Source organism: Chroicocephalus ridibundus, chromosome 1 (assembly GCF_963924245.1).
Source record: "Chroicocephalus ridibundus chromosome 1, bChrRid1.1, whole genome shotgun sequence".
NCBI lineage: Eukaryota > Metazoa > Chordata > Aves > Charadriiformes > Laridae > Chroicocephalus > Chroicocephalus ridibundus.
The window spans coordinates 124,746,823-124,818,911 of record NC_086284.1 but is presented as its reverse complement, the minus strand read 5'-3'; the positions used below and the strand labels follow the sequence as shown (position 1 = coordinate 124,818,911).

Here is a 72,089-nt window from a genome sequence, read left to right as displayed (position 1 = left end):
TGTGATGTACTGCTGAGACTCTGGGCAAATATTGAGCCTTTAAAACAGATTCCGTGGCTTCACTTCATTATTACTTTTTTTTTTGCTAAAGTCAGGTTTTCATCAGGTATTTTCATGTTGTCCCATGGTTGCATTTTAATGATCAGTGAAATGTTTTCTAATGGAGTATAAAGATGACAGAGAGCTTTGCTGTATTACATGTATTATTTCTTTCTGTTAGAGAATCACAATGATTAGAGGAAATAGGAGGAGATCAGTTTTTATCAGACACTTCCAGGCAGATAGAATATGGTTCTTCCTTCCCCTGTGCCCATTTTTCCATTCAGCCTCTTACCACCGTACTACTTTGGCCGGGTGACTTTGAGCAAAACAAGAAAAGACATTTGGCATTTTTCTAACGAAGCACTGACACTGTCCTTTAATACTGCCCTGAGAGAAGTTATGGTATTTTGCTCTTGCTTGATAGGAGGCAGCCAAATGTTGTGACATTTTGTGATGTGCAGGAGCTGGGAATGAGGTTTTGTCCTTAGGCACTGAATTAGTTAACTGTTACATTTGTTTCGTACCGAATAAAGTTCACTTCTGATTTACTGAACACCCAAGTCTCATGCTTCTAGTTTGTTTTATTCCTCACAGGCACACCCTAGGGTATGGAAGGGATTGTGCTTCAGGCAGTTTGCAGTTTTCTTTGTGACAAAGGTGGAGACTGCCAATTTTAACGAAGATTGTGTTGCACTTTGTTACTTTATCAGGTTTGTGCACAATTTGCTAGTTTCAATTTTACAGGTTTTGGTAAAGTTTTTTTTTCAATTCCTATATTTCCATGTAACTGGAAGTATAATATTAAGGGGGTTTTGAATTATGTTTTTTTTTTCCTTGTCATACCTCTTTGACAGAGATACTGGGACAGGAGCTAATTCTCGGTTAATAGATAAATTGCTGATATGTATTAAGCTAAAGACTAGAGAGAGATCTAGCTACATATTGCTCCTGTGCTGGGACACCACAAGGACAAAGAGCTTGCTCTTTACTAGATATAGATTTGAGACTAGAGCTCACTTGGATACACTTCTAATATGACCGTTAAGTCATAAGACTGCAGTAAGCAGCATTGCATCAGCACCAAGACTTTCAAAGTGTGCTGTAAGTGGTCAATATAGGAGCCTTCTCTATATTCCAACCAGTAGCAATAATTTATTTTGACTTTCAAAAGGATTTTGTTATACACATTCATAAAAGACCACTGAGGATTCTTGGGTAAAGAGTGAAAGGAGGAGCCCTTTGAGAGAGGGAACAAAGGCTGATAATAAATAGCTAATTCCCAGTGTGGAGGGAGGTTAATAGTGGGGCAGGCCAGAGAAGAACTTGAAAGGAGTGCTGGTAGAGTGAGGGAGATTAGAGAAGCTGTTTTAAAGAGTCCGTCACCTACTCTTTAATATCTTATTCACCACTGAAGCTAACTTAAACATCTAAGGAAACTTCTTTTGTCTCCCTAATTAAGACTGAACGTTAAAAGCAGCTAAACCTTCTGCAGCTAAACTGAGGTGAAGTAGATGAGCAATGAAATGTCAGGGTCCTATGAAGGCAGGATAGAGATATATTGCGAAGAGGGCACTTGTAAGACAGACCTCCCATCTTCTTTTAATGCTTGCAAAGAGAATGCAAGTTGGCAGGATTTGATTTCATGTTTTATAATCCCAGATAAAGCACCTAAAAAGTTTGGCTGATTTTTTCCTATTTATTTCTCTTTAAAGTAGGTATTTCTGTATTGTTAGGCCTAATAACATCTCTTGACAGAGGCTAGCAGAACTTCAGACAGCCACAGTTCACCGCCATGTCATGATGTGTTTTACTAGCTGGTTTATTTTGATTGTACCGGTGCATGGAGCAGGCAGTAAGGGGACCTGTAATATGCAGACTGCGGATACAGAACTCAAATGTGGTTGTTGCTCTAAGGAGCTGTAAGCCAACCTGAAAAAAGGAGGAGTGTCACCTTTTTTATCCACTTCTGTGGATTTCTCTAATGTGGCTCTTTTTATACATAATGAGGCTCATTTTTGCAGAATGCCATAATATTTAAATTATGCATGTTGTGTGCGTGGAGAAAGGAGATAACGACTAGAATGAAGTAAGGAATAGAACCCGATTTACTTCTGGTCCCATTACCTTTGAATGATACTTCCTTATTAAGTATTTGGCCCCAGTTCACTTGGCAGACTGAGCCCTCTATACTAAGGCTCTGTGCTGTATATACCTCAATGTCCTTATTTGCAACCAGCTATTACAGTACTAGAGCTGAGTAAATAATGCGTAATCAATGATTTATCCTGCAAATAGCATCTTGTTTTTCTGCTTGTGGAAACTCCATGAGCAACTCTTGATTTCTTCTAGTGGCTATTCATTAAATATTTTGTATTAATAGATTGAACGTAAACCCAGTTCTGTTGGCATTTATGGTCTGTTTGAATTGGGAAGATGAGTTGTGTTTGGGGTAAGCCATCTGTATTTTTTTTGTTTCATGGATGGATGTGCATGAAGCTTAAATAATTTTATATGGTCATCTTGGCACTGAGAACTGTGTTTAAGTGTAACACTTGTTTTTAGCAAATAAGCACCTTAAATGCTTTGTTTCAAGCATTTCTGCTAGTGTAAACGTATTGGAAAGTAAATGCAAGAGAGGTCCACGTGGTCAAAGCCAGTCTTCTGCATATTTTCAGGCTTAAAGATATATATAAAAAAAAATGTTTATAGTATTCAGTCAAATCTTAACTCATCTTTCTTTTACTCAAGGGAGTTGCAGAAGTTATTGCATGTCTGCAAGGTGCCTGGTAATATGCTGCCTCAATTAAAGCATGTTTTGGAATGGCATATTTTTATCTAACCTGTATATTTTGGGTCAGAAACTGTGTCCAGAATAATAGCCAATTAGAGACTGCCCTGATGATGTAATGTTTTTCCTGTAAAGTGCCATTGGTTGCTTGGGGAGAAAGTGGGTGGAGGTGACAAAGCACTGCAGATACTTTTCTCTTGCATACATTTCATCACGGCTTTTAATCAACGCGTTCTCTCCCTTTTCTCACAGCATCAAACAGGTTTTGGAAAGAGGTGTTAAGCCAGCAAGACAGACCCATTCTTCATTCTTGAGAGGGTTGCAGCGAGCACAGACATCATAATCTCCTGTGCAAGTGCAGGTAGAATTTCTCTAACACAGCCAGATTTGTCTATAAATAGTCAATAATGTGAGGGGGTAGGTCATGGCCAAATCTTGCTCATTTCACTTCAAGTGATTGAATTTTTCCCACTGAAACAAACTGCACAACTTTCCCAAAGGAGGCAGGATATGGCCCGGAGTGATGGAGGAGCTGTGATATTGCACATGATGAGAATGTCAGCCAGAGAGCCACTAAAGCTATAAGTGTTGATTTTTACAGCTAGACCTAAAGAGTTAAGTCCTCTGTCTGGGAGCTGTGTAATGGACTTCTTTTAATCCTTTTTGTGTTGGGTGTATAAGGTGGATGTGTAACCCACACGAACAGTAGCTAGCACTTGCACTGAGGTAAAGATGGTAGGCTTTTATTAAGTCCATCCTTATGCAAGTGGGTGACGTTCCATGGAGAGAAAACTTACGAGCTATTCAGCTAATACTGTAGTTACAATTAAGGAACAGGCTGAGTTTTACATTAATTTTTAAATTTCCTTATGACTGTAGCTTCAAGTCACCTCTCTTCTGTTATTTTCCCTTATTTTTCTAGTTTGGCTGTGTATAGATAGAATATCTTATGCTAGAATGGCTGAGACGAGACTAAGGCCATTTGATCTGTATTACAGAGAGCTGACATGCATCAGAATACTAAGTTGCATCATCTTTGGTGCCAGTAATCTACACAACCAAACAGCCTGTGACTGCATTAAATTGCTATGATTTTTGACAGAAGAGACCTTGTTTGCATAAATCCCTTGAATACCGATGGGAGTGTGATTACAGCTTTAACAAAGGGAGAGGTTGAATACAAATTTGGGAGGGCCAGAAAGTGCTTAGTATCTCTTATTGTTTTCATCAGAATTCTAAATCTTATTCATGCAGATGACTCTGATCTTTATATCAATGCACAAAAAGAAAAGAACAGGGGAGCAAAAAGACTCTTCTATTTTGACTGAAACACTGATTTTGTTATCGTGTTACCAATGAGGGTCCATTTGGGATATTATTCAAACACAGAGATCAGTGCTGGCCTTTTGTAAGAGCCCTTAAATGTTTGGAATACATTTGCCCTTGGGGGAGATAATCTACTGCAAAAAAGTTAGATTCTGAGCAGGAGATAGAGAAGGTGGGATTGTGCTTAGCACATTGATGCTTGCTGGCAAAGCAGTTCTGCCTTAAGCTTAATACTACCTGCATTCTTTTGTAGCCCTCTATACTTAGTAGCTGGATTCTGTTTTCTGTGTCAGGTTTTGTTCATAGAACAAATTGGCAATTAGCCACTGTCTGAGGGAACAAAGAGTATTTGTTTGGAATAAATGCAGTGATCAGGTTGTGTCTTGCTATTTGGTTTCTTTTGAGATCAAAAATACCTGGTATGTGTTTTTTGAACCTAATAAGTTAAACAGACTGCCTATTATACTTAAAAATAGATATTCAGTTTCATTTTCTATACCCTGTATTGTCTCTTTTTGCTTCAAGGGTGGTAGTTTTGCACTATGAGTGGACAGTTAAGTTGACTTCTGCATGGACTCATGGGGCACAGAAAAATTATGAGCCCTTTTCCTATCTCGTACCCCATGTAACTTGGCCGGCCTTCCAATTGGAAGCACAGTTCCTCTTCCCTGCTAGTATCCTGAACATCTCCTTTCTGAAAGGAGGCATGGTGTTTGAGGCCTGAGCTGAAAAACCCATCAACATCCCTGAGGCTGGGATATTTGATCAACGTATACAAACATCCAAAGGACAGCGTGAAGAGGACAGACCCAGCTCATTTTAGTGGTTCCCAGTGACAGCATAAGAAGGAATAAACACAAACTGAAATACAGGAGATTCCCTCTGAACATCAGGAAACAATTTTTTATTTTTTTTTACTGTGAGGGTGACGGAGACTGGAAATGAGTCAAAGGTGGAATGCGTAGGGCAATCCCGACTGAATTCAGGACCCTCAGATTCAGGCCTGCAGTGATACAGCCACTGCTTTAATACTACTGTGAATGTATCGGTTCATTGTAATTGGGAATATCAGACTAGTTCAAGATTGCCTCAGTTTTAAGCTTATATGTAAATGGGTCTCCTGCCAGACCTGAACATAACTGAGAGAAAGGCCATGTGCTGAACTTCACATTGGGAGATATCCATGTGAAACCTGAGGTTTGGGCTAGGTTATACTTAAATATATATATATATGGCAAGTTAAGTGAATCTGTGTATTTGTTGTGGCTGAGGATTTGAAAACCAGGCCAAGATGCTCTGATGGAGTCCTGGCTCACGGCAATATTCTGCCTCTGCTGACCAGTGCCTGGAAGTCTATAATCTAGCATCCTGTACAAGTTTAACCTTCCAGAAATGTCAGGTCCCATTGAAATTTGGAAGAATTGGGAGTTTTTTAGGCTTTTTAGAAAACAGTAACCTGAAGTCTTGTCTTACTAAGGAATTTTAGTGGCAGGACTGTGTTGGTGTAGTGTTGCTGTAGCTATACTAATACAGTTTTTCCCATATAAATGTAGGATTTAGACACCCCTTTCTAGTTCTACTCATTGCTTAAAGTTGTTTAAGTACTGCTCTGATTCCTAGAAGTGGTCTGAATCCAAAATTACTCTCTATATAGTCAATATTATGGAATACTGAATCATAAATTGTACTGATACAGGTTTTTCCCATGAACTTCTACAAATGGGCCAGGTCTATTTCTGTCTGTCTCTTTCCCTGCCTATCTTCCTTCCCCACCTTTCCAAGCTAGAAGAGCTGCCAAAAATGGACATTTCTCCTTCCAGGAATAAGATCAGAATAATTCACATAACCTTTTTAAGCATTAGCATGGGTCGTTAAATAGCATTGTAGAGAAAATCCACTCTAAATTGTATTATCAGTTTATGCTTTTATCAATACATAATGCCTCAGAAATGAGCACTTCAGGTCATCAGTTTTGACAATTCCAAAGAAACTGTTGTTAAATGAATGTTCCTCATAAATAATGCAGAGTTTCTAGGAATACCTATTAATTTTAGTTAAGGTTTTTGTGCCAAGTGGATGGACCACCATATGTAGCAGCAAGAACAGCTAAGGTACTGCAAAGGAGATACAAGTATTATGTATCTTGTCCAGTTCCTCCAGTGAATATGCTCCTCTGTGCCTTTATATTTTCCTCTGGCATTGTTATTCCCATCAATGCTACCAGGGGATCACATGCTTTTGCATGACTGAAACTATTTGATCTTGAGGCTTATTGTTTCCCATATACCTTGCTAGTCCAGTAACACCCATCCTGTTCTGATATTAGTTAAACCTTAGGTCTGCTGATGCCTAAGCAGTGCAGCTCTCGGTGACTTTCGGGGCATGCCTATGTACTCATGGGCGGAATTTAGCTCTTAATTAGCTCGCTCTGGCTTTTTTCAGCTCCTTACCCAGCAGAACAAATTCAGAGCAAATGAAGCATCTAAAAATTCCAAAGCACTGCTCTCAGTAGCCAAACATAGCCAAATGATAAGCATCAATATTTAACTTGTCAGGGGAGACTGATATTGTCTGTAGGCAGAACGTAATCAGTGATTAATGTATTTTTTCTGTGCAGAGAGATTGGGACTGTCTGAACATATGGAGGTTAATCATGGGAGATGTGCAAATCTGGGCCAGACAAAGTATAGCCTACAATCATCAGCACTGGTTCAGGGAATGGATGGGACAAATGATGTGCTGGATTCTTTCAAATTCAGAACGGTTGATTATTAAATTTAATGACACACATGTTTTGCCTTGTAACTAGGTTTTATTGACCAATACTTTTAATAGGGAATAAGTATATAGTAGATGTGCTACAACTTGAATTTGTCCAGTTTTGTTTTGAAATTGTTTGAATTGTTTGGACTTGTGTAAGCCCCTCTTGGTAGGCATGAAGGCAGATATTTGTGGTGTGTGGGTTTTCTTACTTTTTAAAATGTTTGCCGTAATCAGTGGACCTGAGGAACGTGCTTCAGGCTGAAGCTTGACCATCACATCTCAGCCAAGTGACAAACATGGGTATGGCTTGAAAATCCACAGTGGAGTGAAAACATGGCAGAAGTTTGCCTGCAGGGTCCTTACTACATTGATCTTGGAGATACAATATTACTTTTGCAATTTATTTACTCTGCATATTACCTTTCAGAGGTTGCCCAGGGGCCCATCCTGCCAGCCTACTTCTTGACAGGGCTTTTGGAGGGAGCATCTGTGGATTGAAGACCTGCATCTGGCCTAGGGTTAGCTAATGGGAAACTAGACACTGGTGTGGGTCTTAGCCCTGATAATGCAGGGCTTGAGTGCCTGTCTGAGAGGGGTGAGGCCGGTAGTTACCTTCCCAGTTCTGATTCTCTCTGAGGTTAGGATCCCATGAAAGCAATATGTTATTTGCATCTACTTTGGTTTGCTCTCAACTTGCACTGTATTGCAGTGAGACCAGTGGCTTAGCTGTGAAAACTTACTTATGGTGGAGCTCTGTGAAGGAAATACAGTCCTCCTTTTGCAAGCATCTTTTGCAGAAAACAAGGCCTTAAAGCCCTTGGGAAAGGCCTTGTAAACTTTGGCTTTGTCTTCTGTTTTTTGGAGTAGGAAAAAGGAGAGGAAGCAAGCTGTTTGTTGTCCTGGCTGTTGTAGAGGAAGTGCAGCTTATAAACAGTGAAACACTGAGCACCCAGGTGAGGTGTTACAACACCTTTTGCTGCCTATCTTGCAGGCAAACAGCATTGTGGTTTTTGTTTTTACTCTAAGGAAGAAAGAGGAGGAAAAACCCAAACCCCTAGCAGTGCAAATACACAACAGTGGCAGCCTTCACAACTTGCAGCTAGTAGTTACGGCTGCAGGCATTTTAGGTTACAAAAAGGCTGTGTCATTGCTTGCTGGCATGTGGTACAGCTGTCACTTCCCTGCTTGGATAGGGTTGTCTCATCAATCTCAGTGCTGGGACTGCTTGTCCAGGCTGGGAGAAAGGTACTGTAATAATAACAATAATAATAACAATCATAATAAAAGGGCTGTTAGAGGAGTATGATGGAGCCTCCTGTTAAGAATGCATTGTAAGCATATTGACATATGGAAATGTACTTCAGCCCATTTAGCGCTGTTTCCTTGAATACATTTTGATGATATAGGATTGTCATTTTTTGTGTGGGGACAGCAGTCACTTCATGTTTTGTTCCATAGCTGTGTGCTGTAATTACGAAGTAGGAATGGAATTTCGAGTTGTCCCTCACCTGGGAGGTGAATTTTCTGTTCAGTGCAGCTGAGTGCACACATGCTTGTTTTCACAGCACCAACAAACAACTACATTAAAAAAGCATTAAGGCTGTGAAATAAGTGTGGAGAGCCAGAGATGAGGAGTAAATCTCCAGCCTGGTGATGTGGGCCTCAGAGGAACATCAGACTACTGAACCACATTCTCCTCTGCTACTCAGTGGAAGTTCAATACTTGGATGTATGTTTCTGTACTCATTTCACTACTTGAATGGTATTTTCCCTGTTACTTAAAGTCATGTGTCAGCCGATGCCGTCAGGCTGGTGCTTCTCTGGATGTCTTACACTTATTCATTGAAATAACAGAAAGCAATACCCTTATGAAATGGCAAGTGTGTGTGAGCAGTGGCTGCCGTGCATGAGAATTCAGTCATATAAATTTTTACTTGATGTGTATTTACATTTTGTAATTATATGCAACTAATCCACTTAGGTAATTAGCTATTTACAACTATATTATTGTAAGTTAGGAAATGCACATTCTTTACTGACCACAGTTTGGTTGTTCTTTTTCAATAAAGTATATCATGCAAGGAACCTGCAGATGCAGGAATTGGCCTTCAAAACATCTCAGCTGCTTGAAAATGTGGTGATTCTTGTTGAAGGAGTTTAAACTTGAAATAATAGTAACTGTCTAGTTAGTGCAGCTGTTAGAATTCTGTCCAGAGTTGATGCTGTTCATGGCACTTGTGGTATTGTGTGTGCAGCTCCTAATGGTGTTTGGAAGATCCTGTTTTGTGAAACTGGATTAAGTATGTGCCTTCTCTTGTGAGGTTACCAGTGCAAATTGCTGTACTTCTATCATATGGAAATCTTCTAAATCTAGTTTTACAAATAAATTAGGCATGTTTCTACAACTGGTTTTGAGTTTACAGAATTAATTTTGAGGCTTGGGATGGCTTTGCTTTGCATTTTGTAAATGTATGCTTTTCATGTGGTATTCTTGGTTGAGAGCACAATTATTCCTAGAAGTTAATGGAGTTTAAACAGGAACAAATACAGAAAAATTGTCTTGTTTATTTTTCAAATCTTATTCCTAGATAAAAGAAAGTGTATAAAAATTCAGGATATTTGTTCACAATATATTTAGGCTGTCTGAGTCTCAAATGTCTTGGTATTCCATAATGAAGTACAAGTTTTGTGGTTTTTTTAATCAGATTTCTTTATCTTGTTTCTTTGATCTCTAAGCACCCTAAATTTGCTTTCCTTTTATATTTATTTCCTTCCTTTTTGTGTATGAACTCTTATCTCTTCCATGAAGCTGAAATGTTTAATAGCTTGTGCCTGAAAAAAATTGGAATAAGTGGGTGTTGCTAGTTCCAGCAGATAATGTTTGATACCCATTTTATTACTGTAAAGAACCAATCAGTTTTGTAATAAGTTCAGCTGTTGAAAATTTGATGCTGTGGTTCGCACAGTAAATAAAGCTGTACTTTAAATGCTTCTATAATGCTTCTGAGTTAGTCTCAGATTCTAGGGGCAGAAATAAAAACTCTAGGGAGATATTCCTGCTTAAGCCTCTCCCTTCTTCAAAGGAAAGCTGGTCCAAACATGACATGGCATTTTTGGAGTCATACTTATTACTAAAGTCTGAGCTTTGTTGCTCTAACTTTTGCCTTGAAATAAAAAAATATCTCCCACTGGTTTACATTGTATGTTCCTGTCTCCCTCTTACTTAATGCCAACCGATTTTATTTTATTTTAATTTTTTTGGCAGTTTCACGTTCAGTCCCTTCAAAATAGAGTTTTCCTATGATCAAATGTGCTCTGTTCTTCCACTTCAGTATCTTCTGTTACTTTCAGCTTCTCTGATGCTTTGGTATTTACACCAGTGACATATTTACACCATGAATAAGGTATAACTAAGTGCTGTGTGCCTTATACCACTAATAACATATGACTAAGCCTTATGTGTTTGTCAGTGTTCATCTAATTAGAAATTCTACATTGATCATTGGAGTATTTGCATCAACATTGTACTGATTGTGATACCTATTTTAGGAGACTGTAGTTCTCAAAGCAGATTGTATGAATGTAAGGACATTTGTTTCTGTACACATGCCATATACGTAGTGTGAATAAATTCCCAAGTGCTATAGGGAATGCATAGATCAAAGTAACTTTTGGCCATTGACCCAGGACTCTGATTACTGATTTATTTTTTTCCACCAGCACTAAGACTACTGTTTGAAACAACCTAAGAGTCCCAAGGAATTTTTTTTTCCATCTTCCAACCTGCCTTTTAAATATACTATCTCTTCCAACCACAGAGTACACTTTTGTCTACACTTTTATTCTATTTTATTTTACTACCTAGAGTTGGCAATATTCAGTCCTGTGTTATTGACAAGCCTGTTTGCAGCTGATTGATCAGGGTGAGAAACAGCATTTATTGCTTCCAAATCAAGATCAGATGTGATTCTTCAAAATCAAAACAAAAAAAACCCAAACCAACAACTGCTCAAAGAAGAGTTAGAGCCTGATATAGAAAGAGTTGGGGAGGCTTTCTGGTCTGTGTCATACAGAGGATCAGGATAGACCATTACAAAAGTCCCTCTGGCCTTCAATATTGATTTGAAGTTAGACGTACAATTTATGCTGTTTTGAAGCTGAATCGCAGACTAGAAAGGGAACATGGTTCTGATTGTGGTGGAAATGCCGGTAATTGAATTCATGCTATGGGGCATAATACAGAGAACTTGGAACTTTGTTTCTGGTACTTGTAAAAACTGATGGTGGTCGTTTTTCCACCCACCACTGCCTTGGCAGTTCTGCCCTTTGGTACTTTATGGGGTTTTGAGGAATACTGAGGGTTTTTGGTGTCTCTTTTTCCACTCCAGTTCCTCTGCTTCACCTGTGTTGACTCTTTCTTGGAGGTGTTTAGTGACTACTCCAACAAAGAGACTTCTTAGGAGGAACACTTGACACAGACACAGTACAATGTCCCTGTTTAACTGGTCCTTGTGAGTGCATTGGGTACCTTGCAGCTGGAAATTAGTAGATGATGGGGTAGAGAATTCCTCTGGAGGCTGGTAATTAATCAGAATGACAAGGGGTCCCTGGCATTGCCATGTTTATATCCTTCTGGTATAAAATAATGACAAGTAAAGATATTTCTGATTATTCAATAATCTACCTTAAGAAATCAAAATAAGTTGAGTATCTAATTCTTAAGCCAAACTTTGGGATAATTGATGAAACGAAATGTTAATCACAAAGTGGTGCATTTCTGCATATCTGCTTGCTGAGAGAAATAAGTGGCTTAATTTTGGGAGCAGGCCAGCTGCTGTGCTGTGCACAGTCTGCAGGATTTTGGGCTCCTGCATCTCCCACGTGTGAGTGGCAGGCCGTGCATCATGGGCATGTGAGGCCAGCTGACTTCAGGGGAGACCCTGGGTCTGTTTCCTTTCTTCCCATGCCCAGGGCTGTTGATGGACCATAACCAAGGTCTGACTATTGCCCCAGACCCTGGAGGACAGTACCTGCTGGTGAGGGCCATCAGGGCTCCTGGCTCGCCTTGCCCTGGGGAGCAGCAGGCCCTTTGCTGTTCCCTGACACCAGATGACTTGGGTGTCTGAAGATGCTGTTTGTCTTTGTCGGTGCTTTCTTGAGGAATTAGCTCTTGAAACCACCATGTTGTACTTGCCTAATTGTTTATCTCTAAGGTGTTAGCTCTACAGGGGAAATAATACTAGTATTTATGGGAGCTTATGACAGAAAATAGCTCTTTGCTATCTTTCTTGCGAAGCATGATGAAACGATGTCCTGATGGCCTAAGATCTTTAGAAATATGATAACCGTAGTTTTCTGCTGCATGGGTTCTGAAATGTAGGGTGCATCTATTCCTTTTGATAGATGTGCAGCCCTTGAGACAAGTGCTGCAAGACTGGCAAAACAGAAAAGCTGGGATTTCATTACTGAATGCTTCTTTATAAACCTGAAATGTGCTAGTGGTATGGTAAATCTTACTACAAATCTTAGTGCAATATGATGAATTTGTGTACCAGCCAGGCCAACCAGGAACGTATCTGAAACAGTTCTACATGTGGAAACAGATGAAGCATATGTAATGCTTTCCTTTGAAACAGGAGGAGAGAAGGTGGCAGTGCGAAAGCTTGGCTGTAGAGTCAGTGAAGCCAGTGGCTTGGCTTGGGTCATCATGTTGCAGGACTGTTTCAGAGGTGCTGGAAGAAGGCTAAGAATGGCTTGGAATTGCTCAGCCATATGAAAGTGCAGAAAAACTATGATCTTGCAAAATGTTTCAGCTGGTGAAAAGCCTTTTAGTTTGTTTTTTTTTATAGCATTTTTAAAATTAGGGAGGAATTGCAGGAATTAATTTTATTCATGTTGCCCATGTTAACACAACATCTCAGACTTCAGTGAAATCTCCTGTGTGCATCTCCTGAATGGAGAATAGAAGGAATGGTTACATGAAGCGTGTTGCAGAAAAAAGGGAAATTAAATTGATGGAAGTCAACTGGTATAACCTTTTGCATACCAGGGAAGCATACAAACCATGCAAGTTCTGCAAAGAACTCAGCTTGATTCCTAGCTGCATGTTCTTTAGAGTTTGTGGACTCTTTTTCTTTTGTATTGTCTTGTGGAAGAAGGAAGATGCTTGTTCTGGTGGGAGCACAGATTAAGTAGTCAGTCAACAGTATCTAGTGCTGCTGTGTCACATTACAACAGGCTAATCTTGACCATGCTCTTAAATGAGACTCAGCTTCTCCGCTCTGAATTCTGTGGGGTTTTACCCATGCATTTACCCAGTTCATGCTTCTGTCTGAGATGTGGTACAATTTTGACACTAAAAAGCAGAGGGCTGGAGAGGTGCAGTGTTCAGAAGAAAGGGCTGTGAGCAGAGGACTTAAAATTGAGGGTTATGGAGCATAGCAGCAGTGACCTGAGCTGCCCCTGGTTTGCTTGGGTAGTGTAGGGGAACTTGTGGTTGCTGGTGCTTGAAAAACAAAGGAAGATGGTCTGCCTTGGTTTACATGTTTAAGTCAAATCGGTCATAGACAGGAACAGCACTGAAAGTTATGGGAATGCAGTTGAGTGGCTATACTTGAGGATGATTACCAAAAAAGGTGTAGATGATGTACATCAGATACATCATGGATTTAGAAGTATTCTGATTTTTCTGTGACTGACAAAGGTGACCATGTGGGTTTTACTTTCTCACATAAATTAAAAACAGCTATTTGTTGGCAGAGTGTGTATTCTGACTTCTATTTATCAGATAGAGTTTTTTTGAGGTGCTTTCAAGGTGTTTGTAAAGTCTGATCTTACAAAGGAGAGTCTTAGGGTGAAAAACACACTAACTATGGAAAATATTGAGAACGGTGAATTTTGAGGAAAGTAACTGTGATACTGTTTAACTGCCTATACCCCACTTCCTTCCTGCTCCCCACTTTGTCAGAGTACTGGATTATGTTGCCAGCTTCTCTGTAGCAGGGCTTCTTGTAGATATGAATTTTTTTGTCCCTCTCATGCTTACTTCCAAACACCTATCCTTCTGTCCTGATCTATGCGGGACTGGCATATAGGCATATCCAACCTACTGTGGTTTTCCTACTTAGTATTTAAAAGGCCTCAGGCTGCATCTAAGTTGAGATTTTTTTTTTCTCCCAGATAAATAATTTAAAGGTACAGATGATTTAATACTCTGTAAATATAAGGTAATCTAATCTAGTAGAGCCACTAAGTCTGCTTCATCAACTACTTAGTAGGAGATCATAAATACATACAGGCATAGAAATAGACTGAAGTCTCACCTGAGTCTCTGCCTAAATTTTCCCTAGCATAAATATTTAGGCACAGAACTTAAGTGGCCTGAAGTGCTATGTTCATTGGTGGGCCTTTTTCATTAGGGGATGAAAAAATTGTGTGGCCTAATTATTACAGGTGTGTATTAGTTCCAATAGTTCTTAATAAATTTATCATGCTAACTTAAGTTGATAAATGAACTGACATGAAACTGTTATTGAAAGCTAAGTCTGTCTGCATCATTAATTGCGTGGTGTTTCATATCCTTGGGAAAAACATCTTTACTGTAAGGGAATCTGCCCGCGAGGTCAGCTGCCCTTGCAAAGTTATGGTTTATAAATCAGATCTAGGTATTTATGCTCACAGTCAGTTTTGTTCTTCTCTTTTTCTGCATAGTTCATAGTTTGTTTTTTTTCCCCTGAATAACACCATTATGGAACCTTGTCTAAGCGCAATATGAGCAGTTGAAGTATTTACTAGCTGAGAATCCTTGTCTGGTACTAATTAATGTAGATTTTTTGAAATAAAGTGATGAAATGCTTTCATTTACTGTGTTTATAGAAACAACATGAGTATAAGTAGAAATAAGTGAATTCTGGGAGTAACTTCTTCCAGACATTTATATACATTCCCAGATGTATTGATCTGAGTTAACGTGATTATCTCCAGGCAGTGCGTAAGTACTGCGGATCCCTTCTGTGAAATCTCTAAGCTCTTCCTAGCTGTGTGAGCAGATGAGACTGTTCTTGTCCTTACGCTCAAGTGTCTTGTTCCAGAGATGGGGGCTGCATCATTTTCTGTAGGCTTGCTGAGTGAATTCATGCTCTGCTTGTATTCCTCTAGGATGGTTTTAGCTGGCAGCACAATGTTGCTTGTTTCTTTTTTGACTTGCTGTTGCTGCCTTTTTCACTGTATTTCTGTCTGTGCTCTTTGCCAAGGTCTTTTACGGCTTTAGCTGTTGTAGCTCCTTCCTCATTTGGTACAGAGAATGCTGTCTCCCTGTAACCAGCAATGTGTCCTGGTTAAATCTTCAAAAAGTATCTTCATCCTTTTGCTTGCTCTCATGCTAGGGAAGAAATTCTAGCAAATGTCACTAAATCTACCTCCTTGTTCATCTCCCTATTAACGCTCCTTTGCCTTAAGGCCTGCACAAATCTTGTCTGGACTGCTCATGGTCTAAGACATTTCTCTTCCGTTCCCAGAATAGATGCAGCAGCATGACGGGGAAGGGTACGGGAAGGCTGGGAGCAAGGGGCCAGGGCTAGGGCTGGGAAAGAGATTAAATTGGCTTATTTCCGCCACTGCCCCGAGAGAAGGGCCTGAGGAACCACAGCCGAAGACCACAACAACTCATACTGCTTAGCTGGGGTCTCATTCATTATTTTGATGGCTGTCCTCTCTATATCCCCATGTTCTCATGTTTCTATCTACTTTCTTTGGATTCTTTTTTTTTTTTTTTAAACTATTGTTAATGTTGTTGCCGTGAGCTTAAATCTATTTTGACATCAAAAGAGTGATTCTTTGTCTCATATGTGACTGTCTCTGAGTTTGTACACGGGTCCTGTTGAGGGAAGAATAATATATTTTTATGTATAAAAAAGATTTATTACACAGGGCTAAAATTTTATTTTAGAGAGCTTTTATGTATGTCTGATGCATTTCTAAAACATGATCTTCAGGTTCTGTAGCTCTGCAGTCTCACATGAGCTTTCTAGGTGTCTCCAGTATTTTAAGTTCATCGTAGATCTGCAGCTCTCCTTTGTTACAAGGACGCTCTTGAAGCTGTCATTTGTATTTTATTCAGGAATAACATTGCTAAAATTCTTGCTACTTCTCCATTTTGTGATCCATTGTTATTCATTCATTCATTCTTTTCTCTGTTCTAATTTTAAATCTGTATTCCAATTTAGCTGGAGTGTTCAATGTATTCCTTTTTACGTTACTTACAAGTTTTTATGTCTCTTAGTGGCTTGATTTCAGAGAGACATCTAATGGAGCCAGCTGGCTGAGAAATTAGTTTCTCCATTTCACAGGGGAAAAATGAAAAACAATCCACCCTTATTTTAGGAAAATTATTTCTTTATTTCTCCAATACCCAGCTTTGAAACGGAAATGAAGTTCAAAATTTTCTATGGAACTCAGGTTCTGAAAAAATCTTTCAGATGTACCAAGCTAAAAAAAAAAAAGCCAAATTCTGTTGCCCTTTTAGTGATTTATATTTGACATTTTGAGATATTCTCAACCACCAACATATTAATGTGTTGGTCCGTTTTAATCTGATTTTTGTTTTCAGTACAGGAGACTCTCGTGCCAGTCTAAGAATATGTTGAGAATTAAATAAAACGTCTGTTGACCATGGCTTTACTGACATACCTTTTGATTTAAATTTAAGTTTGGAATAAGGCTAAAAATGGTTTGAAAAATGCAACAAAAACATTTAACCTACCAATATTTCCTTCAGCCAAATAGATTTAAAAACAATCTTGATATTCTTTCCATGTGAGGAAATAGCCTGTCATTGACTGTATTTTGTCAAGACTATTTCAAAGAATGTGTGTAACCTCACTACTTCTGACATGTTACTTGAGTACGTAGCATTCATTGTGCACTTTATGACAACATGCATAGTTTAACTTGGATACATTTTATAAGGAATATAATACTACTCTTCATTGTAGTGTCCAGGCACCTTACAAATCAAAGAGTTTATTTGGGAAGAATTGTTATCCTTGTGTGGCTGGTAGCGAATGTGAGAGTCTGAGGCAGGCCCTGTATCGTGTCAGCCACTGCTGCTCTGCACTCAAAAGCATGACGGCACTTGTGCAAATTGTGTAGCCATACACAGTGGTGTATGAGAGAGAGTGGTGTTTTGTCCATGTTAATATGCCATGTATTTACCTGATTCTTGGATAGGCTTCTCAAAATGCTTGGGGTCTCCCTGCTGCTGCCGCAGCCTGGCTCCCCACAGGTAGGACTGTGTGCTTCTTCAAACGTGCTTAAGTTAAATAGTGTGTTGTCTCGCAGAATAAGCCTTCAAACTCTGGTTGGTGGTGCAGTGTAGTTGGTGTGGATCCCAGGGTCGAGCATAAAGGGGAGGACTGTCTCTCACAATGGTATTTCTTTATTTAAAAAAAAAAAAAAAATTTTTATGCCACAGAATGACTTTCTCAGCTGTAATCACATAATGTGTCTTCAATACAGCTAGTTTTCTGTGCTGATGTACATCATCGTGGGCTGTGAATTGCTGTGATCTGTTACTGCTACATTTAACACTGCATTCTTTTAAATCAAATGACTTCTGAATGGTTATCTTGATTAAAGCACTTGAATGAATAAATAATGCAGTGGACTTTATAGTGAGGGAAGAAATAGATCAAGTGGAGCTGTAATTCTTGAGAGGGTACTTTTTTCTCACTTTTTGATTTTATGGATTATTTAAAAGAAGTAGCTCTAATCACAATGCTTTTTTTGTAATGTTTTCATTTAGTATAGTAGCATTTACTTTGGTCTGTTGTTAATGTACTTAACAGGCAATACTGATACTTTACCTACGATATCTTTCCATAATGTACAGACTAATGAAGACTTGCAAGCATTCATTTCTCTCCATGTTTTCTCCAGAAAATGAGTGTGAAGTTCAGAACATCAACTTTGTAGCCCTTTACACTGGTTTTACATGGAGGAAAAGATAAAAATTAGGGTCTGTAATGCTATACCACCAGTATGTCTCCGTCTTCATCTTCAGTCCTGAGATACTGCTTTGCAGACAAAGCAATAATGTAACAAAAAAGATAGGACAAAATCACAGTATTTCTGAGAATGGCATTTCAAAGGGGGAAGTAGTCATACCAGTTCAGACATATCTGCTAAGATCTGTGGATGGGCACGTTCAGCTAAAGGAAGAAAGCTACAGCTTTTTTGAGTTCTCTCGATGCAGAACTTGGAGTAGGCTATTTCTTGTTGTGTGTGATATACTGTGCTATTAAAAATACATGTTCAAATAACAAAAGGAAGACAGGAATACAGGATTTATTGCAGGTTTGGGGTTTTTTTTCCCCAGTCAAGTCATCCTCGATATCTGGTCTTATTTTCCCAACTACTAAGGCAAGGAATCCTCATCCTAATTCTCCCCTGAAATGAGTAATTTAGAGAATGTCTGACTTCTGCAGAGGTGTGACAGAATGGATAAAAGAAATGGTCTATGCAAAGACCAAGACCACAGACGCCCCCCCCCCCCCCCCCCCCGCCATAAGTCTGTTCATTTTGCTAGAGAAAAAAGTATTTTTTTTAAGTGATAATGAACTTTGGAGTGCAACACTAAATTAAAACAAAAAAAACAAACCCCCCAACCTGTTCAGCTGCCCCAACCTATACCACTTGTTAATTACTCTACTCTCTAGCAGAAGATAAATAACTCCTAAGGGTAAACAACATTTTTTTTTTTTTATTGAATTTTTCCCTGGCAAACAAAATAGCTCACTTGGAATGCAACCAGGTCCTGGAATGAGGATAGCTCTTAACAAGAGAAAATTGTACCTACTACATAGTAAAGTGGTGAGATAACAGAACATCAGACAATTCATACCCAGTCTAACTCACTGACAAGAGCAGGGTGCAACCAAACAAGATGAAAGCACTAGAGGGTGAAACAAGTGAGAAGGGGTTAGCACTGAATTTTATACATATCAGTGTAAACTCTAAAAAAGATATACAAAGGAATGAAAAGAACATCATGCATAGAGGCGTCGGATGATAGGACTGTTCCCCCAGATTCCAACCTTTCTCCTGAAAAAATCATCAGTCCTTTCAGCGTAGGACACTTATGAATTGGTAATGTTAGGTGGGAGGGGAAACCAAGCCTGATTCACTGTAGCAAGAATGTGGATGGCTTTTCTGTGCTACCATAAAAGAAGAAAACAAATGTAAACTTGAATGAAAAAAACATTTTTTTTAACTTCTGTTATGTCACTCTTGTGATGTAATGTATAACAAATTTTGGATGTCCTCACAGAAACCTGCCTGTGTAGCAGCCTCCTCTCTGTCAGTCCAGTGATCTGGGTACTTGACTAAGATGTAGCAGAAACACAGGTTTAATGCCCCTCTGTTCTGAGGGCTTTATTTCAACTTTGTTTTGTTTCTCAGGACAGTACTTTAGGCACTGACCTAGAGCGTATGCTAAACTGGATTATTCTCTCATTTGCCATAATTGAGTGTTTATAATAAACAGTTCAGTTTGAGTTGATGGGGCCAAAACTATTGTCATTAACCTGGGAGTAGGTTTCACCCTTTGACCCAAGGGGAGATGTGCTCCCTTGAGCTGGAGGAGGGACCTTCAGTCTGCTCTCCTCTGTACTGGATAAATGCCCTAATAGTTGCTGGGGGTGGATGGTAACGAGGACAGTGACTATGGAGTTGGCAAAGCCACAGTGGTGGCCGCATGACTGATTTTGTGATCATCTATTATTAGCCTTTGCTATGTCTGTGAAGATGTCCAAGAGGGGGAAGAAAACATTTATTCAACAGGGCATGAGAACTCTTTCCTTCTCAGGTTTGGTAATGGCCACATCTTGAGTGGATCTAAATTCATGACCTTTTTAGCTCATGCAACATTAGACGGGTAACTCTTGTGTGGGTGGAGCCTGTTCTGGCCCATACCTCTGCTTGGTGGGGGTCTGGGGCAGAAAGGTGTTCTTGTGCTGGATGCTCATAGATGATCTGAAAACCAGTGAAAATCAATGCACCCTTGGCAAATTATGATTTGGGAGCTCATTATCCCTTTGTGAAACTCATTTTCCAGCCTACTGATTAAGCTTATAAAAGCACAGTTTTAATATGCCTCCTGCTCTGTTTTTAATTCCCTGGCTGACAGTAAAGAAAATTCTGACCAACTCTCAGGACAATTTATACTCTTCTTTTATCTTGATGGCATATTGATCCTGCTGAACATTCCTTCTGCAAAATAATGAACATGCATCTTAAATCCAGTTCATAGAGGCTGCGTAGTGAGCTTTTTTTCTTCCTAGGGGCAGTTTGCTGTTTTTGTATTCTGATAGCAAGTACAACCTAGGAGGTACAGGTCAAGGCTCTTCTGTGGAAAAATCTTTCTGATCTCTGTCACTCTTTCTCTCTCCTTGATTAGAGTTTCCTGACACCTAATGGTCTTACTGTTTTGAAGTTTTAATTTCACATTAAATTATAGACAAATGTCCTAGTAACCAAAACAGTGGCTGTATTTACCTAGGAAAAAGCTCATAGAAAATGGTCTTAGAAATCTGTCTGTGGCCTGAATAAACATGGGCAGCTCTGTGCTTATTGCAGTAGCTCTACACTTGCTTACTTTTCTTTTTCCTTGAATAAAAATAGCTCTAAAAAAACCCCCCAGATCCCACAAAAAAAAGACCCCCAGAAGAAGCTTCTAGCATAATGTAAACCAAGGTCTAAAACCAAAAAAACCCTCTCACACCAAAGGAGAGAGGGGACCCCATTTGACTTGGGGAACTTCACTGGTGTATTAAAGTACATTAAACTTAAATCCTACCTTACGCAGAGATCGCTTTCCTCTTTGGAGAAGCCCCAGGGTGTGGGCACGCAGACAGTCTGCGGCAGCGCTTAGCCCCTTTGCTTCAGTTCACTTGGGGCTCTTACTGTATGTGAGCAGCAGCTAGGACTATCTGTGTGTAATTTTTCACCATTGTGAACTGGGCCTGAGTCTCTGAAAAGGAAATAAAGGCTTCAGGATTCATCCCTGGAATAATGGCAAATTCAGGCATATTTCTTTGCAATGCAAGCTAAACTACCTGTATTTTTCAAACAAATAATTATTGCCTCGCTTGCCCTACGCTCTGGAGGCTAACAGGCTCCCGATCATATGAATGAGGTAATCTTTCAGCAACTTAACACTAAACTTGAGAACAGATGAAATAAGGAAACCACTTAGAGGAAAATAACCTCTCTGTGATGGCCCTTTCTCAGAAATACAAGATTTGCTGTTCAGCACCAGCAAGTGTGTAGGGAACCAGCTGAATGGGAGAATCTGTCCACTCCTCTAAGTACTTAATGGGACACTTATTTTCTTTTGCTAAAGAAAGGCTGGTGACATCTGCATTTAGTTGAAGAAGCTAATGGCAGAGGGAGACAAGGAAAGGCTATGCTGTAAAGCACGAGGACCAGATTAATGTTCCTTTCAGGTAGAAAACATCCTCTCTTTCTCATCTGAAAATCTGCAGGCCTCAGTGGAAGAAAAATGCTTGAAGTACTGAAAGATTAAGTATGATATAGTTGTTAAAGGAAAGGAATAGGGACTGTGGGTTTGGCTAGGAGGTGGGAATGGGCTCGAAAAGGAGCGTGTAATGTTAGGATTCATCTAATGCTAATAAAGTGTATATACATTTGGAAATGCTGGTCTTAAAACCAAACTTTGCATCTTGTGTTTGGACAGTGTAACTTTCTATGACTGAAGATAAGATGGCAAATGGTAACAAAGTGATTTTTACTTTTTTAGGTTTGGGGAAAAATAAAAATACTCTGTATAATCTGAGAGGAAGTTTAATTCCAGATTTATTTTCACAGCAGATTGTCAGGTCTGTTATAGTCAACACAAAAACTCCTGCAAAACATGCTGCGATGACCTGAAGCTCATCTATGATGCTAGATGTAGATTCTGCCAGGAGGGACCAAAACATCCAAAACCAAAAAGCAGACAAATTGTCAAATGAAGAAGAATTTTAAAGCAAGAAATGAGCTGTTTGTAATGCTGTCTTAAAGTCCTGGGAGAATATATTTGTGGCCACCGAGCAGGCAGGTTTCCATAAAGCCAGAGAAGCTGAAGGAGTCTTGTTTGTGTGTTTCTTAATCCAATTCACAATTTCTTACCACAGCCATTTCTCATTCAAGTTTACCTCTGCTAATACTGAAACATGTTGGTCCTCTGATGTATGTTGTTGTGTGCTAGTATGACTAACAGGGATTTATATATCCCAGGTCTATGGTCTGTACCCAGATGAAACTGGTGCCAAGGTTATTTACAATCTGTTCAGGTCATGTTTTTGCCTTCGGTAAAACTCTGCATAAAGTGGATTTGGGTTCTGTGTGATGTTTCAGTGCAAGTATAATTTCATGATCATTTTTCTCGCTTGTGCTCCCTGTTCTGCTAGCAGTTTGCATTAGAGAGATTTAAATTACAATTGCTTTGGCAAGATAGAAAGTGAACTAGTCAGTTGTGAGGCTGAATACTGTTCAGTTTTTTAAAACTGGTGCATGGTCTCTCTAGGTGCCAATAACATAAACAGCCATGACAATTTTTAAGCTGTGTGTTTGAGTATATTTGATTATAACTAGGGAGGATTTTCTCATGCAGTATTGATTTTAAATTTTTTTTCCTTGTGGCTACAGCACATATTGACTAGGTATAGTAAGAATGATATAAGTTGTTAATCTATGTTAGCTGGCTTCTGAATGAAATCTGATCTTTCAGAAAAGAAATCTGGGTAGTAGTGTGAATTGCTTATACCAAGGGGCTTAACGTGGGCTTAATACTGAGAAATGGCTTAGCAAAGCAAGTGTGTGGGTTTTTAAATGCAGATAAATACAGGTATCAGAAACACAAAGCAACTGGAGAAGGGGTGGACAGTGTTTGGGGGCTTCCAGAATTTCATTGTAAGAAAACTGAAGGTACTAGTATAGGCTTCGTTGGAAAAAAGGCAGATAAGAGGAGACATAATAGTTGTATATGGATGACTATAATGTCTAGAGAGGAAATCCCTGAGAGCCCTCCCAAATATAAAACAATACATGTGGCAAATATAAGTCGACCTCTGTCAGGTTATTTCATGGGAAAGGTTTGGTTGTTTGTGTTCTATGAAATGAGGTTGTTCTTTTAAACATTCTTTTTTCCCTGAAACTTTTTGAAACATTTCATGTTGAGGTACATTCTAGACAAGGCATATGGCTAGGTAAACTACTTGTCTAATCACATATAAGACTTCCTCTGTTCCTAAGCAATGGAGTTTGGTTGAATTTTTCCTTTGGAAGGCCATTAGGCTGCAGGATTAATTTCATGGACGCTCTGGCAATCACTGGGCACCTCCAGAACTCATTTGCAAAAAGGCAGAGTCCCTCTTAAAAGAGCAAAGCATTTCACTTTGAACTGAGCACGGGAATTCCATATGACTTATAAAACTGAAAAATATTTTGTTTTGAAAAAACTCCTCTGTGCATAAAAAAAGCTGTCAATCTAGCTGAGCTTTGTGGACTTTCACGTTCATGGTGAAGTTCTGATGCTGGCTTAAATTCAGTAAAAGCAAGTCTAGGATATCTCCAGAGCTCTAGACAAGTGGATAATAGTGATAAAAACATAAGGAAAAATTATTTTATTTCTGGTTAATAATAAATGATAATCTTGCCTATGGTTGTTTTTTTTTTAAATTAGAAAAATGCAAATCTGGCAAACTTTGAAGTTATATCATGGACAAATCAACAGTAGATTTTTGTCTTGTGTGGACTGGTTAAAAATCTTTGGACTTGCCGTTTTATTTGAATTTGTTCCCTTCTATTGAGTTTTTTCTATCCTCTTACAGCCGCTCTGTCCGCTCGCAGGTATTTAGATATCAGCAGCAAATTGTGAGTGAGTGGGGGATTTCCAAATCCTGGAGAAGAGGGGAGGAGAAATGGTTTTGCGTATGCATTGCGTCTTTCTATATAAAAAGAAAAAGCTCCTTAGATGTTAACTGCTAAAACTTGTAATCAGACTGTGTCCAAAACTACTCTAAAATTAGTGTTTAGAAGAATCAGCTTGACTGATTTCAAATAATACACAAAATAGTGAGACAGGCAGAGTGATTTGTGGGATGGAGACAGATTTTCAATTTGGAAATGAGCAAGATGTCTTTTAGTCATAATGAGGTACTTCTGGAAAGCTCTTTATGGGATATATTAGTAGTACTGTGGTTTTGTATTTGTTCTGGCCAGAACTGTTTGAAATCACACTGAAAGCTTGCAAAACTATTGCATATTATACAAAGTGAAAATAATTTATTTACAAATAAACTTTGTTAAAATTAGAGAATCAAATAGTTGGGGGCACATTCCTTCAAGGAATAATGGTGAAATATTCAGGCTTGTTTTATTTTTCCATGTTAATGAAAGCAGGGATTTCTTTTTATTTTAAATGTAAAGAGTAGATAAATAACCCATTGTAGCGGAATTGTTGAATTTTCTATTATTTATAGAGAACTTGAAACAGAACCTTGGCTCTTATGGGTGCATGTGGCATATCCTTCAGATCACTTATAAGTACAGTGTGATAGGAGTGAAGTGCCTATTTCTACTAAGTACAGAGATTTGCTGATTGATTGCTTTCTATAAATAAGAGTGGTTAATTACTGATAGAACATGTTGTGGCTGTTTTTCCCCCTACTTATGGAGTTTTAATAGATTGAGGGGGGAACTGCTGCGCTCCCAGGTTGTGAAAGCTGTTTGGAGTTGGGAACATCTAGTTAATTGCTCTTTCCCTGAGAAGCGCATGGTGAGAGAAGGGTATGTCAGCAACAATTTTTATAGGGGTACACAGTGTGACCTGCTGGGATGAAGGCTGGTCTTGCTGGCTGCTGAGGGCGGCGATGCAGGCACTGTGAACTGTGCTGCCCAGCCACCTTTTAACATGCTTCTGCTCGTGCGTGTGTGCCAGGTGGAAGTGCATTCGCTTTAGCCAAGCTGCTCCTGCAGCTTGTGGGCAGACCTGAGTCTCCCAAAAGTGCCACCGCTCCTCTGTGCTTACCTGCGGAGGTGGCTAGCTTCTTGAATGAGTCTCAGGTTATAAGGACCTGTCCTGCAGCCTGGTGCTTTGTCTCCTTTATTTACTGGAAAGCACAGTCTGCTGTGATGCTGGGCTAGGATTTCATTGTGTGCATTTCCCTATGGAGGGAAGAAACCTAGATGTTGCAGAAGTTGTACTTGCTGTCAGTGGAAACAGAGAGAAATTGCACACAGTGTCTTCAGATGATTTGATGTTTTTAATAATCTCATCTGAAGACAAAAAGGCAAGGGATAACTTCTGAAATTATAAGGGTCTTAAATAATAAAACAAAATAAATAGAGATTCACAGTTTGGAAATCTATTCAAGGGAAGACTGTGCTTTAAAAACTCTTGTTTGTGAAACTGATACTATGCTGAGATATTTCATTGTGTATTTGTGTGATGAGGTATCAAATCTGTCTAAATGCTTAATATGAAGTAAAAGATTGGAACAACGCATTGCTACATATCTCTTGGTTTATCTTTTTATTAGCTCAAGGCTGGCCTTGTCCAGGCTGTCTTACATTAGTCATATTATAAGGTTGGACTTAGAGTATGTGCCTGAATAAAGGACTAGAAATTTGCAGAGGTAAAGAGCCCTTTGGTGCCTGGTGACTTCAAAGTATCATTCTTACAGACTAGCTCTTTTCTAGAGCTATGCTCCTGCTGGGAACAGCAAAAGCTCTGGCTGCCAGAGTAAGGGGTTAGCGTTGGGCCAGGTGGGATCTGCCATTCCCTGGTGCAGAGCGCAAGGTTTGTTTTTGCAGGGGCTACCCCCTTTCAGCACTGGGAATAAGGTGAAATGGATCTTCCCCAGCTCTGCTGGAGCTGGGCGCAGTGCTGCTGGGCGTTGAGGCTGCTGATCTCCCATGTGTGGAGGTGACTGACAGCGGCTAACTCAGGAATTGGCAGGGTAGTATCACACTGCCTCTGGAGAAACTGAGAGCAGGCAGGGGGCACGCAGACCCGTCAGCCCTCTGGGGTTCCTCTAGGAGCTCCTCATCAAGGTCTGTGCCTCTGTAGGATGCTTCAGTGTTAAAAGGGAAATCTGCTTTCTGCTGTCAGTGCCCTGACATGGTAGGACCATGGGAAGGAGTGGGGAGTCAGTGCATCGTGTTGCTGCCTGTTCTGCCATGGCTGTTCTTCAGGGCCTGCCTGGGTTACCATGAATGTGCACAGTGTGCTCTGCAGCACTTTGATGTTTAAGAGGAGCTGGCCGAAGTGAAGGCATGGCAGAGGCAGGGCTTTTCTGTTCTAAAAACCGCCCTAAGCCCCAACAAATCCAGGCACCTCAAAGCTTTCTCTGTGGTGCCAAAGCCTATAAATTACTGTTTTCTCTGGCCAAAGGTGTAATGAAAGCTTCCAGGCATAGATGGTTGCAATAGAAACTGAAGGGAGGGGGCAAAAGGTGGCAGGAGGAAGAAAAAACTAATGCAACAAAAGGGAGTTAAACACCTCCACCTCCCACCCCCCCTCCAAATCCCAGAGACAGGGGAATAGATATTATGAAGCAGGTTTGGTTTCTAGCAGCTTGATCTTTGCCTTTGTGTGCACTTGGCTTTGTGTGCATTGATGTCCTGTTGGTAATTATCATTCTGTTGACACCTGTATTCATGATGACACCCCTATATCACATTTTCATCACAGTGTGAAATGTCACTCTTTTTGCTTTTGTCTTGTTTAGTACTATGAATTTAGCTCAGAATTGAAAAAAAAATAGACATTTCTCACAACACACAACGGGACATTGATAACCTTGCAGCTTAGTTACTGATCCTATCTCAGTGCTTCCATCTCTCTTCTTCCTCCCACCCCTCTTTTTAAGCAGACAAGGTTTTCCCTCAACAAGCTGATGACAGAATAATTTCTCCCGGTTGATTGTTTGCCCCACATGGTCCTCTGGAGATCTTCATACAAGTGGAGAGAAGCAGATCAAAAGGCTGCAAGAAAAAAAGAGGCAGAGGATTGAAAAAAGCTACCATAAAGATACTGCTCAGGTTTCAGTCTGATGATAAACAGACTTGTAAAGTATTCTGAGACCTGTCAAAGTTTCCCATCTAAAATCCAGACCTATTTTAAAAAGAATTTTCATAATGAGCGTCTCTTTTCCCCCATCCACAGGCTCAGAGTATCTTCTGAAAAAGTTCTGCCAGGCAGAGTCGTCGAACACTTGATCACATGCAGGCGCACAGGATAGATGGAGTACAGCTGACTCAACAGCTACAGGGGATTTGGGTAAGTGCCCACCATGTCAGCCAACTAGAACTTACTTAAATATTGGTAAATGTGAAATTATTCGTTACTTTTAAAAGAAAATTTTTACTTTATCACCTGTCAGACAAATTTAACCTCACTGGGAAATCTCAGTGGGAATTTGTTGGGGAAGAAGTATGCAGGGAGTGGCTAATGAAAACATGAAGACAAATTAGTATCCAACTGTGAAAAGAGGTGGGGTTTTGTTTTGGTTTTGTTTTGGGGTTTTTTTGGTGTTTGTGTTTGTTTTTTTTTTTTTTTTTTTTTTTTTTTTGCAACTTAGCTTTTACCTAAAGTATCCAGGCCAGACTCGCGCTATTAATGTGAGAAGAGGAAGGCTACAAACACCCCTTGCAGTGCTGAGGCTATCAATGTATGTCAAATACACTCTTGCTTTCAGGAGGGAAACAATCGATTTCTTGAAGGAGACAATGTTATCCAACTTATGGTGTCAGTCAGCCTGTTCTCACAATCATTGCATTGATGGAGGAAAATTTTGATAAGCGAGACTTCTTATCTGACTCCACTGCAATCGAATGACATGGGTTTGCTGATTGGAAATTATATTGTCTCTGGTCACAAAGGTGACTGGGAATGATGATTGCACCACCTTTGTTTGGTTTTAAAGTAATAATAATGGCAATATATTCTTGAATGAAGGTAGTGGGGATTTGAAATCAAGTCTTCAGTTAAGCTGATGAACTGATACAGTCCAAATTGACATAGTTACTATAATTGCTTTGTGTACTGTAAGGAGAAACTTCTTAGACTTCATCGTCTAAGAGCAGTAGAAGATAGGAGTGTTGGCCCTGCTTACATGCTCTTGATCAAAGAATGTTTTTATCAATGCATGACGCTTTGTTTTCTTTCAGCTAGGTCTTGAGCAGTACCCTCAGGCTTGTTTTAGAGGTTGGCTCGAAAATAACTTGAAACCTTGTTTTAAGTCCAAAATGGCTATGAGGTGGACTTGAAACATGGTGAAAGAAATATCCATAAGCTAATCTTTTCTATTTCACAATAGAAAAAAAATTTTCTTTTTCTTTTTAAATATAAATCTAGGAACAGTGTAAGTGCTCTCTGATTTCACAGCGTTTATGAAATCTGTGGTATTACATACACTTTCTTAGATAAAGATATTAGTAGCGTTATTTACTACAAATTTCCTTAACTTTTAAGGATTGGATAAGACTGTACTGTACTGCAGCAGTATTCTACAACCGGCGTAAACTGTTGCTGCTTTTTCAGGGAAGACTTATTTTACTGGTAACTTTTCAAGCTGCAAACAGATGGCTGTAGTATAATCTACTTGATAGTGACATCAAGCATTATTTACTGAAGATTTATATTTATATTTCTCTCTTCAAAAGCGTAAAAAGAGTGATTAAGTAGAATGATACTCATTTAGATCTCTATCTGCCCACGTGACTGCAGGGCTGAGGGAAGGCAATAGGATTAAGAGCATCTCATCACTAGATCAGTGTGTTTGAATCCAGACCATGGTTAGAGGCAACTGAAGGCCATTAGCATGTGATGACTCTTCAGTGGCCTATATCAAATGATTTGATAGTCTCTGTAAATTTGCTAGGTGATGGAATGATCAGTACTCAGACAAGGAAATCTGTAGACTGAATGTGCATGTGATGAGAATGTATTTCAGTCTAGGAACAACCTCTTTGTTCCAGGATTTAGGGACACTCTTTGTACGCTCACAGTGCAGGGGACTCAATGTGATTGTCACTTTTGTGTTTCAGTCCAACGTGATTCTGGACTCAATTTAGTCCCTCAGTGATTTTCACTAAAATTGAAAGAGGAACACAATATAAAGCAGCTGCAGTAGAGCAAAATCGCCCCGTTTTTTCTCAGTATTAGATTAGTTAGCAAATGTCTTAAAAACACTGTAGTAGTGTTTATTACAGATACTTCTATATGTAATAGCCAGTCTGTAGGGGGGTGTGGCATGGCTGGTGGTTACCTGATGGTCTTTGTTTTGTAATTGGGCAGTTTTAACTGTTAACCATAGATTTTTTTTTTTCTTGTTAATAATATTTTGTAGCTGCAGTGAGAAGTGGAAAATCCAAAATTATTTTTATTTAAGTTTTATGATGCAAGTCAGATATGCAGTGACTTTAATAGCAAATCTGTCTGTTTTCATTAGGTTTATATTCTTGGCATTTCATGTTGAATTCACCGAAGTGAATTCAAACACAACAAGATTAAAGTAATATAGACCTAAGCCCAAAATATAAAATTATGTGGTTGTTAATGATTAAAAGGAGGTCTTGCTTTGTCAAGAGCCTCTGAATTTGGGCTAAAATGATCTTTTCAGATCACTGCAATAGTCTCCAAATCTTATACTGAATTTGCTTTCTTTTTTCTCAGGTCTTTTGCTGATGTCAAAGTTTTTCTGATGCAGTAGACAATATGAAGAGTGTGAAAGTGAGAGGAGAATTTGTCCAAAATTACCTAATTCAGGTCCAAAGCTTTGACCATAAATCACTTCAGACCTGTTTTCCTCTCAAATCTGCTCTCACTGACAATGTTCTGCACTTCATACTTGCGTGAATGTCCTGTGGGAAACAGTGGTTAATTCATGCAGGTTGGAAGAACAGAATAGAAATCAGTCTTTCCTGTGAAGCTCAGGAGATGTGATTTTATGCATTTTTACATCTGGAACTTTAAGCTGATTTGTGTTTTCATATTTTATTGAGGTATCTGTGAACTATGGAGTCAAAACCTAATTTCAAACATAGACTTAGAATTTTTAGCTTAACTACCAGATATATACTTACGTACTTTCATTGTATGAGATGATGGGCATGATTTGGAAAACACTAGCATTTCCTTAGGTTGTTTAAAATTAATGTCTGGAAGAGTTTTGGCAATATTTTCTGTGAAATGAAGGAAGAAAATTCTAAATATTCTATTGAAGTCATCTTTGTGGGTCAGCAGAGCAAGTATTCTGGCAATATTTAAAGTAAAATCCAACTATTCCATCACTAAGTATAACTACAGTAAAAATAATATGAAATGGGGTGGGGGTGAGGTAGTGCATTTGACGAATATTAGTGTTTCACTAGCGGATGTAGGAAAAGCTAGAATAACTCTGATATTTAGCACAGAAAGCAGGTAAACAGTTTACTCCATGACTTCCACAACTGGAAGTGCGTAAGTTTAAATAGATCTAGTAAGTCAAGATCTCTGGCTTGTTCAACAAATGATTGTTCATTTTTTTAAGCTTTAATAATTGCATTTTCTTAATAGTCTGTCTTCTTGGAAGAAGGTATTATGCTACTTTGTATAAATCTCTTGGAAGTATTTCATACAGTCATATTCTTCATTTGATCACCGTTTCTCTCCTTACCTTGTGAATATGCAGTTAACTTTGTTTCTTTTCAGACCAAATTAAAAAAAAATCTTAGTGCATCCAAGGGTTTGTTATAACAATGAAGACAGACACATATACTGAAGTATAATGTTTAAAAGATTATTATGAAAGTTTTGAAGTGTTAAAATGTAGATATCTCCTTTTTTTTTTTTATAGCATATTGGCAGTATGGTACACTGATTAAATTTCCCTAGTCTTTAGGCAGGCAATAAAACAATCTCAGCTGGAGTTTTGCTCATCCAAGGCTATGAGATGAAGCTCCAGATGGACCAATGCTAGTGCATATCTCTTTAAGCACACCTTTTGCTGATTTTATAGGTTGAAGAGCACTGCATGGCTGTAAGGCTTCTATTATTTACCCAACATACACATTGAATTCTCACTACCAGTAATAAGAGTCATGGAAAGAAAAACACGGAGCTATGTCTTTAGGAACCAGAATTAGGTTTTCAGCCTTTTGGTGTTCAGCAGGATTTAAAATAGTTATTTCATTTAAATTCGTAAGAAAGATATGGATTGCTTCCATATAAATATTTTATGGTCTTGAATTTCAGTTGTCCATGTAGTGTGCTAGTCAAATTTTGAAGTCTTTCAGATTAAAGCCTAGTGATTTTGGTGTGGCTTCCTCTTCTGGAAAATTAATGTCTCCTCAGTCCATTTGGCTGCTTTTTTTTTTTTTTTTTTTTATCCTGTGAAAGAGATTATTGTAAAAGGACTGGAAAATAAATCAGAATTTTTTTAAACTTTATACAAAGCTTTTGCTTTGGTTCTATTGTTTTTAAAAACCTATGAAAAAAAATTGTTCCCCGGTCCCATTTTCCTTGGATACTGTAGGCACCTGCTTGGTTCACAAAACTTCTTGTCATTTGAGACTTTAGCTATGATTTAATATTTATCAGGTAAAGTTCCTGTTTGGTTCTGATGGAAGTTAGATTAAGGAGAGGCTCCAAGCTTTGACCCAACATTTAATTACAAAGCTGATATTGTATGGAGCTAATCCAGGGCTTTTGTTTTTAAATCTCAAGAATTGAGTAGAAATATATGAGTAGCAAATAAACACGGGTCCTTTTAGGACCAAATAGTTCATACTGAAGGCAACTCTATGCTTGACTACCTGTGCGTGTTTAATGTGTGTCTTTCTTGTGTAGTCCACAACTGCGCTTTTTGTTCTGAATAGCTACAAGATAGACAGAGATTCGTTTACCTATTTAAAACAAAACTATTTTTCTTTTTTGGGGGGTGGGGGGGTGGAGGATCAGCTGTTTTTATACATTCTAGGGTGCACTGATATCTGATGTCCTTAGTTTTATTATTTCCTTGTATATGTTAAATTTTTACATTTGTTCTATTTCTGTGCTGTGTGCCCTCAAATACTGTAACTTTGGGAACATACAGTCTGTTCACAGGTTTAGCTCTTTCATCAGCTTTAGTTCTCTGTTTAGGAAACTGATGACCTTCAAGATATATATATCTATATATAGAGATATATATATCTCTCTCTATATATCTATCTATATATGTGCATCTGTATGTCATGTATATATGTATGTATATGTGTATGAATGTCTGCATATATATATTTTCAGCTCTGCAGGTTTTGCTTGGTGTCAGAAATGGGATGGCACTATGGAATCTGAAATCAGAGAAATCTGTAAGAAAAGAAATGTTGCGTTTCAAAATCTCAGCACCAAAGATTATCCACAAGCAGAGGAAAATTTTATAGTTGAAATGTATCTTAAAGTTCTTTGCATCTCAGGTGCCCTTTTTTGTGTAACAATCCTTTTGAATAAAGGGAATTACCACTGTTTGGTAGGCTTGTCTCCAAAACAGATGCTGTAGAGACCCAAGTCCTATTCTATCTGCATCAGAAAACCCAGGGAAATAAAGTGGAAGGCAATAATGAAAACGTGATTTGGATAATTCATTACAATTTAATGTACAATTTAAAAGATAAAATTCCACTGAAGAACTTGAGGTAGAGAGGTATTCTACTGTTTTCCTTCACCAGGTTACTTTTAAATTACTTCAAATGATCCAGTATGTGTCTAATAGCAAAGTGGTTCTGCAAAAATGGCAGCGATACAGTTAACGCACTTCACAACTATTCACAACTTGAGTGCAGATGCAGAAGAAAGTGTGGCAGTAAGATGAATGTAACCCCAAAAGACAAGGAGCTATTTTTTCATGAGTTGACTGAGAAGTACTTGTTGAACTATATAATGACAATTTGAAAACATTTTTATAAGTAAAGTAGTAATGTTTCTATTCCATTACTTGTACCTAATGTACAATGCTAGAGAGAACTTAGGCAGTTACTAGATATGTATGAAAACACTTATAAATTCTCTACCAGCTTTGTTCTGTGCTTATCACATCTGTAATTTTCTTTGAGAGTTTTTCATTATTACTATTAACTGGTTTTTTGAAAGACTTACCCAGGCAGAAGGCATAAAGATCACCATATTATTTTTCAGAATTGACACACCCTCTGAATGAAAAATAGAGAACAAGCAGTAGATTATAGGATGTTCTTATAAAATACAGGATGAATATTTGAAAGAAGTAATAGACTCGAAAGTCAGAACTGCCTCACGAATGAATTTCAAGAAAAACGTAGGGCTGAATCAGTAAATGCTGTTCACAATGGTAAATGTTTGAAGATGTTTTTAGAGAGGATGGGTGAAGAGAAATCAATGTCGGATGATAAGAGAGGAAAGAAGAGGGAATCTAGATAGGTCAAACCACTGCTTCATGAAGCTAAATTCCAAAGCTGATTGCAAAATGGCTTTTGTTTAAATTATAAACATCTTTACTTTGAAACTTTGTGTGGGTTTTCTGACATGGTGAAGTTTATGAAAGTGGGGATAAGGGCTTTGTAAAATGGTAGCAATTAAATTGAGGACTGTGTGTTGTAACTCTTACCTCTTTGTACTCTTCAATGATAGGCATCACAGAACAGTAAGACCTGCAGTTGTGACTCAGTGATGAATATGTAGACAATGCTAGTTCAGCAGAGATTCATCCACTGGCTATTTTGGTGTTCTGGAAGTTTACTCTGATTTTCTTATATTGAAACCTGGATATGTTGGGCTTTTCTTCCTTTTAATTGATTTGTTTAGAAACATATGTGAACCATGGTCTCTGAAATGATGTAATTAACCATGTGTGGTAGGTCTTTAAATCCCTGACTCTGTCTTTGTCTATACCTGGCCTTTAAAGCTCTCTTGTTCTAGTAATGCTTGAGATAGTTGTCATGTGAACTTCTTTTCATGTTAATGGAAGTCCTGCACACAGATTTTTACCTCCACCCCCAAGTCAAGAGAAAGAATAGTTCCCTTGATAAATAGAAAATACCAGACCTTGTTTGGAAGAGATGCCTAGGTGGATAGGTGGAGGCAGAAACATTTGGAAGTAAAATTATTTAATTGACTATGACAGGATTTTTTGTGGTGATTTGGGCATTTCAATGAGACTAAGCACTACACTGTGAATATCATAAACAGTACATGATTGATCATGTAAATATTTTAGATCATAGAATAGTTTGGGTTGGAAGGGACCTTTAAAAGTCATGTAGTCTAAAACCCCTGCAACGAGCAGGAACATCTTAAACTAGATCAGGTTGCTCAGAGCGTCATTAAGCCTGACTTTGAATGTTTCCAGGCAATGGGCATCTACCACCTCTAGGCAACGTGTTCCAGTGTCTAACCACCCTCAAAGTAAAGAATTTCGTCCTAATTTCTGATCTGAATCTACTCTCTTCCAGTTTAAAACTGTACCCTTCATCCTATTGCTACACTCCCTGCTAAAGAGTCACTCCCCATCTTTCCTTTAGGCCCCCTTTAAGTACTGGAAGGCTGCCATAAGATCTCCCCAGAGCCTTCTCTTCTCCAGGCTGCATAACTCCAACTCTCTCAGCCTTTCCTCACAGGAGAGGTGCTCCATCCCTCTGATCATTTTTGTGTCCCTCCTCTGGACCTGATCCAACAAGTCCACGTCCTTCTTATGTTGGGGGCCCCAGAGCTGGATGCAGTAGTCCAGGGGGTTCTCAGGAATAGAGTAGAGGGGCAGAATCCCCTCCCTTGACCTGCTGGCCATGCTTCTTTTGATGCAGCACAGGATGTGGTTGGCTTTCTGGGCTGCGAGTGCACATTGCCAGCCCATGTTTGGCTTTTCATCCACCAGTATCCCTAACTCCTTCTTGGCAGCTTTACTCTCAATCTCTTCATCCCCCAGCCTTAATTGATACCAGGGGTTGCCCTGACCCAGGTGGAGGACGCTGCACCTGGCCTTGTTGAACCTCATGAGGTTTACATGGGCCTACTTCTCAAGCTTGTCCAGTCCATCTGGATGGCATCCTGTCCCTCAGGTGTGTCAGCTGCACCACCCATCTTGGTGTTGTTGGCAAACTTGATGAGGGTGCACTCAATCCCACTGTCTATGTCATTGATGAAGACGTTAAGTAGTACTCGTCCCAATATGGATCCTTGAGGAACATCACTTGTCACCAATCTCCATCTGGACATCAAGTTGTTGACCACTGCCCTCTAGATGCAACATCCAACCAATTCCTAATCCCCTGAACAGTCCACCCATCATATCCCTATCTCTCCAATTTAGGGAAGGGTGTTGGGGGGAACTGTGTCAAAGGCCTTAAAGAAGTCCAGATAGACAATATCCTGTCCTGTTTTGAGGTAAAACAGAACCAATTTTCTTTGTAGTAATTTTACTTTTTAGTTCAACCTCTTCTGACTTTCTGAAATTAATGGTATATTCTTCAGACAGTGTCTGCTACCAGAGTGATAAGGCCTTATGTTTATAGTTAATACCAAGGAATGGTATGCAGAGAGGCTCTTATACTTATTGCTATAACAACTAACGTCAGCTAACTTTGTTGTGTGCCACATTGAGATTCGGAAGTGGAAGAGTGTAGGGGGGTTGCACCTGTGGGGAGGAGCAGACAGGACAGGTTACCCTAAACTGACCAACAGGGTATTCCATCCCATCTGCATCATGCTCGCTATAAAAGCTGAGGGATCGAAGGGTTAGCCTCTTTCTTCTATGGCTGGTGTCTGAGAAGGACACTCTCTGTTTGTCTGCCTTTGACCCTGATTCATGCATTCCTGAATCCATGTCTGGAGTCCAGTCACCATCTGTCTCTGAGTCCAGTCTGGGACTTTCCTAGTACCTGCTGGTGATGTGGTCATCATATGGTTCTGTATGTATTGCATGTATTTCATTATTTTCTTACTAATATTATGATCTTTAATGAAATATTAATAATAAAATAGAAATAAAAGTAGTTTAGTTTCTTTTTCAACCCATAAATTCACTATTCGTCTCGTTCTCTCCCCTCTCATCTAAAGGGAAATGCTCTTCCTTCTCTGAAGGTAGAGAAGTCAAAGAGAGCATCTGTCATTCATTCAGTGGCTGGTCCAGCCCAAACCACAATACATCCATATCTTTTCCTTCGTCCACTGACGTAGTCACTCCATCATAGAAGGCTACTAGATTGGTTAGGCAGGACTTGCCCTTGATGAAGCCATGTTGGCTGTCTCAAATCACCTCCCTGTCCTCCATGTGCCTTAGCATAGCTTCTTGAAGGACCTGTTCCATCATTTTCCCAGGCACACATTTGAGGGTGACAGGTCGGTAGTTCCCAGGGTCCTCCTTTCTACCCTTTTTAAAAATGGGGGCAACTTTTTCCAGTCACTGGGGACTTCACCTGACTACCATGACTTTTCAAATATCATGGAAAGTGGTGTGGCACAACTACGTCAGCTAATTTCCTCAGGACTCTGGGATGCATCTCATCAGGTCCCATAGACTTATGTAAGTTTAGGTTTCTCAGGTGGTCATGAACCTGGTCTTTTCTTACAATGGGAGGGACACTGCTCTCCCAGTCCCTGCCTTGCAGTCCCTCCACTCAAGAGGTGTGGGATTCTTGAGAGATTAAAAGAGATCCTTGAGAGATTAAGATTCTTGAAGCTGCTCAGCAGAGAAAATTGGAGATGAGGTCTGAAGACCACAGGAGAGAACTCTTGGTACATCAGTGAAGCCTGGTATGGGTTTGTCAATTAAGTTAAGAGTTTCATAGATAGAAAAGATCCCATTTCCCTTGCAGTTTGTGTTGGCATCTTTGGAATCCTGAAAGTCTTCTTAACAGCCAAATATGTTTGCTACAAGATTAAAGAAGCACTTCTTTTTTGGAAAGTACCAAATGCCTTTAAGAATTGCATATGAAGTTGAAAAAAAAAAAAAAAAGGCAAATATATTCCACAAGAATTTGTTTCATCCTGAATTATAAATCACCCTATTCCTGGTACCTGCATATTACCTTTGATTTTTTTTTTACTTGGAATTTTCATTTTATATTCATGTACAGGCAATAAGATCACAATGTTTCTGTTACTATTTTGATAAAACTTTTAGGCTTCTTTAATTGGATGAAATGTTCAGCAGTATCAGTATGGTACAAATCTTTTGGTTAGTATGCCTTATACATTTGGGGGCTGAAGTTTTGGAAATTTCTGTTGAGAAATAAATTATCAGAGGCCTTTTAAGAAAAGACTGGAAAAGCGGGAATGGTTGCCTTCTTGCTAGGGGGAGGCAGATAGGCAAGGTTGGCTTCTCAGTGTGCTTTCTAGCCCTGTAATCTTCCTGAGAAATGAAAAATAATGCCTTTTCCTAACATATTTAACTGAAATCAGCAGTACTCAACTAAACCGGTGATGTGGATCTGCATGTTGATCCGTATACAGATGAGTCAATAGTCAGGAAGAAAGGCATTATTGGTTGTGTTAAAATCTGACTTGTTCTGAATACAGCTAGAGAACTAATGCTATAAATACTTAATGTCTTAATTCAGCTTTGTTCCTCAGCAATCATCTCTCCTTCCTCTGAAACACAGCAGTAGGAGTTAAGTTCAATAATTAAAATTTTAGAATTTATTGTAGGTTCTGCTTTTCATCTGAAATAATAGCTACAGCTTTGTCAGTGTCATCTTTCATTAAACTCTTTTCAAACAGTTTTGTTTTTTTTTTATTTTGAGCAAAAAATACTGTGGTAGTTAGAAAATTGAAGTCAGATTTAGATCTTGGTAAATTGCCCTTGATTTATACCGTTGTAATGGACATCAGAAACCAGCTCATATACAACAGAACAATAATAGCCACTTTATTGATGTAACTGTTGTACAAGCAGAGGTAAGGCTTCAGTACACTGGAGAAATGCCAATTTTCCAAAGGAAAAAAATGTTTCTTTCAAAATAAAGTATGAATTTTCATAGTAAACAAACAAGCAAAACACCACCTTACTTCTCCATCTGAGAGTAATGGAGAGGGTGAGGAGATAATGAAAATACAGAGGTTTTGTAGCAACCCAGTTAGGAATTTTATTTTCTTTGTTTTCACAGTTCATCAACATTATCTGCAAGTGCTGTCAACCTCCAAAGGAATCTAATGGAAAAGGAGTTAGAGGGTCAAAGAGTGCTTTAATTTAGAGTTTTGTATCCACCTGAAACTAAAAGGGAGTTTCATTGTTGCTATAGGTCACACTTTGAGGAAGTTTTGCAGAACCTGCTAGCAAAACTGCTTTTTAATATCATAGTAAAACATATACCTTACTTACAAAACATACATGCTTACCAGGAAGCTGGTGCTTTCAATTTTCTATTTTTATTCCATGTACTTCTGAGCAGAATTACACAGGAGTGAATGGTTGGACATTTGGACATGCCTTTGTCTTCTTAGTAGAGTTTGGCTCAGTGTTGTAGTTGGTTTGTTTGGTGATAAAGAGCACTTGAGAGTGTTCTCTATGGCTCTGTCTTTCAACACAAGGCTTGAAATCCCGGGTTTGTGTACTCTGTGGGCATGGTTTGAAAACTAGTGGAAGCCTTTCTGTTAATTTGGGCAGACTTTAGCTCAGACAGCTGTGTAGCCATGAAAGATCCAGTTAAGAGTTGAGGGTTTGTCTCAAATGTTCTCTCCATGTGCTGTTGCCAGCTCTTCCCAGCATTGCAGGACTGCGACTTGCCATGGCAGATATGGCTGCATTTAGGTGTGCTTTATCTACAGAATTTACAAGTGGTCTTTCCTGTCTACTTGGAGACAGGTGATGATCAGTATCTTTGTATCTATAGTTTTAGAGAAGCAAACCTCCTAAATCTTAGAATTGTTCAATTCCTGTCTAGGCAAATGGAGAGCACTGCTGCATTTTAGGTTCACATCAGCAGAGCTATTTTCCTGGATTACAAAATCTTATAAATAAATAAAAAAAAAAATCAGTAATACTTGTATTCATGGACAGGAATCTCAATATTTTTGGATATTTTTGACAACAGTGTGAATCAGATTTTTTTTTTCATTGTGCTAAATACCACAGGTATTACACCTTGGAGTTTTTCTCTCAAGAGGAATAATTACTCAAGGCACTAGAAATTCACGTGTTCTGATCTCCCGGCCTGGTTACCAGATACAATTCAAATAGGATGCAGGTTTCTGTGCCAACTCTGTCTGTGCCAACTAAGGTCAATGCAATTGCATGTATGCTTCAAAGAACCGATTTTTGGCAAATAGATATGAACTGATTTTCATTCTAGGACCTTGAGCCTGAGAATCGCTCAGCAAGCCATTTATCTGTATGGTTTTCAAGCACTTGACTAAAATAGAACTAGTGTTCTAAGATGTCTTTCTCAAAGAATTTGTACAATGAAATGTCAAAAAAAGTTGTTGGAGTTTAAATATTTAAGCAATCCTAATCTATGAATATATTTTAAGGATTTTTTCTTTTTTATCGTCTTTGAGTACCTCTTTTGCCACAAATTATGATTAAAAGCTGTAGAAGTTTATAGAAATTACCTATTACTCAGAAGTAGAGAAATGGGCCCTGCTGCTTGTGGCCTCTTTCCCATAAGCTTGTGAGCTTTATCCCCAATAGCTTTGCTGGAGACCATCACCTCCCGAGCGGTTAAATGTCTGCAGTAAGCATCTTTAATGCAATGAACAGATGTGTGTAATAACCATCTAATGTTTTGCTAGGCTTTGCAATGGAACAGGTATGGTTACTGCTCCTGCTGACGATTAAAGTGCTTTCAGTGACTGCTCAGTTCAATGGATACAACTGTGATGCAAACCTCCATAGCAGGTTTCCTGGTAAGTGTTTAATAGACTTTTTTTCTAATGGCTTCTTTATTGTCTTGGTTCAAAGCAGCGCTTATTTTTAAATACAGAGCATTAAATCTGTCTGAAGCCTGGGGGTAGGACTCCACGTTAAGTAAGTGCTAACTGGCTCGGTGACAATGAAACTCCTCTAATGTTGCACTTTACTTTCTTCTTAATTGTGCAATGAGTCAAATTCAGCCTAGTAGTAATGAATACAACTCCCCTCGGATCAGTGGGGTTTGACCTGCTTTTGCCAGAGCTCTGTCCTGTCCAAGAAATTCACCAGAGGTCATGTTGTTGTAAGTGTTCTCTATAGATTTAAGAGTCTGAAACTTCTAACTGTGTTTTCTTTCATGTTTTATCTGGGTAAGAGAATATAATTATGTCCTTTTAGTGAAATAAAGAAATATATATCTATTTTTTGAGCAAAATGAAGTTGATGGCAAAATTTAGCGCCTCACTTCAATGTTAAGTGCTTGGTTAGGAACAGATGAAGCAATGGAACGTATCTATGTATGATGTACACTCATGACTCTGTGAGGAAAATGGGAATTAAGTCATTCTGGGGACATCAGATGTCCAGAGCTGTTAATACAATGAGAAATAAAAATTAAATTTCAGTCTTACTGACATGTGTATCTGGGTTTACTCAGGTAAAGAATGCTTTTAGTCTCTGTTACATTGCTTACCCTTCATGCCTCAGATGTTTCTTGGACAGAATAATAATAATAAAAAGGCTGTGAATACTGGCTCGCTCACATCTTGTGTTTTGGAGGTAGCAATTGAATTGAACAGTATAGTGATGAACTCTCAGTATAGTATTACACTGTAATACCTTTCAGTGTTGTTGCTTTCTGAATAATAGACTAGTTTTGATTTGTTTTCAGGAAGGATCAGCTCTTTTATTAAACTTAAGTCAGCAGAAGGCCTACAGTCTATTTATTGTTTTCTCTTACCACCACACTGCTAGGTGCTTTGTTGATGTAAAGACCAACAGTGGGTTTGATCCTTCTTCACTTAGTTGATGTGAATACGAAAAGGAGAGAAATAAGACATGCAAAGATGATCAAATATGTTGTCTCCATCTGTGACAAAATCACTGTTTAACTGAGTATTTCACAAATTACTTCTGTATTCCCCTTCTTAGGTAAAAGTTTTACTGGCTTGCCTTGAAAGTGTGGGTGAATTGTGCCCACCTGCCTTAGATCTACCTTTCATAGTTTTTCAGGTAATTGTTTTTCTGTTTCAGGCCTCTTGAGAGGATTGCAACAGCTAGAGGGAAGTTTAGATTCCTCTTTCTGCGCTTTTAAAATTTTTCTCTGGTCATTTTTTGCACCAGCCCTGTGCCAAGACTTTATATTTGCAATGTGATACCCGTGAATTGAGTCCAGCTCATATTGTGGATATTTAGGGGCCTCTTGCAGTTCTGCCTCATAAAAAAGGGTCATATCAGATTCCGTGTCTGCCAAATCTCAGGGACTTGGGAGAAAATCTGGTTAGGTTACAAGTAAACAGATTTTTTTTTAAGTAAATGCTAATCACCCTGCACTGCCCGTAGGAGCTGAGAGTAGAGTCTTGCTCTTTCTTGTTTGTGATCTCAGTCAGTAAAGATTCAAAGGTTGGAATATAATTAACAGTCTTAGTGCTGATTTTGAGAGCTAGGAAAGAAAAAATAATTCTACCTGTTGTGTATTTGAGATGGAGGTGAAAACCGGAAAACCCTTTTTTCCCCAAATTTGATGGGTATTATTTTCGGTATGCAGAAAGGACCACTATGTAGCGGGCTGGGGCTAGTGGAGCTGAGTGAAACTGCTGGAACTCTGTTTTCTGAAAACCCTAGAAGATGGGTGTGAGAGCCTCTGTGGGGAGAAGGGCCTTGCCTTTGCTACACTTGCTTCCCCAGTGCTAGGCTCAGGCTGTGGCTTTGAGGGTGCTGGCCTCATTGCATTTGGAGTTCAAATATAAGGGGAGTGGTGAGAGAGAGAGGTCAAAAAGGAGAACACTTCAAAACCAGTATCCTCCAGGCTGACATACTTCTCACAGAGCCTGGTTATGGACATGACTTTCTTCCTGTTCCTTATTTGTTCCATGCAAGAAATCTTCATTGTTGTAAGCTGAAATTGCAAACATGGTGTGAAGATGGACTTTCTTGCTGAGGTCTGTGATGTGCAGATACCAGGAAGCCATTGGGTTTTGAAGTTGTCTACTCTTTTTAAATGCTGTGAAGAACAGAAGTTGTCTTCAGCAAAGATGAGAAATTAAGTCTTCCTAAAGGAACCCTGGAGCTCATCCATTTTTCATTTGTTTGTGCTTTTGTCATTGTTTGCTTAGATGTCTCTTGCATAGGGATGGTGCTGCATAAATAGGATGATAAATAATCAGGCAGGACTTTTGTTTCTGCAGTTAGTGGGATTGTTTTAGAGTGTAGGGATGCAGTAGTCAGCAAGGATGAAGGAAAGAAACCCCATATCTGGTAGAGTGAAAATTCTGTGACGTTTTATACCAAAAGCAAGACGTGTCCTAGAGAGTATATAATAAGGTCAGATCCTGCTGCCCTTCAGAGAGTTGCCTAGAGAAAAAAGCTTTAGTTCTGCATTGCAGTAAAACATAGCTTTTAGGAGGCTTTTGGGGGATGAAGCCATAGCACTCTGGCAGTCTTCAGATGGGAAACACACAGTTTTGATTCAGGGGCTCTTGCTTTAAATGCATCCTGAGAACTTAGAGGCTACAAAAAACATTGCAGCTATTTCACATGCACTATGCATTTTAATTCACTATCAAAGCAGTGATTTGATCAAAGAGGAGGCTTATGCAGAGAAGTTGGTTTTGAACTATAAATGTCTTTGCGTGCCTCTTCTGGTGGAATGACTTTTGTCACCTTTTGTTCTGTGGCAAATTCTTGTCCTCTGCAGGTTTTTTGCTGTTCTGGGTTCTTATCAATATGTGGAAGGGTGGTACCAGAGCGGAAGCAGGCAGTGGAACTGTCAGCATTTGGCTCATGTTGCCATGGGTCCATCCTTGCTTAAGATGGTCTCTGTTACTGTAGTAACTGTGTACCTCTTGAGCTTTACTCTGTTTACCCTGTGAATACTGTTGACTAAGGCAGTTTGTGTGATTTGAGTCAGAAAGAGGCCAAGTGCTTTGCCTGTATGGAAACTCTGTGACAAAGAGGTCATTACATTTAAGGCCCCATCAGCTGGGTGACCTAACATTCAAACCATTGCTCCTCTCTTACTCAGAAAACCAGAAGCTTTTACTGCAGGAATGCAAATATTTTTGTTTAAACTTATACATATATAGAAATAATATTTATTTTTCTAAATCCCCTAGAAATGAGCTAGATGTTTAGCATCTAAAGGAATATTAGATCTGTTTGCACTGGGTTTTGGATTATTTTCTGAACAAATAATGTTGTTTTAATTCCAGAATGAACTAATTTGTCAACAATACTTCCTTTAGTAGTATCAGAAAAGATTCAGTCTGGAGATGTCATTTATCCTCCTGTATAGCACAAGGGTTGTTTTTATACTGTATGGTCTCATTTCCGTTAGTGTCAAACAAGAATTTTACAAGCCGTAATGGTACCTTAACAGGTAAAGTAATAGCCTGCTTCTTAAAAGGCTTTAAGTGAGTTATAAAAATAACTGAGCTACTTTATATTGCATCCAGCAAATTTGTTACAATCTGACTCTTTGTGCATTGGTCCAAATAAGTGTAAAGATGCACTTTGCTGCTTGCTTTTTTGTACTGTTCCTTCTCTCTTAGTATACCCATTAAATGGATCATAACAGTCCTCATGTAGTGAATACCAAGGCAAGCTTCTTCTTGATCTTTGTATGTTATGTTAGTGGTATTATGTATGTGTACAAACCAGGATAATTTCATGCCAAATCACTTCAACTCCTGTCTTGCCTCCATACCTTTCTGCCCAAATTTACTCCCAGTGAGTAACATGTATCACCACATTAGCTCAGGACTGAGTTTAGGCTGTTATTTCCTGCACTTGATTGTTTTGGCTTTAAAGCCACCATTAAAGCTGTCTAAATTAAACTGCTTGTGCTCCCGTACCGTGGGGGAAGAGCTAGTTCATTGTAATGGAGATTTCATTTCCTCTCTGTTGTGACAATGCAACGAAACAATTTATTTCAGCAGGCTTAATGGTACGGTATTGACTGAAGTTGTTCCGCAATTTTTAATAGCGCTTTATCTTTAAGCAGATGTAATAAATGAGTTGTTATATAAAGGAATAATGTCTGTGTTTAACACGATGCAGTATGGCTTTGTGTAAAGCACTAGGGGAAAATACTAAAATAGCCACCCCAATCATCTACAGGCGGAGAAAAGCTTATAGAAAAGCTATGTTATAGCTGTAAAGCAAAACAAATCATTGCTTGTGCCTATATCCTAACCTGATGCTTTTCCATTCACATACATAAAAATTCTTCAGAAATTTCGAATGAAAGGTCAAATTCATACAAGAAGGTTTTTTGCTATTGTTCAAAAATTGATCAGTTGTAACAATAGCTGTTTTCTAGGTCTTTTATATTGTCATAATGTACACAATGAAAGATTGCAAGACACTTTGTAGTATCGATCATTGTCTTTCAAGAGCCAACTGATTTTTCATTAAAGCTAAAGTTGATGGTTCTTAAAAGAACCCCAACTTTAAAGATATCATAATAAATTGCTCTGATATGCTGTTGATTATACTTGAAAGTCTGCACAGCCTGAGACTGCAGTCTCATACATAGTGGACTCCAGACAACCTCAGACAAACATACTCAACTTCCATGCCAGAGTGTGCTGGAAGGCAGAGCTCGGCCTCCTGAGTTTCTCAAAATTGCTGGAAATTTCTGTTCCAGACAGGGGCTGTTTAGTCAGACTCCAACTATTTAACCACTTGCTGTTTTCCACACTGTTGCAGTGCTTCAGTTTATGAATGTGCTACTGAATGATTTGCTGGGGAATTTTTGAATAATGGTTTTGTTGTGTGGTAGACTACGTACCATATTAATTCCTGTTTTCTCTTTAGTGAAGTTGTAGAGTCAAATCCGTTATTTGGAATAATTCAATTCTGACCTTTATATTCCAATATTTTGCTGTGACTAGGGTCTAAAAATTGATTTGATCAGAATTTACAACACTAGACTAACTGCTACAATAATTATATGGAGATTAGTTGAAATACATCATCTTACATTGTCTTTCTCTGTTTATTTATTTTATTCTTTTTTTGCAGCTGAACGAGATATCAATGTTTTCTGTGGAGTACAGACAATCACTATGAAGATAAATTTTTGCACAGTTCTTTTCTCTGGTTATTCTGAGACAGATCTGGCACTGAATGGGAAACATGGGGATGCCCACTGCAGGGGTTTCATCAATAACAACACCTTTCCAGCAGTGGTAATTTTCATCATCAATCTGAGTACTTTGGAATCCTGTGGAAACACTTTAGTGGTAAGATAAGGTCAAAGTGAAATTGTAGCATGGCTGTTTATGCTTAGGATCAAGTGAATGGCCTTGACAGCATTGTATCTTTTACAGATAATATTTACATTGCCTTGCCCAGCTAGCAATATATTGCATACATCAAAGAAAACCAGAGGAAGTTGGTAATTTATAATCTTGATTACTAATGAGAAAATGTGGTGGGACACACATTTGTCCTTTGAGGAAGTATATTTTTCATTTTAATATTTTTTTCTAGTGGAAAAATGAGATTTTTCCAAGCCATTTTCAAAACTCATGCTGAACATGCCTTAAATTTTGCTGAAACTTTTCAAATACCCACTTGGAAAATGAAAGTAAAATATTTTAAGATTGGGTTAGGTAGATGAAAGTCTGGGTACCTACTTCTGTGCTCTCCTATGGGAAGGGCTTGCTGACTGATTGACTGATCTTATGTGTTCCGCGATAAGTCAATGCCTCATAGAATCATAGAATGGTTTGGGTTAGAAGGGACCTTAAAGATCATCTAGTTCCAAACCCCCTACCATGGGCCTGAATGTCTCAGGGTGATAGTCTGGCTAGAAGGCTTAACCCACAGTAAACGCCTCTCCTAGCAGTGCCTTGTGGTCTTGTACCTCCTTGGAGTTCTCAGCTCGATATGGAACTGCCTGGCAACAATCTGAAGTTTTCAAGCAAATCTTGAATGTTTGACACACACACAAAAAAGGCTATCTATCTAACCTATGCACTCAATTCATGACAAAAAAGTCAAGATGTGGGACTGAAGTTTAGATTTGTATGTTCAGCTCTGATCTCTTAGTGCACAGTCACTCTGTGCTATGGTGTTTTGCCTGGTGGTGTGACTTCAGTGTCTACATTTTATGTTGCTGTTTCATGCATGGATAATGGCATCTTTGTACAGCTAATGACTGAATCAAACCCTTAGCTGTGGGTGAGATTTTGGAACCAGAATCTGATCTAGGAGCTGACTTTGAAGTCTGTTTGGTACCAGTATAATTTCATTTTCTTCGATGAAGCTATCTCCTTCTGAAGGGGTGGGGGCGGGGTGGGGAAGTCAGGTCTCAAACCTTCTGAACCGAGGGAGAGGGGAGTTGTGCAGTTTATGTGTTTATCACACTGTACAAGCAGTGATGACTTGTATGAAAGTATCTATGAATAACTTACAAAAACAAGTGTAAAAATGTATTATTTTTAAGGCTTGTATTCTGTCTGGAATTCAGACTTGCACTTGATGATACCTGTCAGTTTTTATAACAAACCCTCTGTTTTCTGTTGCTAATAATTTGGTGAAAATGGGCTGAAAAGTTCAATGTGCTCTGTCACCTCTTTGCCTCAGGCTGAGTTTTGTTTTAAAATTTCAACAAAAAACAGTTCAGCAAGTTCAAGGTTCTTTTTCCCCCACTTTCTCTGAAAAGCTATAGCACCTCCATGACTTGCAGTAGAAGAATTTGCCAGGAAGCAACTATTTTCTTTTCCTGTGGAGTCGGACACATTGTAAACTCCCTGAACTTTCTATTTGATTATAATTCTAAGAACTTGATGTCTAAAAAAAACCAACCCAAAACCAACAACCAAAAAAACCCCAAAAATAAAAAACAAAAAAGCCCAACAGTCTACTAAGTCCAAATAATTGGAGCTCCCCATGAAGCCCCCCACAAGGCTGTACAGGATACAAAGACAAAGCAGCAGCTGCTAAAAATATAACCAAAAAATTCTCCTCATCCCCTCTCAGTTTATGCATGCTGTGCTGCAAACAAAGAGAATAAAGGAGCAGGGAGCATTTCTTATCATGTACCCCACACTGGAGTAGAACAATCCTATGCATTTCTTGGCTGTGTTTCACAGCAAAGACCTTCAAACTCATTTTCAATAAAAGTTAAAGACAACAGTTCAGGCAGAACTCGGGTAAAACCCAGGTCCTCCTCCCATTTCTGAGGAATGTAAACAGATCTGTAGTTGGCTATACTAACCTTAGTACTCTAGGCTGTGTTTTTTAGGCAAGGAATAGATCCTAGGAAATTTTATTATCATCATTTTCCTGCCATTTAGCAAATGATTAGGTAGACTATTGGCCAAGTCTTTGGCCACATCTATCTTCTAGCTGCGTTTTCTGTAGCCAGAGGAATACCTGCTGTGTATGCTGTGCTACTTAGTGCAAAATTTTACAGCTCATGTGCACCTCAGGATGATTCTTCCATAATGAAATGTCGTCTTAAGGAACTGTGTACTCTAAAGCTATAGAAAGCATCTGTTTTGCTAATACAGTTATACAAGAACTGCTACGGTGGAAGCCAAATGCCATATTAATTGTCCTTATTGTGTATGTTTCTATGGAGAAAGTAATTTGTGACGCTAACCTGCCGTTTTCAAAGAACCCCCTTATTCAGATCAGTAGCTACAGATGGAGTGGGGTAGACTGCTACCAGGAGGAAAGGGTGGCCTTCAGTTTTCCGGAGAGCTGCATGTTGTTGCTGGCTCTGCACACTCTTTGAACCTGAGCAGCACAGGATAGCACATGTCCAGGAACTGAATTAAGGTTGCGTTGGTATTAAGGTTGTATTACTTTTCAGCTCTTGCACTTCTGACAGTGTTTCTTTGCACAAAGTTTGTAATTTAGATTTAGAGATGTATAATGTAGACAAAACCACAAACTCGGAGTTCAGCTATTTGACTTGTATCTGCTTATAAATTACATTGATTTTGATGTGTCAAAAACGAAGCTCAAGAGTGACAGAGTTTTGCTCCTGTGAAGGAAATTTATTATGTGTTGACTTTATTACTGCATATGGAAGCTCATTTTAAGCTGATTATTTTTTTAACTGTAATAGAAAAGTTCCTTCATCTTTTCCCAGTAAGTCGTGTGAATTCACTGGAAATGCTCAGAAAAGAAGTACCTACCAAAAAAAAAATAAAATGCTTCCAGGACTCATCAGTTCTTTTCAAATGTTGTTTAAGTCTGTGTTTTATGAACAGGGATTGATTCTTTTGAAGGATTCCAGAAAGATATCTCTGGGTAAATTACGGGCTAAAGCATCACTGCCCTTAGGTGTCTTTTGTTCCACAGTTAATTTTCTGATAATAGTTGTTTTCTGTCTCTCTCAATAGGTATCCTCAGCTCGAGGTATCAATGCTTATGGAAATACCTCAGTGGTACAGATAGGTAATGTTTCAGGCTATATCGATACACCAGACCCACCAACGATTATCAGCTATTTGCCTGGGCTTCTGTACAAATTTAGCTGTAGTTATCCACTGGAGTACTTGGTTAACAACACCCAGCTTGCTTCGTAAGTGTAGTTTTCATATCTATGTGTTTCATTCCCTTGTTTATGTAAGCCCACATGTATGTGTATATATGCATATACACCTAAATATATGCAAACCATAGCAGTATTGTCAACATAGCGATTTTTAGCTGTGCAAGAGTTAAAGGGAAAGGAAAAAGCACTGAAACAAGAGATGATGCAAAGGAAAAGAAAATTCTGTAGCATCATTGTATGAGATAACGTAGTTTATGAAGAGAGCCTTAGAATAATGTAAAACTTCCCTTAAAATTCAGATGTTCTGGTGGCAAAATGGTAGCAAAAAAATGGAAATTCTTTATAAAATAGGTCGTAAGCATGTGAATATATAGTGCAAGAGAAAATATTTCAATGAGTAAACCTTGTACATCAAGAAAAGTGGGTTCCTTTTTGTCACTTTGTCTTTCTGCTAATTATTTTTCTGATTCATGTTTTCAACAGTATCCATTACTTTCTGCATAGTTAAGGTTCTGTCAGTGTTTCCACTATAAATTCCTATTTCTGAAGTTTATAACCTAAATGCATAAATTAACTCCTTGTAACATGACTCGATTTTTTTTTAATCATAAAAAACACAGAAGTATGTAAACATAAAAATAAGATAACTTTCTTCATGATGGTTTTTGGTTTCTGCTTCTGTTGTAGGTCATCAGCTGCTATTTCTGTAAGAGAGAACAATGGTACCTTTATCAGCACTTTGAATTTGTTGCTTTACAATGTGAGTATAAAACACAGTAGTATGACCTGGACTAAATTAATCTCTGCACTATGTGGGTGCAAACTGGATTAGCAGAGCAAAGTACAGACTCCGTTATTTGCTATTCCCTCCCCACTCTTCCCATGAAGAACCAGGCCTTTCATCCAGGCATCTTTCATCTCCGAGTTCCCTTGTCCTTTTTATTTGCATGTACCTGTTGTCTTGTGTTTACAGGGTTGGTCTTTGAGGACACACACAGTCGTTTTGTCCAGTGTTGATACAGTTCCTCAGTTTACAGTTCTGGCTTTCAGGTTGTAGTGCCATGTGAATGTTGTGTTTGCATTTATTGTGCGTGTGTATATTTCTGTGTGTGTATTTATATAGGTACGTTGTACTGATCCAGGGAATACTCAGTTGAATTCTGTAAAAATATTTTAGACCTGTTCCCTTAGCAGTAAACTGTATCACTTTTGCTGGGGTATTTTTATATTCAAGCCTCATCGGAATGTTTTGATCATCAGCAATTGTAGTGAGGGATGTGGGATTTGTTCCAAATATATAGCCCACTGTACTTTGTTGCCTCATGGTGTGAACAACTTTCAAGATTTCAAGGGTTAATTTTAATAGCTTTCTACTCACACTTCTTCCATATGTTTTAGATAATCTAACTTGAATATGCATTATTTTATAAGCTTTTACTATATAAATGCGGATGGTGACATTAAAAAGTGAAAAATCCAGACCTCTACTTAACAACATTAATCCCTGAAATGATATTTTCATGTTGATTAAAATTTTTATTCATACATTTTAAATACCTGATTTAAATATCAATTTTTCAATCTATCAAGCAATGTTTTTGTAAATTATGAATCTGATTTTTTTGCATTATTATTCATGCCATCATGATGGTGAGTTATAATTCATGGAACTGATTTAAAAGTCAATGCTTTATGCTTTGAACATAATGAGCTATAAATATTGTAACAGGACATTTTCCAAAGGCACGCTTAGGAAAAAATCACGTTTGTTTGACAGAGCAGAGCTCCAAGTAACAAGCTTTAATCTGTTAAAATGAAGATTATAGAATCATAGAATTGCCTAGGTTGGAAGGGACCTTTCAGATCATCTAGTCCAACCATCAACCTAAATCTGAAAAAAAAACATTACTAAACCATATCTCTAAGCACTATGTCTACCCATCTTTTGAATACCTCCAGGAATGGTGCCTCAACCACTTGCCTGGGCAGCCTGTTCCAATGCTTAATAAGCCTTTCAGTGTAAAAATTTGTCCTAATATCCAGTCTAAACCTCCCCTGGCACAACTTGAGGCCATTTCCTCTTGTCCTATCGCCTGTTACTTGGGCGAAGAGACCGAATTATACTTCTCTCATTTTTAAATAAACCTGTGACCAAAATGATGGGGCAGGGTGAGGGTAGCCAAAGTTCTCAGTCAAGACAAGCATTAACCACCACACATTTGCTACCTTTCAGTGCCCAGTTCTGCACACAGTCAGGTATAAATGCTATTAATGCTTGTACTGAGCACACTTTTTCCTCAAATACCGCATGCCAAGCTGGGCTTTCATCCTCCTCACCCCACTGAGTTTACAAGTTGATCATGATAAGTGATGTCTTATCCTTCTGATTTCAGTTGTATCACTCCAGTGAGTAACACTAGCATGAATAATACTGCGAAGGCTGGCAGATTCAAGTGATGGATATGCTCTTCAGGTTCACATCCTAAGGCTGGGTGTATACACGGGCAGCTTGTGCATTGCCTGGTACAATGCAGCATGTGCATTGCCCATGATCTTGTGAGCTCTGATCCTGTGGGCTCACTTGGTCTCTGTTCAGGAGTCCTGGTTTTGGGAGGGGCCTTGAGGCTCCTGTTCACCCTTGGCATTGGCGAGGGGTTCTGTACAGATGTGGCTCTTGACTGCGAGCAGCCAGCCATACTTTCAGACTTTAGCTGTAGTGTTATTTCCTAACATTGACTCTTTATCTGCTGGGCGTACTTCCATCTTCCCTCACTAAGTGATATTTACATTTACTTTGTGGTGTTAGCATGTGTTAGCGTTAGGAAAGACAAGAGGAGGAGCCATTATGATAGACTCAGCTTTAGTAGTAGAATGCGTAATAGGCTTTTACAGAGCTTAAGTGGCTATGTGCTTTTAGGCCTTCCTGCAAATATCTGTCTAAATGAATAAAAAAAAATACTCTTTTCGAAAAAAAGCATAACTATGGAATGTAATAGTGATGGACTTGATGTAGACTTTTTAATCGTTGCAAAATGTGACAGAGCTATGTATTAGAGAAATGTATAATTAATTTTAAAGACGACAAACTTACCTGATCTCACTTGAATCTCACTTACCTGATCTCACTTCAAGGACTTGCTCTATGTATGTCACACAGCTGGTCTGTCTGTGCATGTGTACCTCCTGAGGCCTCTGATGCTGCAGAGTTTGAATATTGGGCATGCTGTGAATTTTGGCATTGTTCCCTCTGAAAAAATACTCTGTTTATGTGCTTAATCCTTCTTGTTGCTGTCAGCTGCTGCTCTTAGTCTTGCTTGCCACATTGAACCCAGTCAAAATTCTGTTTAACAAAATTTTTCTCATGTATTGTGTGTTTCGACCTCTCACGAGAGGTCTCAATATGCTGAGTCCCTGTGCTTTCTGGATTAGCAACTGATTTGACATAAATGACATTACCAGTAAGTGTGTTTTGATATGCTGAATTAATGTCTGTCAGATCTGTTTCATGGCATTGCTACAGTGACATTAATAGTTCTGCCTTTGAACAAGAAACCAATAAAACAGCTATATCTATGTAGTACTATATGGGGAATTCTCAACTTTTATGTTCTATGCTGCTTTGTTGAAACAGCATTTTTGAAATACTAGAATTTAAATGAAAATTTTTGTTACTTAGAGCCTTCAACAAGCCAACTTCCGTAGAAACTACATTTTGGATAATAGAATGTGTCTGTTCTCCCAGACTACTGTTTAAGATATATAAAACCTGGTGGCATTGCTGTGTCTGCTAAATCAGATAATAACCTTAAAAACCTTTCCTAGGAAAGGGTGCACTGTGACAACCCTAGTTAAGCTCCTCCTTTAGAAAACCACGGTAGCTGCTATGTTTGCTTGTAGGCGATTGGAGAGATATTAAGGTGTCAATGAATGATACCTTTTCTTTAATCACCAGTCCAACCACTTCATAAAATCATAAACAGATTCCCCAAAATAATTGCATAGGATAAGGCCAGTCAAGTGTTGTTGATCTTTACAGACAAACTTGTAGGCAAATGCTCTGGCACTGCCTTTTGCTTCTTCCCTTATGGAGGACAAAGTAAATGACTGTCCTACATAGAAAGGTCAAAAATATTAGATCAGGAGTTCAGTCTGTGGATACAGATGAATTGTTACAGTGGGCTTTCTGGTACACTGAGGCAATGTTGTGGTTTTTTGTTGGTTTTTTTTTTTTTTTTTTTCCTCCAGGATTCATCCTACAGCCAGCAGCTTCTTATTCCAAGTACAGGTTTACCTTTGAAAACCAAAATATATGCAGCTGTAAGAGCAACCAACCTTGATGGCAGGTACCATAAAGGATGTTATTTCTTGTCTTGCTTGCTATTCAGCTCTTGGTGTTGCAAATTTTTCTGATTTAGAAGCAACTGTCTTTTCTTATAGCCTTTTGTATGTTAAAATAATAGTTGTTGTTTGATAATCATTGCCCTCAGCTGGAGTGTATCAGGTCCTTGATGGGGAATGCATATCTTGCTGCTGTCCTCATTATGGAAGTTCTCCTGAATTATACTTTAAATCCTATATTGCTCTTATTTAAGAAAGAGCCTCTGTAAGATCAAGTGAGAAACTCCACAGCTTTTAAAAGTGGAATGGTTTTGATATCTAGTCCTATGTGGCCATGACTTCTGAGACGAGATACACAACGTGTGTTGGTATGGTGGTTGACCTGCATGAAACAAAATGATTTTTTAAAAATACAATTCTGCTGCTATGGTGTGCCATTTAGTTTAAGTTGTGGGAAGAAACAGGTGATATACTGGAAATGCAGGATGACTTGTACATGACCTGTTAGATGTAGTAACTCAGCTTTAATGTAACAGCCTGCATTATCAGTTTGTACACTTGCCTGTACTGGTTTTAATCTCACATGGAGTTATCTCACTGACTCTCCACCCCTACTCTTACGCTGCCAGTTCCCCTCATCTATCACTTTGCTCCCTGTGCAGGTGGAATGTTTTGATGGACTACTGTTACACCACACCATCTGGTAATCCTAGTGATGATCTTCGATACGATCTTTTTTTCAGGTAGGTTCTGTGCAAACCCAGTGCTTTTTGGGTCCTTCCTTTAAAAAGCAGTTATAAATCTCTCCAGTAGTGGTGTTCTAAACTGTCCAGAAACTCTAAGCAGTATTAGCAGGGAGTGCTGAGGGCTGTGCTTACAAATAGCATGTCAGGACTTATCTTGTTTGTGAACATAAACATAGAAGCAAGTGCAAAGTCATAAGAATTATGAAGGTAGAGAAGCATATATCTAAAATGTCTCTACTAGAGATACCATAAACACACAAACTGAATGGCTAAACTGGCCTTTGTTTTACCAAAGGTACCCTTCTGGTGAATGACAGTTATGTAAAACATCATAGACTCCAGTTCAGAAAAGCAGTTACGCAAATGATTAAGGATAAATAGATGCTCCTGCTGCTACTCCCAGTAATAACATTTGAATTGGAACTTTGAAAAATACCTTGGCAGTATCTCAGATTAAATTTTATCAGCGATGGTTGCTGGAGAGATACTGTCTTCATTTGGAGTTACTTGTCTATATCAGTTAGCGTACCTGATTTACTTTTTTGCTTCAGGTCTTAAGTTTCTTTGGGCACAGGAATTAAATGATACCTTGGTTATCACTGTGATGTTGCAAAACAAAACATAATGGTTTTATAGGAAGGCATTTCAGCACAGGACTGTGCAGCCTAACAGGCAGATTGTGGCTGCCCGTGGTGGACATTAGGGCACTGTGCTCATTTCCAAGGAGGTAACGCACTGAACTTGCTGCTTAAGTTATCTTGTTCTCAGCTAAGAGCTTCAAAATTCTAATTATACAGCTGCTCATCCTAGTTTTAATCTTTTCTACAAAAACTAGCTGTGACAAGGATCCACAGACAACTATAATTGAAAATGGCAAGAGCCAAATGGGCCGGTTTTCCTTTGAGGTGTTTCGCTTTGTGAAGCACAAGAACCAGAAGATGTCTACAGTCTTCCTTCACTGTGTGACAAAGCTGTGCAGAGCAGATGACTGTCCTTTTCTTGTGCCAGTAAGTTTCTGTGGATGGAGATTGCTCTTTATTATCTGGATATAAAAAAGGCATGCTGGAGTTATTCTGCATCCAAATGCTATGGAGGTTTGGATGGTACAGATTGAAGGTGACTTGTAGAGTCTGAAGTAAGAATATTTTTTGTTTCTGAAGGAAAGTGAAACAACCGATGAAGAATAGGGCAATGAATATTGTCATTTCAAGATAGAATAATACTAAATCTGCAAAACACAGTTTGTTGAACATGCGAGAAACAACCTCTTTGCCTTTTGGTCCTTAATTCGTTTTTAGAAGTAACAACTCTGAGAGTTTCAGAGATTATATTCTTAGCATAGCATCTAAGAAACCAAGGTATCCACAGTCACAGTGGATGACTATAAATATCTTAGAATTGAATTTATGGAAAACTTAAAGCTATAGTAAGTTCAGTTATACTGACAAGGAAAATTTGAAAGAATTTCTGATACTGAAAAAATCTAACTTACTACATCCCCTATAGTTTATTACCACCTCCCTTATAGTTTGCAAACTGCTGTTTTGAATTTCATGAAGTTGTATCAATTAAAAAAATATTTAATTTTAGGAGCGTCAGGAGCAGCAAATATATTTTGGAAAAGGAAACATTTAAATAAACCTATAAGTGCAGAATATTCTGTGTTGATGTCTTCAGAATGCAGTATCATTTCCTGTTGAATGACTTTCCATTTAGAATTTTAAAATGCTTTCAGTTCAGTATACGTCTGACATCTTGTACATTATTTTATACTTTTATGTTACACTTCTAAATAATTCATTGTTTCTACTGAGAATTTGTGTTGTGAGGTTTTTGAATTTCTTTCACAAGAAGTTGAAATTAAAGAGATGCTCTGGGTTGAAGTACTCTTGAGTACCCAAGATTAAAGTAGATCATAAGTTAAAGATGTTAAAGGTGGATTCCAGATAAGAGTGCTGGGGATTGTTTTAATGTGGGTTGTTACTATTTAGAACTCCATGAAAAATGTGTGAACTTTAACTTGACAAGCTTGCTAGAATAGGGATTGTAGCATGTTGTGTATCCCTAGTCAAGCAAAACACATTTGTTGGGGAAAACTATCTGTAAACAAAGCTTTGGGAAATTAACTACTGAAAATTTAATGCACTATAAGATGGATCTTGTACACAACAGCGATGTAGTTCTGTAAACGAAGTGAGGCAAAATACAATGGGAAGCCAGGCATTTATAAGATATACTTCTAGGGAATATTGCAGCTGTTTTTATTGCAAAGTAATTTAATGCATACTAAGGAATAAAATCAAAGTTGTAGTATTGCTTATAAAAGAGTTTACGTTAAAACAGGAAGAGCAGAAGGGCAATAATTCCATTCCACTCTGAAACTGTGATTGTTTTGATTAACCGCTCAGATTTGCAGTAACAGAGAAAGAAGAGATGTTGGTGGGAGGACAACTTGGAGCCCTCAGAGCACCTCTGGCAATGCTGTAATCTCTGCTGGTCCCATCATTACAAGGAGTGGTAGGAACAAGCAAACTTTTTCTATGGACTGCTGGAATTTCAGAAACCTGGGGAAATGTTTTGCAGTTTAATCTAAATTTGCAATGACTTAAAGTGTGGATTCTCCATGAGTTTGATGGGTATTTTTTTTTTTCCCCCCCTACTGTTAGAGCCTTTGGTAGAAAGTTTGAGCTAATATTTCTGTTTGGCTCACATGCTTCCTCCCTACCCTAGTAAAATCACTGTGGGATACTGTTATGCATATAAGGCTATTATAAAAGCCCACACTCAGTGGGTTGACTTCTTTTTTTTTGTCAGATTTCACTGAAGATAATGGAATTTAAGGTACTGTGTTCAGTGTTGCAATTTAATTTGGACAGCTAATGAATATTCACTGTCACTTTCTATTCACCATTTCTTACAGCTTCACCTGTGGGTTTCTATCTGTTGCATAAAATTAATACATGCTATGTTTAGCCTTCAGCTATAAGAAAGAAATAGGACAAACACATTGTAAATTCTAAATAGTGGACCAAAATCTACTCTTTTAAATCCAGGGTGAAATTCCATGATTTCCATTTCTATTGCCAAAGGTTTTTTTTATAAAAACAAAATAAAACTTCTCTAAATGTAACTTGCAGTCTCTGAAAAGAATTTGTGACTGCTGTTGACAAAATAATAAAAATAAAATATCTGAAAAATGATTAAGAAATTCTGTTTGCAGTTAAGCAACTAATTGCAGCAGTCTTAGATTTAGGAAGCTGAGAGCAGGACTGATTCCTGTCTGGGAAAAATAATTGAAACACTTGAGAATAAAATCCTTTACGTGCAAAGTGGTTGTGCCCACATATACAAAGAAAACAACTGACCCTCCAGAACTGGGACCCATGTAGCAAGAGACCATTTTTAGAACAAATACTCAGTTATAAGCAATGTTTCTACAATGAAAATGGGTATTTTTGTTCTGCATCGTATGTAGTCCCAATTGAGTTGCTGCTATCTGATTAGTCAAGAAAAAGTGAAAAAGACTAACTTCAAAGTAACATGCCTGAGTTCTTATGGGGAATGAATGACAGATTTGTTCAGGCAAACGTATGCTAGAGAAATGCTGCCTGAGGCAAGGAATGGAAACTAGATAAATCTTGTTATATAAGCAACCCTTATTAGGTAATAAAGCTTATGATTCAAATGCTGTGAATGCTATTTTAACAATTAAAAAAAATACTCATCAATTACCTTTAAATACTGCATAACTTGAAGCAAAGATAGATCTGCCCATGGGTGTTTAATGACCCCAAAGAAAGGATAAATGATTTTATAATTTCTTGACAACTGTTGAGTTTTGTGTTTGTTTGTTTTTTTTTTTTAAATGAAAACATCAATAAGGCTGAAAAAGGAAAATAGTATCTTTTTAGGTGTCTTCTACTTGAGGTATGTGGCTAAAGCTTTTTATATTAGACGTATTTCTGCACCTCCGTAGTATGCTGTTGGAGCACCCCACTCCTGCTGACAGAAGGATGAGTTGATGGGAAGTACTCTGAAAAACGTGGGATTTCAGGTCTGAACTCTGCCACAAATTTCTTGAGTGGCACGGGGCAAGTCAATCTGACTTGCACTTCACTTTTCCTTCTGGAGCAGAAAGGGAATTAGTATTTCCTCCCACTGGCCCTTCCTGTTGTGAAAATAAGCACATTAAAAATGTGAGGTTCATGAATAATATGAAAGAAAAGGGGGAAGGTCATGAGTGAACATGAACAGAACTATCTGGTTTTGGATGAGGAATGCCAGGATGCAGTGCTGGTTTACTCTGGTGTGATGCTGTGTGGAGGCGCTTATACTATTTTCAAGGCCAACCCTGGTCCAGATTTAGATACATTTGTACAGAGCCCATCATACCTACTGCACCTGACCCACCCTAGTAGGTACTCCAGTGTTAGATCTGCAGTTGCATGGATGTGCAACCCCTCACTCCCCTCATTTAGGTCGGTGGTACATCTAGCTCGCCACTGTTCCTGTGCACATTGGTGTCTGCAGAGGCGCCTTGAGTTAGCCAGGTCTCCCTGTTAGTCTAGTCACCAGTTGTTCTGGTAACAGAACTGTTTATGCAGCTACCTTGATAGGAACTAAATAGTACTACCGCAAATGAGTAATGGTCCTTCTATGTATTTCTAACATTTTGTTCTTTTTCAGAGAAACTTTATTCTTGTTTGTTAATCTAAAATAAGTCATTACAGGAGACAAAGACAGCAGAAAGTGCTTTAGTCTCTGTGTACAGGAACAAAGCAGGCACCTACTTCTGAAGGTGAAATTGTGTAGCTTTTGATGGATGACTCACTTAAACTTAGAAGACAGCTGCTCAAAACAAATGTATACGTGAGCTGTGCTTACAAGTTGCACAAAAAAGCAAAAACAGTGACAAGAAACGTAGTTCTGAGATGGACAATTGTAAGCAAGTAAAAATTGAAGAAAAAATGCAAATGTTTCCTTGAATATAATGCCACTGTGTAACTTTCAAGAGAAAAGTGAGCATGGGGAGAGGGCATTTTTGTAATAATTTATGGACACTGTTGTGCTTTTCCTTGGAAAAACTCAGGTTAATTTTCTTTTTCCTATAGAGATCTTCTTGTAATATGATTAACATTGAAGGGAATAGTGTATAATACTGTGCTTATGGTTGTATTTTCATTGAGGGACAGAATAGAACTGGCCACATTTTCAATTAAGAAATCAAGGTGTGTGGTTCTTTTGTTGTGTGGTGTATTGTTTTGTTTGGTTCCCCCCCCCCCCCCCCCCCAAATACTAATTAACTTCATATTGGTGTGCTCGCATTAAAAATGAAACAATATCATGTAATTAATGTTGTTGTCCTTATTCTGCCAGAGATGTTAGAAGCTGCTAGTCAATGTTGCAAGTATAGCTGATGTGCTTTGAAAATAAAGCTAGGACTATTGGCTTTTGTGTTGCAAGGAGAGGGGAAGGTAGGCAGAGGTATTTGTAAACTATAATGCATCCTGCTTTTTTTTATACAGATGAGACGCCAACAAACAATTCACAGCTTGGTAAGTTCATCAGACTTTGAAGAAACATACAAGAGGGTTTGAGTGAGACAGAACTGAGATAGCCATTTTGATTGAGCTCTATGTGCTGAGCTGGAGTGTTTTAGTTTTTTTCTTTTTGGCGGCTTTTTGTCACTTAAATGAGTCAATACTGACATGCTATAAAGCAAGCAATTGGTGAATCTGGAATGCTCAGTTTAATTTGTGTACCCAGCCCCACCAAGATAGCAACTTCTAATTCCAATGATGGAATTGAAATTAAAATCTGCTGCTATGACACATGAGGGTGAGGCAACATTGCAACTGCCAGATGCAAAATCGTACTTAAGCAGTAAAATCTGTTCATGTTATGCAGGAGTATAGCAGCAAAATGGTTGTTATGGTGCAGTCCAGCTCAGTTCACAGCTCAAAGTCAGAAGAGCTCTGCTTCAGCTCCTGTTCTCCTGGCACTTAACCATGCAAAAAGCCTATGGAGAAGCTGGGATAGAACTTGTGGTCTACTAGGGCCATGAAGGAAATAGGCTGCAGGGAGATCAGGTGTCTTAAGTTTTAGAGTGCTTCACCTTTGGGCACTTGCAGGACTTGTTTCAGCCGGTCTGTTACTGTTCTCTGCTGGTAACAAGGAGTAGCTAGCTAATGGCTAAGAAAGGATGGTCAAGGTAACCACAAGTGGTCCATTGGGCTGTTCCACCTCTTATTTGTTCATAAAAGAATCGAGTGGCACGAGCAACCTATCTTGTCCTCTGAACTCTAATACTATTTGTTGCCTTCTTTTCTTGATTTTTAGACCACATAAAAAGCAGCTAGCTTTCTTTCCTGGCATGGAAACAAAGTTCACCCTGTAATGAATTGCTCCCTGGTGTGTTCCTAACAATGGATATTATTAAAATAATAATAATGATAAAAAGCAAATTCTCCATTTGCTGCACACAGCTTGCTGTGTTAATAACTGCTACCTTTTCTTCCCATCCAAGGAAAGCAGCAGCCCTCTCTTTCCGTCCCAGAACAGCCTTTTCTGTGCCTGTTGCTATCCCAGTGGAGAGCGTAGAGGTAGAGCAAGGTGGGATTACTACTGTAGTGGAGAGAAGACAAGTTGGGTCAGAAGGCAGCACAGTGTTGAGTAGGGGAGGGCAACCTGATCAACAGAGCTGACTTTTTTTTGGCTTTGGTGAAGCAGGAGGGATTGATGGTATTGAGGGCAGGTGGCTCCTTCTGGGAGGAGCAGTCTGGTTTGCCACATAGAAGTTGTGTTGTCATTTCATCTCACTTTCCAGCACTGGTGATGGCAAACACACATCGATGCTTTGGGTAGCACGTACCACTCAAATTTTTTTTTTTTTTTTTCCCTTCCTGCTGGAAAAGATGGTAAAGGCTGGATGTGTGTATTCCAGTATCCAGGTCCATGAACAGCTTGTTGAGCTACACTAAATAAGTAAATGTGTTACCACTTCTACCTGAGAATTCATAAACACGTTAAGAAGCCTTCTGTGAAGTGGTACAGATGGTACAGATAAGCTTAGAGTAGTTCAGATATCTGGTGCCAGATATGGCTGCTGAGGATTTATATACGCTTTGAATTGAGATGTGGATAATGATATCAGGGAAGAAATCCTTTTGGTAAGTTGATTAGCTGACAAATCCTTATTACCTCTGCCTTGGTATTTCTTGGGTGATTACAGTCTTGCCTTAAATAGCACAGGTCAAGGTTGGTCACTAGCATATGAGGGATTATGCCTTAGAAGTATCCTTGCCGTCTTTATCCCCCAGCATGATAGATACTGAAAGAACTATTTTCAAAGTATACTTAGATAAGCTAGACGGGTGTTCATTCTGAAGTACAGTTTTAGTCCATTCATTGTGATTATTCTGTATATAGGATGTTGTAATGGAAAGACAGATGTGTTTGGCACTGCTGAGAGATTGTAACCAGGTCTTACCTCTGCATTTTTGTTCTTCTTGCAGCTCACCCAAACGGACCTCCTTTCCAGCTGAACTCAGTCACCAGCGCACTGATTTCAGGCGTTGTCTTCCTAGGAATCACAAGCATTTTCTTTTTTATATGTTCCCTAACTCTTCTGCACAGAAAGTGGCCCAGCAGTTCCATCTTGAGTGGCATCCGAAACCCAGTTTTCAACTGAAAGTGATGATTTACTTGCACTTTTTATTTGGGGTTGCCTTTCCTGTCCATGAAATATGATTCCATTAAAAATAATATTGAGGCAACACTCCAGCTGTATCCAGCTTCTCTTCCAGTTATTCTGTATTTGTCGATTTGCTAGATGTTGTGTAGGTAAGCAGCAGTGATATTGGTAACAATCCTAGAGAATTATGAGAATCTCAATTGTGTTTGTGATCAGACTGTATGACATTATGCCCATGGGTGTGCTGACAATAGAGCTTGGGTCTCCAGCTTCCCAGTAAGGTCTCAAAGCTGAAGATGCTGAAGGTGAGAACCTTTCCAAGTATGCCATTCTTATACAAAACCTGACACATTCAGAAACATTCATCAGTTCATAAACACCTTCTAAGATAAGGATCCCTTCTATTTTTGTTATGGTATTTTTCACAAATTTGAAAAAAAACAATCATGTCTCAGGAGGAACTTGTTTTCATCTGTCTTGGCTAAAAATAACCCCAGAGAGTCTTAGAATAAGTTGCTTTTGCTTATTATTAATTTAGAAATTTTTCTTAGATATATCTTCCATTGAATTGTCGTGATATCCTGTGAAGTACATAATTTGGCTGGGTATCTTTAAATCAAATAGTTTAGGGCAAACTGCAGTTGGTCCCAGGGAACAATGCTGCAGTTCTTGGGGTGGAAAAAAACCTTTTTCCAGCAAGATCCTTGAGTAAGAATTAGTGAGAGCTTTAAATGTAACTAATGTTTGGCGCAAAGTTAATTCTGCACAGAATAGCCACATCTGCAGTCTTTAGTCGCATTCTAACCCTGGGAACTGCTCCAAGGGGAAAGGCATTCTGTTCCCCCTTGGTTCCTTGAACAAGTAATGCCCAAACTTCCCTCATACAAAATTATTTTTGGAGCACAATTTGGCAGTTGAGTAAGACTCTCACTAATATTCTAATTTGTAAGGGCCAGTTTTGCCTCATGAGTTTTGCAGTTCTCAGATGAGGCTTTCCTTTCTACATGAAGAGTTGTAAATCAATGCTTATTTCTTTAGCAGACTTTCTATGTGGATTAGTCGTCTTCACTGCATGAATGAGGGGAAGAGGGCAACTAGAAGGATAACAGGCCACAAGCAGTACTGTACTGTTGACTAGTTAGTCTGTTAAACATCAAACTCATCTGAAGTGAGAGAGAGAGACCGTGTGCCCTCAAACAGGAGCACAGGGCAGTGGCATAGCTGTGTAGAATAGGCAAAAATGCTGGTAGTAGAGAGGTCACTGTAGACACAACATATATGAAGCTGGACTGGATAGACAGTTGTGATTTTGGTCACACATACAGCAATTAAATTTCATGTTTCATGTACTGTACATGCTGGCCTAGAAACACCTCATTGATATTTATCATCATCCTGTGTTAACCGTGTCTGTGTTTTCATTGATGTGACACAACTGGCTAACGATCAGGGCTTTTTGGCTCTCAAGACTAAAGACAAATACAGACTTGTTCTCAGTTTTCTCTGATTCTGCAAATTCTGTATAAAGTCCTGTTGTTCACAAAGTCCACTGTGCTGTAGTGTGGTGTCCCTAACAACCAATACTGTGCCTGTTTTCCTCCAGTCTTAATACCTCAAAAACATTTTTGCACTTCAGGGGTTAGGTCTGATGGCATGTAAAACATGATTGTTTAATAAAATTATTTGAAACATTTCAGAATGGATGCTTTGTCTGAACTGTTTTCCTCCACCTGTCAAATTGTTACAGTTTTGTAAGTGCTTTCAGTGACCTCATTCTACAAAGATGAAAACTGGACATGATTTTTTTTAAGTCATTTTGGTAAGAGCTTTCAATATATAGGATAAATTAATGTTAAGTGTAGCTTTACTGGCCTTTACAGGAGGGCAATAAACTCTGGAGATTTATATCACAGTCTGGGGATAAATAAATTCAGATAATCTATTTTAATTTACTCATAAAGACAACCACAAAAATTCCATTAATGTAATTACTACTTCATAACCAGCAGCTTTAGCTGAAAGTTTTCAGTGGTGGAGATAGCCATTACCATCCTTAGTAAGTTGTTCCAACAGTTAATTGCTATCTTTAGTACTTTTTAAAGACTATGTCTAATGTGAATGTGCCCAGCTTAACTTGCCAGCTATTAGAAGCTATCGTGCCTTTTGTCTGCGAGGCTGAGGGAGACCCTTTTTCTAATACAAATCTCACATAATTTGGTTAAGACCACAGGGGGGAAAAGTGTTGCACACTTTTTTGCAACACATGGTGTTGCAAAAAAAAACACAACAAAAAAGCAAAAGCTGCTGATATAATATCATACTTGTCCTATTACAATTTCTCTGTATTTCTGGAAAGACAGTTTGTTGTTTTTACAGAGAGAAAAGTAAGTTACAGTAATTAACAAAGACTCATTGACCAAACTCTTTGAGGCTTGGGTTAGCTTAGTATAAACATGGAGTTGTTATCCAATAACGTAATATGCCAAATGTTTTTATTATGTTAGTTAAAATTTCTGTATTAGTTTGTTTTTGTGGAGAACCAGATAAGATGATGTTCTTTGTGTAACTTTTCCTCATGTGAAAATTATTATGTACCAAAGGGTGATCCCACACCGGTTAAGTTAGAGAACAGAATTCCCCCAGTCATTTGTAGGAGTCATTACTGAGCTTGCTGTGGATTGAATACATTTGTCTCCATCATTCATTAAATAAGATGAATACCCGTTCCTCCTTGGTAAGGCGACATGGAGAGTCACAGGTGGAAAATGATGTCTAGAACCAGGCTTATTCATTTGCAGATCTGACGTTGGGTATGCTTTATGAATGGTTTCCAGCGGAGGTGAAAACTTGAGCCAGGCTGCCCAAATATTTCCAGCAGGGAGAGGACTGACTGCATTTGTAAAAACATCCCTATCCCAGTTTCTTTGAAGGAACTATAGATGTATCTAGGAACATGTGGAGGCCATAACTCGTGACCTCATAAATTTCAAGAAGGTAGGAGTTAGGTAGAAGTTGTGTGAGTGTGCATGAAGGTTACACCCTGCTTTTTGATGGCCAGGATGTTAGGTGAGAGGGAAGGGGGAACAGATTGGAAACATAAATTACATACGGTGGGCAGGTATCGAGATAACAAGTTTTAATGGAATTAAGAAGACACTTTGTACTTTGGATGAAGGAACTCTGGCCAGATACATAATGAGGGTCTCGCAGGTGTTAAGTGAAACTGAATTACTAAAAGAATAGTGGCTCTGCTAATAAAGTTGCTTCTATTAAGGTTGCCCATTACATGTGTTTCAATGCTCTTTTTGGATGGAGGTCAGATTTCTGCAGGTAAGCACAATGTACTGAAATGTTCTCAGGTCTGTGACCCAGATTGGGGGGCAGTCAGGAAAGAAACTGAGCGAGACTTTAAGCTTAGGTCTAAATCCAGTAGCATTTAATAAATCTATAAAGAGGTGAAAACACTTCCCGGGTTCCTGTCTTTGGAAGAAATAAATGATATATCCGACTGGAGCTATGCGCACCAGTGCTTGAGATAAATTCAGATGATATTTGAGGAACAGGCCTTGGCAAAGGAACCTGGAAGTAAATCACATTTCCCACTTCATTCGTCAGGCAGTATTTCTTACTCTTGTTATCTCTTGGGCTCCACAAATATGCCAGAAGAAGCAGCCTTGTCCTGTTAAACTACTCACCTCTTCATCTGGAGAAGACACAGGTGGGAGTATTGTGATAAACTAGGAAATGGTCCAAGTGTGGCAAATTGGTCCTTCCTCAGGTTACCTCTAGGTTTTATTTCAGTGCAACTTGGCCCTTTCACATGCCTTTCAGGAAGAAAGAGGTAGGCTGGAGGTGGAAGAGAGAGCAGAGAGTAGCTCTGCACAGTCATCAGTGGCTGGACTGGTGGTTTTGATACACTGGTGGTTTCAGGATTCTGTCACAGCTCTTTGCCATAATGTCGTTTTTGAAAACTTTTTACACCTTTTCTGTTATTCACTAGTTAATTAACTCTTTCCCAGTCTTTAAAAGAATATGTTTGTACAATTAGGAAGCACATCCTTGAGACAGTGAAATCAAAAATGTAAGGCAGAAAAGCTGTTCATTTAAGTGACTTATCTTGTGAAGAAGGTAAACTAATTACTGTTGGCAAACTGACGAAGGTTGCTGGCCAGCCGGGTTTCAAATGCTGATACTACATTTGTAACCTCTGCTTTTGTGCACTTCATGGTGTAGTGTGAAAAGTACTTTGTGCTAAAGCAGAATCCACACCAGTCCTTGTAGCCAAGAAATACCATTTAGCAATCGGTCAAATGTTTTGCAAGTTCACTTGCAGCCCCCTGCTAAAAAGGGAAATCTCCAGTGCTTCGAACACTTAAGATGGGGATTGTTACAGACCTCCAGTATCCTAACCTGAGCAGGCTTCCTTTCTCTGTTTACATCCTGAACTGGCTTGATTATGTTTAGAGTCCAGGTCTCTGAGGTGCATTTATCAAACTTGCTTGTTTTGCTCAAACAAAATAAAAAAGAGCTTGCTTCAGCATGGTTTCAACCATGAATGGATTGGGAGAGCCTTGTGTGCCTGCCGGCAGTGCACTGTATTTCCCATCAAGAGGAAAGAGAGGTCGAATGATGTCCATTACAGGTACTGTTCGGAGTCGGTGAGGCAATATCTGCTCCTAGGACAGTTTTCCCCTCAGCGCTTTGATCCCTTGTCTCTTGAGTCAAGCTGAGGTCTGTCTCCATTCAATTTTATTATTCTTAGCAGGTGGTAACACCTGTCTGCTCAGCAGCTGTTTTGAGGGACAGGCATAGTTTTAGTGTTTTTTTTTTTAAAATGTTTTTTAGAATACAGATTTTTTTTTTTTTTTACTTTATGAAGGGGAGTTATTGAATTGGATTGATCACTGTGATTACAGGTCATTTTATATAGCAGATACTCCTGATTTATTTTTTCCTCTCTAGATTATAGTGAATAAAAATAATGATCCTGTTAATGCAAATGTTAATTGCAAATGAATGCAAAGGCAGAAGTTCAGCGTGGGATCTGTACTGGACGATTCATTTGGAGCATACGAGCGTGCACGTTCACCAGGTGTGTATTCTGCACGGGCTTGCATTGATTCTGGAGCCCCTGACTTGCCAGCAGGCGAGGACTGGCCCTGTGCTCACAGTTGCGCTCTCGCTTGCAGAGTCACACCCTGCTTCTGGATGTCAGGGGCCGCACAGCTGAGCCAATGCCATGTGATGGAGTAATGCCTGCGAGGCTTCCCTCCCTCTGTCCCCCCCAAATGCCGACCGGTCGGTTACACGTTGTCATGGCACCACTCTAGTATGGATGGAGCCACGAAACGGGTGGCCAGGACACCTGCTCCCAGTCAGCCCCACCATTGTTTCCTGGTGCCTCCTGGGCTGTGGGTCCGACTCTGGTAGTGCTCTGCATGTGCTTTGTAACTTGGCACAGCAAGAGCATAGCCTTGGCAAGGCTTTTGCTCTTCGTTTACGTTGCTGCACACCGATATTGCTGAGTAGCTTGTTCTACTACGTGTGAACTCCCACACAGACTTGCTCTGGTGGGAACACTGATTAAAGACACAAACAGAAGTGTATGAGTTAGTGGGAAATCGCCAAGTAACCCTCTCTCTGGATAATTGTGTTTGCTTCCACAAAGGCAGAGCAGCGAGAGGGGGAGAGCAGCAGCCCCTGCAGAATGAGCTGTCAAGATGTCAGGTTGCAAGGAAGAGACACAGCTTTATTCCCTGTCTGCAGGCACCCGGGCTTCAAAGGCTAGTGAATGTATTATGTGGCAGGAATTGATAACGTTTTATGATATCCATGGGGCAACTATGTGTCTGTTCTTGGCCTGGTGCACCCAGCGGCAGTTAATGCGTAACGTAGGCTCTGCAGTATAAACTAGGAAGGACTGTGTCGCCCTAGGGAAATCTGCTTTGATACCGAGCCTGCAACAAGATCACGAGTGGGCAGAGCGAAAACTTAAGCACTCTCGTACTTTCCTCTTGTACAGGTCGCTGCTGCAGCAGGAATGGGCTTTTTCCTTCGGTGACACTTTGGTGTTCTCAGCACAGTCAGCTGGGAAAAGCTTTTATCAGTGCTTGCAGAGGACTGCCCTGGTATACTGCTCAGATAAGAACCTCTCTCTGGGAGCCTTTATTAAATTAATTGCACTTAATAAAGGTGTTTCTTGTCTGTCAGGCAAAATGTGTGGGTGTGGCTTGTGCCTTGGCTCTTAAATTAGTTGAACTCAGATGTGTTCTGAACTTGGTCCTTCTTCAGTCACTACTCTAATTTTCATCCTTTAGAGAGGAATTGACATGAGCTCATGACGGTCCTTTCTCTTTTCTTAGCATTTTTCAGATCTGCAAGTTCTTTAAGCGTATTAATTCTCTTCAGGCTGAACAAACTACATTCCCTCAGACCTTCCCCACAGGCCAAGTTCTCCAGCCTCTGACGATCTTGGTGGCCCTCCACCAGAGTTTTCCCAGTTTATTGATATCTTTCTTCTGGGGGTGGGGGGGTGGGGGCACAAAAAAGGACACAGTATCTAGATGCGGTTCAAAAGTGGTGAGTAGTGGGGGATAACTAATTGCTTCCCTTGATCTAATGACCATGCTCCTGTTCATACAGCCCAGGTGACTGTTGACCTGCCTTGCTGCCAGGGCCCACTGCTGGCTCCTGTGCAGCCCTGATCTGACCAAGATCTCCAAGTCCTTTTCAGCAGAGCTGCTCCTCAACCAGTCTGTCCACAGACTATATAATTGCAGGGGTTATTCCCACCCAGGTACAGGACTTTGCAGTTGTGCCTGCTGAATTTCATGAGGTTCCTGTCAGCCCATTCCTCCAGCCTGCCACGGTCCCTCTGAATGGCAGCCCTGCTCTTGAGTATATCAACTGATCCCACTAATTTGCTGTCATCTGCGTACTTGAGAAGAGTGTGCTCTGTCACCTTCTCCAGGTTGTTGATAAAGATATTCAACAGAACAGGTCCCAAGCAGACTCCTGCAGTACTCCATTTGTTGCTAGTATCCACGTAGGCAATGACCTATTAGTCACTACTCTCTGAACTCAATCATCCAACAAAATTTTTACCACCTAGCTGTTCACCATCCAGACCATAATGTTCTAACTGGGGTAGAAGAATACTGTGGAGACCATGTGGAGACCTTGCTGAAGTTGAGGTGAATGATGCATGCTGTGCACTCAATCATTCATTCAAAATTCATTTTATCAGGTTGGTCAGACACAATTTTACCCTTGGTAAATCCATGCTTGCTTTTCCCAATCACTGCCGCCTCTGTGTGCCCAGAAATGTGTTCCAAGAGCAGTTGCTGCATCATTGCTCCAAATGTTGAAGAGCACTTGGGATTCAACCCAGGAGGCTGAGTGTTGCCACCTGCAAGTAGCTATGAAGCTCGTGGTTGAAGTCTGTTTCCCATTCCCCAGTCATCACATCATCCTGCAGTGGCTACCATTCCTCCATGTGTTTAACTGAAAGAGATTGTTGCTGTCACTTCAAGGTTCATGTTCTACTGATCAAGTATTATAGGGACGATGACAATGCTACAGAGTGAAGGTTTTCTCATTTGTTTATTTTTTAATCAGGAAATTACATCAGAAACCCAATCCTGACAGAAGGCTAATGTTGCAAAGGTAAAGCACTAAGAAGCTAAGTTCAAGCATGGTGTGTTTCCTTGGAAAGGCTCTTATTTTCCATGGAGCCTCATTTTGCAAGGCACAGGATAAAGAGTGAACTAGGGAAGTTTCAAGCAATGCATGAAAAGAACGTTACTGACTAATGGAGCCCCACGTCTTTTACCAAAGAAGTTAGTTTCTACTGAAAGAGGCAGGGAAGTGAGTTAAAAGATGATGGTCACATGATTAAATCCGTTGATTCTGGTCTGCCAGCTTAGAAGACAGTGCTTCTGGGTCAGCCTCTTGCTGGACATGCCCGAGTTGAACTGACAGACTGAATTGAGGTCATGCTCTGTGCCTTAATTCTTAACCTTTTCCCTGAATCCCGTCTACTCAAGCCAAAGCCTTAATCCTTGAGCATCATTGCTGGTATTGCTTTCCACCACAGTGGGTGTCTGATGTTATTCTGACCTTGTCTGCTTCTTTAAGACTCCTTGGTGCCTCTGTATTGTCCCATGACTACGATTCTTGATGCTCCCTGGGTGGGTGGGCACCTGCCTTCTCTTGTTCCTGACCTCAACCTGCCTTCAACGCAACTCTTCTGCTTCTGTCCAGCCAGCCTGGCCTAACCTGACCATGTGGGAGCTGTGTCTACCCCAGCTGTGTTTCTGGTTCTGAGTGCCAGTGCCCTCCTTCCTGGGGCAGGGGTGATTAAGCCAAACTTCTCCTAGGTGGCTGTTGCTTTCTCAATTTCTCTTTACCTGGGATAGGGCACATGGGAGCTCTGGTTACAGTAATGAAAGTATACTCTGACTAACAGTCTAGAAAATGAGTTCTTGTTTTGGTAAATGTCAAACTTACTGTTCCTCCGGGTAAGTCTTAAGCAAATAAATCTTGATGCTCAATATATTGAATGTGTTCTGCTGCTGTCATCATACTGGAGAGAAGAAATACTGGCATTAAGAGGAAGCAAAGAATGTTAAGTAACAGCAAAACCTTATGCTAATATTTTTTGCACTTACCTCATAATTAAAAATAAACTGAAATCTATGTGCTTCAGTAGCTTTTTTGGTCTGTTCTGTTTTGGACTGGAGTTGTGCAAAAACGTCACTGATGATAGACTCTGATTTACCTGGGTGTGAATCCAGCATGAGGGCCCCTATGGTTAATAAGATAGAGCAAGCAAGATACTTGTGTTCTCAGAGGGCATCCCTCTTATGTACTTCCTAAGCTGTTTGTTCATATGATTTGTACAGGTTTGCTCTGATGCTGCCGAGGCTATTTGCTATTCTCAGTGTTTTATGAGTTTTGCGGTGGAAGAAATCTGGTGAGAGACTTATATCCCGCTTCTTGTTTCTGTTTCTGTGATTGACTGGGTTAATTCCACTTATAGGTGTGTTGAGGCTGCCAGTAGTCTCTTTTAAGGTGGGTATGGAGATCACTTGTCTCTGCCTGCCTGCAGACAAAGAGCCTGAACTTTGCTGCTGTTTGTGTTGTCTGGAAACAGCGTCCCCCTGTGAGAAATACCTCTGCAATGATTACCAGGCAAAGAATATACAACAGAATAGCTAATGGTATCTGTATCTGTTGATTCAGTGTGGTAAAAGCAGTCCAGCCTCTCACAGAGCTGCCTCACAAACAGTTCCCATTTGAATTGCTGTAAGAAACATTGAAATGGGTATATTTTATAGAGAAACGTAAACTTTGTGGTGTAAGCTGCATGCTTCTCTTTCTTCATTCATTTCATTATGTACATGGTTCTCTTTCCTTTGACATTTTAGTTTTCTACCTCAGAAGCTCTCTGAAACCTCTTTCCTTCTCTGATATTCACCTTTCAATACCTTCGTCAGCATTGCTGGAACAAAGTCCTTCAACCTCTAACTTCTGCTATAACTCACCAGTGTCTATTACAGCCAGTGCTTCTGCTTCTCTGCTATTTTTAAAGCTGCTAGGGACAGTAGGAAAGTTATCTATGGAGGAAAATAATAAATAGCAATCAGAATTTTTTTTTCTCTGTTGATTTTTGCAAGATATTCTTGACTAAATATTTGCTAAGGTGTAGCGATGAAAGCTAGGATTAGCAAAGTAGCCTTTTTGGATAGGTTTTTCTTTGAAAAAAATCTGTGTATCCTTCCAGCTTGGCTGAGACATCTCTTCTGTCTTCCTAGACTTTACAGCATGCTTTATCTGCATTTTATTGTAATTGGGTGACTTGACTGGTCAGGGTTTCTTCCAGTGAAATATAAATGTGGGGTGATAGAGCACAGAGAGCATGTGGACTGTGAAGGTTGTGTGGAGAGCTTAGAAAACAAGTTGTTTGTTCCCATTTTATTCATTCAGTCATTTGAAGAGTTATGCTCCTTTAAAAGCAAGGAGGTGGAGAGATGTTCCTGTGGGATAAAGCGTGCCGCTCAATGTCAAGTGTCTGCTCATTTTGATGTGGCAGAAGCTGTTCACATGTGGTGGTGGTGGTGTTCAGGTTTGGCTGATATCCCAACAGGAAGGCTGGGGAGATGAGTTAGCTGGGACTCGTGCATCTCCTCGACAGCAGGATCTGGGATCTGGTTGCGTGCTGAGTCCCACTGACTTGTGACAAGCCTGTGCAATCCTCGACTGAAGGATTATTTACTGATATTGTAGCATCTGCCTTGAGTAAGCGACTGTGAGAATAGCTGAGGTGCAAAGTTGTAGTTTTTGAACTACACTGTGGTAACTGTCCTCCTTCCCCTGCTTCCAAGGTTGGGCAAGACACCTGATGTGGAGTAGCCACCAAAAGATAGCTAAAAGATAAATCCATGCCCAACTTAGTGTGTAACATCCTCCTGGAGCATCGGGAGGACAAATGCCTGCAGAGTGCACGTCTTCTGCTATGCTGGAACAACACTCGTGTCTTTTAGAGCATCTTCCTCACAGCGGATCCCAAAGGGAGGGAATGTGTAGCATTTTGGGTTGGATAATGACAGAAAAGCAGGAAGGAGGCAGAATTAAGATGAACAAGCAAGAATGAAAAGAGGTTTTGCAGGTGAAAGCTGAAAATCTTTCAAGCCCAGATAATTTTCCTGAATCCAGACTGCAGGTGTCTTAAGGATGTATTGCAGCACCTTCCCCG

General features: G+C 39.3%; 1 protein-coding gene across 1 annotated transcript; it reads left to right on the top strand.

Annotated features, from left to right (window-relative positions):
- Window positions 1-27,189: 27,189 nt before the first annotated feature.
- Window positions 27,190-61,330, top strand: ZPLD1 (zona pellucida like domain containing 1). Its single transcript, XM_063320418.1, has 11 exons — window positions 27,190-27,260; window positions 39,702-39,815; window positions 45,064-45,284; window positions 48,402-48,583; window positions 49,244-49,316; window positions 52,802-52,899; window positions 53,557-53,637; window positions 54,476-54,647; window positions 56,049-56,157; window positions 59,166-59,195; window positions 61,155-61,330. Exons 2-11 carry the CDS (start codon window positions 39,710-39,712, stop codon window positions 61,328-61,330), a joined length of 1,248 nt encoding a protein of 415 aa, XP_063176488.1. The 5' UTR covers window positions 27,190-27,260; window positions 39,702-39,709.
- The last annotated feature ends 10,759 nt before the right edge of the window (window positions 61,331-72,089 follow it).

Coding starts and splice junctions, on each gene's coding strand:
- ZPLD1 (XM_063320418.1), top strand. CDS start 39,710: ATGGAACAGGTATGGTTACTGCTCCTGCTGACGATTAAAGTGCTTTCA. Junction 48,584..49,243: donor AACAACACCCAGCTTGCTTC/GTAAGTGTAGTT, acceptor CTTCTGTTGTAG/GTCATCAGCTGCTATTTCTG. Junction 49,317..52,801: donor TGAATTTGTTGCTTTACAAT/GTGAGTATAAAA, acceptor TTTTTCCTCCAG/GATTCATCCTACAGCCAGCA.